The 72,089-nt window shown below is 41.8% G+C and overlaps 1 protein-coding gene across 1 annotated transcript; it reads left to right on the top strand.

Moving 5' to 3' along the window:
* Positions 1 to 20,084: 20,084 nt before the first annotated feature.
* MAB21L3 (mab-21 like 3) lies at positions 20,085 to 54,777 on the top strand. Its single transcript, XM_007950293.1, has 6 exons — positions 20,085 to 20,138; positions 34,457 to 34,597; positions 38,968 to 39,259; positions 48,089 to 48,270; positions 48,952 to 49,146; positions 54,544 to 54,777. The coding sequence occupies exons 1-6, from the start codon at positions 20,085 to 20,087 to the stop codon at positions 54,775 to 54,777; spliced, it is 1,098 nt and encodes a 365-aa protein (XP_007948484.1).
* The last annotated feature ends 17,312 nt before the right edge of the window (positions 54,778 to 72,089 follow it).

Below are 72,089 nucleotides of genomic sequence, written 5' to 3'. Positions count from 1 at the left end.
GAATACACTGAGCTGAATAAAAATAAAAAACACAACATACCAAAATTTATAGAACACAGGTAAAGCAGAGCTGAAAGAGAAACGTGTAGCATCAATTGCTTGTATTAGAAAAGAGGAAAAGTCTAATCAATAATCTAAGTTTTCACCTCAAGACCTGAGAAAAATAAGAGCAAAATAAACTCAAAGCAAGCAGAAAGAAGTAAATAACAATACTAATCTCATTGACTGTGAAATTAAAAATAGAGAAAAATCAATGAAACAACAAAAACCCTTGCTCTTTAAAAAGATCAGTAGAAAACCCTCTAGCAACACTGATAAAGTAAAAAAGAAAAAGATACAAATTCCCAATGTCAGTAACAAAACAGGATATCACTGCTGATCTTACCGGCACTGAAAGAATGATAAGCCAACTCCACACCTGAAAATTTAACAGCTTGGGTGAATTGCAACTAATCCTCAGAAAGCACCAACTACCACAATTCACTCCATACAAGATGCATCATTTGAAAAGCCATATAAATAAAAACACTGGAATGAGGGAATACATTTATAGGGATGTTTATTGTCACATTGTTTGTTACCAGGCAGAACTTTGAAACAAAGGGAATGCCCATGAAGAGGAGAGTAAGTTGTGGGAACCTTGTGTTATGAAATTTGTACCCTGGAATTATATAACCAAGAGTTGGAATCCACTCCAAATAAAAAAATCAAACTCTGCCGTCGAGTCAGTCCCTACTCATAGCAACCCCTCCTCGGGTTTCCAAGGCGGTATCTCTATGGAGGTAGATTGCCCAGTCTTCCTTCCGAGGAGTGGCTGGTGGGTTTGAACCGCCAGCCTTCTGCTTAGCAGTCAAATGCCTTAGGCACTATGCCACCAGAGCTCCTGGAATCCACTCCAGGCAACTAACAATAAAAACAATTTAAAGAATAGACACCCTGGGTGGTGCAAATATTTAATGGGCTCAGCTGATAACCAAAATGTTGGAGGAGTGAGACAACACCTCTGAAGAAAGGCCTGGCTATCTTCTTCTGAGAAAAAAAAAACAGCCATTGAAAACCCTAGGGAACAGTTTTATTCTGACACACATGAGGTATCCATGAGTTGGAATCAACTAGATGGCAACTGGTATTCAAGGAGTGGATTATATCTGTAGCAGTAAAAGTGTCAGGGTCAGGGGGTGGGGATTTCCACACTATATTGTCAATAAGATACAGAAAAGTATATATAATATCCTGTTTTTATGAAGGGGGAGGGCACAAAAACAAAACTGAAATGGTGTGGTTTTGTAAATGTAGTGGTGGTGAGTTTTTAACTTTTTCTTTTTATATCTTTATATGGTTTCACTTCTTGCTAGTAGAATGTATTACTTTTATGATAAAGATGAAAACTAATCAATTTAGATCTTCAAGATATCTAATGGAGGTGTCAAGTGTGCAGGATGCTGTAAAGTCTGATGTTTGGAAGCAAGGTGTGGGCTGGATGCCGTAAGCGCAGTCACTGCTGTGGCATTTGAAGGCATAGGAGTGGAAGGGATGGCTCGTATGGTGTGTGTAGAGACGGTGAAAAATAAAAGCCAGGACCTAGCTGGGAGGAAGTCCTCCAGAGAGATGTTGACCAGAGGAAGAAGAGCCAATGAAGGAGACAGAGATGGAGTGATCAGAAAAGCCACAAGGAAAGCTTGTGTTTCTGGGAAGGTAGACATTGAGTGGTAGGGAGGTTGAGATAAACTTCACTTTGATAGGAATGGTATTCAGGCGTATATAGACGCCTACAGGAAAAATCAAAGCTCTCTCATTTCCTTTCCCTTCTCTTCCACCACCAAAGACAACTATGGCAAACTAATTGTTCAGCACTGTGCATAGCGTCTTTCCAAGACAGCATGAAAAACAAAACCAAACTCACTGTCATTGAGTCGATTCCGACTCATAGCGATCCCCATTGGGTTTCCCAGGCTGTAAATTTTTACAAAAGCACAGTGTCTCATCTTTCTTCCACAGAGCAGCTGGTGGGTTTAAACCATTGATCTTTTGGTTAGTAGCTAAGTGTTTTAACCACTACCCCATCAGAGCACCTTAAGAATGTATGAGAACAGATATTTATAAGTACTGGTCTTCAAATCGGTTCATTCCAGTTTGATCCCTGCTGAGAATTTGCATTTCCACCCCAGATACACTGAATCAGAATATACATTTTAACAAAATCCCCAGGTGATTCTTATAGATCCCCACGTGATTCTCTTGTATACCCAGGGGATCTTGTTTAAAAGCTAGATGCTGATTCAGTGTAGCTGGAGTGCAAATGCAAATTCTCAGCAGAGGGTCAAACCAATGAACCTTGATGAATACTCGCAGCTCAAAATAAATAAAGTTTCCACTGGTAAGCACTCAGGCTTAAACATTGGCCATCAGGCACAGAGGAAACTGGGGTTGATCTGTGGAGACAGTAGTGGTTTGGAACATGACTTTGAGAGCAGACGCAGCATAGAGAAGGTCCATGGAGCATATTTATTAGAGAGGACCCTGCCTGTGGCAGCAATACCTAGCATCCCTTAGAGCAGCTATTCCCGTTAGGGGTCAGGAGAATGTAAGTGTCTCTTAGATCTCTCCTTTCCAAATCATCAATGACATCACTTCAGTTCAGTGCCTTATCAGTCACCTCTGAGCCAGTTCCCTAACTGTGGTTCCTCAAGACCGCCATCTAATGTTGTGCAGGCTGTGCACTGCATAAGGGTGCCTAAGTGAAGGGTGAGTGGGCCTGAACTCTAGCTTGCTCTGCTCTCCAACCCATGAATCCTAGTGGGGCAACTTCTCAGAAGAAGTAGCACACTGTGTTCTTCATCACACAGGTGTCTGCTCATCAAGCCTGAAGGGCTGGGTCTGCTAGAGGGGCCTCCTCTTTCTGAATTGCACAGTGATATAGAAGAGGCTAGCAGCAGCCCTGTCTCACAGGACAACAATGAACCAGACACAATCTCTGCTCTATAGGCTGAAAAGCTGATGGAGATAATTTCATGGACAATTGGCTACCAAAGAAAATCTAGAGCCTTCACTATGGATTACACCTCAATATAAAGAAAACAAAATCCTCCCAACTGGAGCAATATCATGATCGATGGAGAAAATATTGAAGTCTTTAAGGATTTCATTTTATTTAGACTCACAATCAACACCCATAGAAGCAGCAGTCAAGAAATCAAATAACATTGCATTGGGCAAATCTGCTGCCAAAGAACTCTTTAAAGTATTAAAGAGCAAAGATGTCACTTTGAAGACTAAGGTGCACCTGACCCAAGCCATAGTATTCTCAAAAGCCTCATATGCACGTGAAAACTGGACAATGAATAAGAAAGACTGTAGAAGATTGATGCATTTGCATTATGGTGTTGGCAAAGAATATTGAATATACATAACATGGACTTCTAGAAGAATGAACAAACTGTCCTAGAAGAAATACAGCTAGAATTTGATCATGTTATCAGGAGGAACCAGTTCCTGGAGAAGAATATTATGCTTGGTAAAGTAGATGTTGTTGTTGTTTAGTGTTGTTGAGTCATCTTCAACTCATAGCAACCCTATGCACAGCAGAATGAAACACCGCCCAATCTTGCGCCAGCCTCATGATCCTTACTATACCTCAGCCCATTGTTGTAGCCACTGTGTCTATCCATCTCGTTGAGGGCCTTCCCCTTCTTAGTTGACGTTCCACTTTACCAAGCATGATATCCTTCTCTGGGAATGGTCCCTTCTGACAACATGACCAAAGTAGGTGAGACGTTGTCTGGCCATTCTCGCTTCCAAAGAGCAATCTGGCTTCACTTCTTCCAGGACAGATTTGTTAGTCCTTTTAGCAGACCATGGTTCTCTTAGCATTCTTCTGCAACACAACAACCCAAAAGCATTGACTCTTTTTCAGTCCTCCTTATTCATTGTGCAGCTCTCACATGCATAAGAGGCAAGTGAAAATACCATGGCTTGGGTTAGGCGCACCTCAGTCTTCAAGGAGACATCTTGGCTCTTCGTCACTTGAAAGAGGTCTTTTGAAGCAGATTTGCCCAATGCAATACATTATCTGATGTCTTGACTGCTGCTTCCATTGGTGTTGATTGTAGAACCAAGTAATATTAAATCCTAGACAATTTCAGTCTTTTCTCCATCCACTGTGAAGCTGTTTAATGGACAAGTTATGAGGATTTTTGTTTTCTTTATGTTGAGGTGTAATCCATACTTCAGACTGTTGTCTTTAATCTTCATCAGTAAATGCTTCAAGTCATTCTCACTTTCAGCAAGCAAATTTTGTCATCTGTGTATTGCACGTTGCTAATGAGTCTTCCTCCAATCCTGACACCATGTTCTTCTTCACATGATCAAGCTTCTTGGATGATTTGATCAGCATACAAGTTGAATAAGTATGGTGAAAGGATACAACCTTGAGTCACTCCCTTCTTGATTTTGAACCACGCAGTATCCCTGTGTTCTGTTTGAATGACAGCCTCCTGATCTATGTACAGGTTCCTCATGGGTATAATCAGGTGTTCTGGAATTCCCATTCTTCTCAATGTCATCCACAGTTTTTTATGATCCCCACAATTGAATGCTTTTGCATAGTCAATAAAACATAAGTAAATATCTTTCTAGTATTCTTTGCTTTCAGCTAAGATCTATCTGACATCAGCAATAATATTCCTCATTCCACATCCTCTTCTGAATCCAGCTTGCACTTCTGGAAGCTCTCTGTTAATATACTACTGCAACTCTTTTTGAATTGTCTTCAGTAAGATTTTACTTGCATATGATATTAATGATGATGTTGTTGTTGTTGTGTGCCGTCAAGTCGGCCCTGGCTCATAGCGACCCCTCTTTGGGTTGCCGAGGTAGTATTACTATGGAAGTAGATTGCCCGACCTTCCTTCTGAGGAGTGGCTGGTGGGTTTGAACCACCAGCCTTCTGGTTAGCAGTCAAGTGCCTTAGGCACTATGCTACCAGAACTCCTGATATTAATGATATTGTTCGATAATTTCCACATTCTGTGGGATCAGCTTTCTTTGAAATGGGTACAAATATGGATGTCTTCCAGTCAGTTGGTCAGGTAGCTGTCTTCCAAATCTTTTGGCACAGCGGAGTGAGTGCCTCCAGTGGGGCATCCATTTGTTGAAAAATCTCAATGAGTATTCCGTCAATTCATGGAGACTTGTTTTTTTGCCAATCCCTTCAATGAAGCTTTGACTTCTTCCCTCAGTATCATTGGTTCTTGATCATATGCCATCTTCTGAAATGGATGAACATTGACCAATTCTTTTTGGTACAGTGACTCTGTATATTGCTTCCATCTTCTTTTGATGCTTCCTGCATCATTCAATATTTTGCCCATAGAATCTTTCAATATTGCAACTCGAGGCTTAAAGTTTTTCCTCAGTTCTTTCAGCTTGAGAAATGCTGAGCATGTTCTTCCCTTTTTGTTTTCTAACTCCAGGTCTTTGCACATTTCATTATAGTTATTGGCTTTATCTGCTTGAGCTGCTCTTTGAAATCTTCTGTTTAGCTTTTTTACCTTAAAATTCTTCCATTTGCTTTAGCTACTCTCCATTCAAGGACAAATTTCAGAGTCTCTTCTGACATCCATTTTGGTCTTTTCTTCCTTTCTTCTCTTTTTAATGACCTCTTGCTTTCTTCATGGATAATGTTCTTGATGTCATCCCACAGTGCCTCTGGTTTTCAGTCATTGATGTTCATTGCATCAAATCTATTCTTTAAATGGTCTCTAAATTCAGGAGGGATATTATCAAGGTCATAGTTTGGCTCTCGTGGACTTGTTTTAATTGTCTTCAACTTCAACTCGAATGTGAGCAGTTCAATATGAGCAGTTGATGGTCTGTTCCACAATCAGCTCCTGGCCTTGTTTTGGCTGAAGATATTGAGCTTTTCCATTGCCTCTTGCCCAGACGTAGTCAGTCTGATTCTCGTGTATTCCATCTGGTGAAGTCCACGTGTATAGTCGTCACTTACGTTGTTGAAAAAAGGTATTTGCAATGAATAGGTCATTGATCTTGCAAAATTCTATCATGTGATCTCCAATGTTATTTTTATCACCAAGGCCATATTTTCCAACTACTGGTAACTCTTCTTTGTTTCCAACTTTTGGATTCCAGTCACCAGTAGTTATCAACACATCTTGATTGCATGTTCGATCAATTTCAGACTGCAGAAGTTGATAGAAATCTTCAGTTTCTTCATCTTTGGCTTTGGTGGTTGGTGCATAGATTTGAATAATAGTAGTATTAACTGGTCTTCTTTGTAGGTGTATGGTTATTATCCTATCACTGACAGAGTTGTACTTCAGGACAGATCTTGAAACACTCTTTGTGACAATGAATGCCAACCATTCCTCTTCAATTTGTTATTCCTGGCGTAGTAGATCATATGGTTGTCTGATTCAATATGGCCTAAACCAGTCCACTTCAGCTCTCTAATGCCTAGGATGTCGATCTTTATGCATTCCATTTCATTTTTGACAATTTCCAATTTCCCTAGATTCATACTTCATACATTCCATGTTCTGATTATTAATGGATATCTGCATCTGTTTCTACTCATTTTGAGTTGTGCCATATCAGCCAATGAAGGTGCCAAAGCTTTACTCTATCCATATCATTAAGGTCATCTCTACTCTGAGGAGTCAGCTCTTCCCCAGTCAAATTTTGAGTGCCTTCTAACCTGATAGGCTCATCTTCTCGCACTATATCGGACAATGTTTCAGGGCTGTTCATAAAGTTTTCCAGTAACATATCAGACAGTGCTTCACTGCTACTCATAAGGTTTCCACTAGCCAATTCTTTGAGAAGTGGATGGCCTCTTCCTTCTTCCAGTGTCTCTTAGCCTGGAAGCTCTGCTGAAACCTGTCCACCATGGGTATATATGTCCACCTGCTGGCATTTTGCAACACCGGTGGCATAGCCTCTAGCCTCACAGCAACACATGAGCCACCACAGGACAACAAACTGACAGACAAGTGTGTCTCTCTTAATTGTTCTAAACCCTTCTGCCCGCTTACCTCAGGCATCAGCCTTAAAATAGAGCTGCACCTAAGTGAAAGCAGCTTCCAAGCCCTGGTCCACCTACCTCTGGCCCCAGCCTTAATATAGAGTCATACCCAGGTGAAAAGCAGCTTTCAAGCACCAGGCCCACCTACCTCAGGTCCTGGCCTTAATAATTAGAGCTAACCTAAGTGAAAAGCAGCTCCCAGCCCCAGCCCCACCTACCTCAGGGCCCTGCCTTAATATAGAGCCACACCCAAGCAAAACGCACCCTCCAAGCCCAGGCCTGCCTACCTCAGGCCCCTGCCTTAATACAGAGCCACACCTAAGTGCCTGCAACTATGGGTTCAAGCATAGCAAGGTTTGTGAGGATAGCTCAGGATTGGGCAGTGTTTCATTCTGTTGTACTTAGGATTACAATGAGTTGAAATCGACTCAATGGGTACCTAATGATAACACCTGAGGGAATTTCTGAGAAGGGTCTTGTGGCAAGACCATCCCTTAGGAACAATCTTTCTATATGTTTAGTTTAAGTATAGAAAAAAGTTTCCTTTGTTATGTACTAAAGTCCATCTAAGGGTTTGATAGTTGCGAGAGAAATAAGCAAAAGCTAAGATGGTACTGGGGCTCAGACCTGGACCAATCATTCTGATATGAGTCAAGCACCTCAGTTTTGGAACTCTCACACAATGAGAAGAAAATTTTAAATTTTCCAGTGCACTTTCAAACAGCTATATTAAATGTTTGCCCTTGAAATTGTGTAGCTACCTTGAAAAGATAGGCAGGTCTGCAAAATGATTTATGAATGTTCTCTAACTGCCTCTGACCTGCATACATTTTTTTTTTGTTTGTTTATGTCATTTCCCCCTCAGCATGATACATCTTAATAAAGAAAACCACCACAGAAATATATACTTTATAATCTTGCTAAGAATTTTTCCCTTATTTTCAAACATTTATGTTATTTTCCAATTATGCAGAATAATAACATGGATAAAACTGGAAGGGAAATAAAAAAGAAGTACTGAGAAATGAGTTTATTTTATTTTAAATTACTTTTGTAGCATTTACATCTCTTTCTGATTATAAATAGTATATGTGCATTATAGAAAATGTATAAAAACAAATTCAAAAAATAAAAAAAAGATGCTCATAATTATTCGATCATTAAAAAAAAACTGTTAACTTCTTTATGTTTTGTGTTCTCTCCTCTGTCTCCTCTCTTTTTTCCCATTTCCCTTTCTCCTGTTTACATTGTTGTTAATCTCAACTCATAGAAACCCCTTGTGACAGAGTGGAACTGCCTCATAGGGTGTTCTTGGTTGTAATCTTTACAGAAACAGATTGCCATATCAACCTATAGACCCGCTGGGTGGATTTAAACCAGCAAACTTTCAGTTAGTAGATGAGCACTTAACCATTGCACCACCAGGATTCCTTTCTTCTGTGTACTCTTACAAATTTCCATAATAATACTTGTTTATTAAAATGTATTATTGAGAAAGACAACAACAATAACAAAAGAAGCAAAGTATATGTAGATCTGAGGCTAAAACAGAATATTTACAAAGCCAGAGTGCTTCTGGTGATCTTTCCTCAATATTAGACCTAATTATTTAAATACGACCTGTGAGCTGTCTTGTGTTTAAATTTTTTAATCATTATTAGCATTTTAATAATTAGCAAATAACAAGAATTCAAAGTAGTCACTATCTGATTACTTTACAATATACCTATATTTTCCAATAAGATAACACAGAAAAGATCTACTTGGTACCTTGATTGTATTTTCATTATAACTGGTATCTGGGATCTCTTTATTTTATTTTATTTTCAAAATTATCATATGATAAAATAACTTTTTTTTTTTCTTTTGAGGCAAAGTTCTATGAATTTTAACACATGTATACATTCAAGTAAACACCACAAAAACTGGGGTACAGAACAATTCCATCATACAAAAAACCTTGTTGTTATCAAGTCGTACTCGACTCATAGTGACTCCTCCTTTGGTTTCCAAGATGATATCACTAGGGAAGTAGATTGCTCAACCTTCCTTCCAAAGAGTGGCTGGTGGGTTTGAACCATCAGTCTTCTGGTTAGCAGTCAAGTGTCTCAGGCACTATGCTACCAGAGTTCCCCCCTATCTCCATAGCTTGGTCTTTTTGAGAATGTCAAGTAAATGAAATTATATAGCATGTAACCTTTGAAATTGGATTCTATCATTAACCATGTCTTTAAGACTTATCTAAGTTGTTTATATCAATGATGTTGTTGTTGCTATGTGTCATCGAGTCAGCCCCGACTCATAGCGACCCCTCCTTGGGTTTCCAAGGCAGTATCACTACAGAAGTAGATTCCCCAACCTTCCTTCCAAGGAGTAGCTGGTGGGTTTGAACCACCAGCCTTCTGGTTAGCAGTCAAGTGCCTTAGCCACTATGCTACCAGAGCTTCTGTTTATATCAATAGTCTAGTCCTTTTTCTTGTTGAATATTCAACGATATGAATGTATAGTGGCATCACTAGGGGTGTTTAGGGGACGTGGACCACACTGGTTGACTGACTGTCATAGGAGGTGACACTAAGATAACTGTCTAAATTTTTGTGCAGTGTGTCAGCAGAAACTTATCTTCTTTTTTTTAATTATTTTATTTTATTTTATTGTGATTTGGGTGAAGGTTTACAGAGCAAATTCACTTTCCATACAGCAGTTCATATACACTTTGTCTCATGACATTGACCACAGTTTACCACAATGCAGCAGCTCCCCTCCCACCTCCTTCCCACAGTTACCTCTTCCCAGTGTCCATCCCTCCATGGGCTCCTGTCCCCTGAGCTGTCTCCCTGTGCATAAGCAGCCCTTTTTTCTCCCATGATTTTATCTCCAAGGAGTATATCTACTTGAGGTAAATGTTCAACTCATGTGCCTGTATTTTGTTTGGCTGGAAACCACAGGTGTGGGCTTGATTCCAGACCCAAAGGGCAGCTAGGAGCCACAGTCTCAGTGGTTCCATCCAGCTCTATCGGACCAGCAAACCTGGTCCCCACCCCTTTTTTTCCTCCAATGATTTTGAGTTTTGTTCCACATTGTTCTCCCTCTCTATCCAGCATCTCCTACATAGATCCCCTTTCAAGTGGAATACAGTGGTAGCCGGGCACCATCTAGTTCTTCTGGTCTCATAGTCATATAGGCTACAGATCAGATGGTGTACCAGTCACTAGGACTAATTGCTTCCATGAATTTTGGTTTTGTTCATTCTTCTTTGTTCTGGATGAGGAGAGACCCATCGTTGCATCTAGATGGCAGCTTGCTAGCTTTTAAGATCCCAGTTGCTACTTGCCATGGTAGGAGGTGGAACAATGTTTTGTGTAGTATGTTATGCCAATTGACCTTGATGACCCCTGCGACTATGGTCCCAAGCCCACAGGTTCAACTATTCGGCCTCTCTGGGTAGCTGGTTATGACCAAGCAGTGACCACAACCTTGCCCCTTGTCAGCTCTACTATATACCTGGGAATTCTGATCATTCACATAAACTTGTAGGACCATTGTCTGCCAACCCTATATATGTTCTTGGATACACTCCCCATTTCATAGACATATCTAATTATACAGCCTGTCCACCCATCTATCCATCCATATACCCATGTTTGCCTTCATTGACAATGCAGTACTATATGTGCAAAAGGGTTCATATTTGTTGTCTGTACCTCCCATGTACCTCTCTATATCTTTCTCATCCTCAATGCTGTCATATTGCTCACACAGATTTGGTACATTGCCCTTCTCTTCACCCAAATCAATACTTATTTCTATCTATCTAACAGTGTTCCCTCCCCGCTCCTCCCACCCCTGGCAACCAACAAAGAAAATTTCCTTCCATAGATAAACCTTTTCTTAACTTTCACAACAATGGACTAATACAATATTTGTCCTTTTGTGATTGACTTATTTCACTCAGCATAATGTCCTCCAAGTTCATCCACGTTATGTGGTGTTTTGCAGATTATACATTATTCTTTAGCGATGCATAATATTCCATTGTGTGTATGTACCATAGTTTGGTTATCCATTCTTCAGCGGATGGACACCTAGGTTGTTTCCATCTTTTGGCTATTGTAAATAGTGCTGCGATGAACATGGGTGTGCATTTATCTGTTCTTGTCATGGCTCTCACTTCTTTAGGGTATATACCTAGTAATGGAATAGCTGGATCAAATGGTATTTATAATTCCAACTTTTGGAGGAATTGCCATACTGCTTTCCACAATGGTTGTACCATTTTACAGTCCCACCAGCAGTGTATGAGAATCCCAATCTCTCCACAACCTCGCCAGCATTTGTTATGTTCTGTCCTGTTGAACTTTGCTATTAGTGTTAGAGCAAGATGGTATCTCATTGTTGTTTTGATTTGCATCTCTCTAATAGCTAATGATCGTGAGCATTTCTTCACATGTTTGTTGGCCGCTTGAATATCCTCCTTGGTGAAGTGTCTATTCATGTCTTCTGCCCATTTTTTCATTGGATTGTTTGTCTTTTTGTTATTGAGGTGTTGGAGTTTTCTATAATTTCTAGAGATAAGTCCCTTGTCAGATATGTTATTACCAAATATTTTTTCCCAATCTGTAGGTTCTTTTTTGACTCTTTTGGAGAAGTCTTTGGAAGCACATAAAAATTTAATTTTTAGAAGGTCCCAATCATCTGGTTTCTCTTCTGCTGTTGGACAAACACCTTCTTTTTAAATTGTGTTTATTTATTTATTTATTGGCTGAGTTTGAGAATTTTTTATACATTCTGGATACAAGTTTTTGGTGCTATTGCATTTGCAAATATTTTCTTCTAGTCTCTATGTTGTCTATTTATTCTCATGACAGTGTCTTTGAAGAAAAGGTTTGAAATTTAATTAAGTCCAATTTGTCAATTTTTCTTTTATGAATTCTCTGTTGTAATTTCTAAGAACTCTTTGCTTAGTCCAAGGTCATGACGACTTTGTCCTGTTTTCTTCTAAAAGTTTTATAGTTTTAATTTAGAGCTATGATCTATTTTCAGTTACTTTTGTATAAGGTGTGAGCTATATGTCAAGGTCTCCCACCCCTCCTTTTATGAATGACCTGTAGTTTCAATACTATTTGTTGAAAAAAAAAAAAAAAAAAAATATATATATATATATATATATATATAACTTCTCCATCAAATTGCTTTTATACTTTGTCAAAGATCAAATCTTACTTTTATATTTCTATTACTGATGATTCTATTAATGTATGTGTCTATATCTTTACTCTGGGCCTCTTTAAACTAAAAAGAGACAAATTTGTCATATTTTTAATGTGAGCTATAGAGGGTGAGAGGAAAAGGAGTCCTTTGTTGTGCTCAAGAACTTGCACCAATGAATTCCTTCTACCACCTATTTCTTGCCACCTCCTAATTCAAACATTACAGAAACTGAAGTGAACAGCTCAGTAAAGTTACCAGTTACCTCCCTGGTATAACAAGGTAGTATAACTAAATGTCTGCTTCCTTAAATGCCTTCCTCACTCACTGGAGTTTTTTTTCAGTGGTCTCAACTGAAAAATACATCAACCTCACATGGCACAAGGCAGAGGGAAAGGAGTGGCCTCCTGACTTAAGGAAAAGTTTCAGATGAAAATACAATTCTTTTTGACCTCTAGGGATATATAAAAATAATAGCACCTTTTACTATTTGATTTGAAAATAAAGTGTCATTTGAGCCATACTGGAGTTTCATTTCATTGGCAACTGGTCTCTCTTAAAAATAAGTTTCTGGGTTGCTTTCCAGCATCATTTGGAAGAGGTGAATTCAGAATGCCTTTCTAGTACATACAGATATAGATGGACACATGGACAGATGGAAACAGATCTAGAAAATCCGCCTTCCCCAGCCAAACTGGGATCATAAACTACATACCATTTTATAATTAAAACAGGTCTTTACTGCACAGAAAGCTAGGGTCGGCAGCCTAATTATTTCTCAGTATTTTTTATTGATCATAGGCTATACAAGTGATAGAGCCGTTGGTGTTAAGTGAAAATATATTTTCTCCCTTCAGGCTGGTGTTGGAGGACTGTTCCTCTTTCTAGATGTAGTAGGATAATATTCAAATGTAAGAAATAATGTCCCTTTTATTGTAATGGCCAGAGGGTTCCATGACTTTTACAAAGACATTGTTTTGGTTACCTAGTGACACTCTGACAGGAATATACCATATATGGAATGGCTAGAACAAACAGGAGTTTATTCTCTTACAGTTTGGAGGCTTTAAGTCCAAGTTCAAAGTGCCAGGCTCTAGGAGCTGGGTGAAAGCCCCTCAACCTTGGGGTCCAGCTCTGCCTCCTGCTCCTGGGCCACTGAAGCTAGAGGCTTTTCTTCACTCAGCTGCTGGCTGCTGAGGCTGACAAGCCTCAAGTTGACAAGTAATAAGGCATAATCCCAATAGTACCAAACCACATGGCAGGTCATTAATTCAAGTCCATTAAAAGTCCCAAGATCGACAGAGCATGGCAGGCTGCTGAACAACTCAGCTACACGCAGGGTTCAAGTGTGCCATAAGCTAGAGACCATTCCCTGAGGCTTCTTCTTATATACAGGAAACAGGCCACATCCCTAAGGCAGCTAGTCAGCTGCTCACAGTAGATTCCACCATGGAGTTGATTACCAGTCTTATCATGGGGAATACTACATCCAGCTGTCTAGCCACTCAACCAGGCATAGACAAGTTGACACACAAACTTAACGACCACAGACATGTAGCTTTTAGCTTCCAAGATTGACATGGCATGGTCTAATTATTGGACAATTTTTCAGGAGTCCTGACAGCTTAAGGCTGTGAATAGTGACTTCCTGCACATACAATCACATTTTATCCAGTAGCTTTGCTCTTTCTGAGTTGAAGTCAGCTTTTCCAAGGGATATTTCCCCATTCCCTATCAACTTGTATTAATTGTGCACTCAAATGAACCAATGAGAACTTATTCATTACTTAGTTTTTAGTTTTCCCACTTTATCTTATGCCTGTATGCATGGTGGAATCAGATTGTAAAGTAAGAAAAGAAGTTACCCTGATTCATTCATTTATTCATTCATGCATTCATTCATTTAGTCTACAGATCTTTATTGAGCACCTACTATGTGCCAAAAGAGCTATGGTGGTCATTTGACTGTTGACCAAAAGGCCAGTGATTTGAACATACCAGCCTCTCTGCAGAAGAAAGAGAGGCAGTCTGCTCCCATAAAGATTTACAGCTTTGGAAACTCAACAAGGGTACTATGAATCAGAATTGACTCCATAGCAGTGAGGTTGGTTTTTTTGACTATGTGCCAAGCACTGTGACCAACAAGATAAATCTTTGCCTTCAAGGAGCTTGCAGTATGACCGCAGACAAAAAAAAAGAACCAAACTTATTGCTGTTGAGTACATTGGTAGATTCAAGGATGCATGTCCTACCTCAGATACTCTAAGTTTTGGGGTTTTTCTCATCCCTGCACTGTATACTTTTATAATACTAAAACAGTTGTAGTTCCTAAATGCACACATGCATGCAGGCACGCGCTGCCGTGGAGTGGGATCCAACTCATAGCAACCCCTCCTTGGGTTTCTGAGGTGGTTTCACTACGGAAGTAGATTACCCAACCTTCCTTCTGAGGAGTGGCTGGTGGGTTTCAACCGCCAGCCTTCTGGGTTGCAGTCAAAAAGACCCTACCATTTTTCCTGGACCATTACATGGGCAAAGTTCTCTTCTGACTCATAGCAACCTGATAGGACAGAATAGAACTGCTGCAGAGGGTTTCCAAGGCTATAAATCTTTACAGAAACAGACTACCACATTTTTCTCCCACAGAGCAGCTGGTGAGTTCAAACTGCCAAATTTTCAGTTAGTAGCTGAATACTTAACTGTCTATGCCACTAGGGGTTCCTTCAACAGGGTATATATACAGTTATACCAGCAAATTGTGGTGTGATAGAACTAAAGTTCAGTCCTAGATTGTCTGGGAATACCATTTAGAGGTCCCTGCTCAGCCTTGGGAGTCCCTGGGTGGTACAAACAGTTAACAAGCTTGGCTGGCAACCAAAAGGTTGGAGGTTGGGGTCCACCCAGAGCTGTCTTCAAAGAAAGGTCTGGAGATCTACTTCTGAAAAACTAGCCATTGAGAATCCTATGAGGCACAGTTCTCTGACACACATGGTGTTGCCATGAGTTGGAATTGACTCAATGGCAACATTTTTTTCTTAGGCTTGAGAATCAGAAGAGAGAATTGCTTGCGTAATGGTCCAAGGAAAAAAGATACCACCTCGGAAACCCAAGGAGGGGTCAGTATGAGTTGAATCGACTTCATGGCAGTGAGTTTGGGTTTGTTTTTGTTTTTTTTTTTTAAGAAACTACAACTGTTTTAGTATTACCAAAGCAGGGGTGGGGAAAAATTCCCCAAACTTAGAATATCCAAGGTAGGACAAGCATTATTGACTCTACCAAAAGCCCCACCTCTTTCCACTGTTCTAGTCTATCTTGATTTATCTTATTACCTGTCTGGCCCATGCATACATTTGAGTTTGGGATCCCTTACCTCTGAATCAAAAACGTTTGCAGCAATACAGTGACAGGGAACTGCCAGAAATTCAAGCTGGATCTGGAAAAGAATGTGGAACTAGGGATATCATTGCTGATAACAGATGGATCTTGGCTAAAAGAAGAGAGTACCAGAAAGACGATTTCCTGTTTTTTATTGACTATGCAAAAGCATTCCACTGCGTGGATCATAACACATTATGGATAACATTGTGAAGAATGGGAATTCCAAAATACTTAATTGTGTTCATGAGGAACTGGTACACAGACCAAGAGGCAGTCCCTGGAACAAAACAAAGGGATACTGCATTTAAAATAAAGAAAGTTGTGCACCAGGGCTGCATCCTTTTACCATGCTTATTCAATCTGTATGCTGAGCAAATAATCTGAGAAGCTAGGTTATATGAGGAAGAATGTGGCATCAGGATTGGAAGAAGACTCACTAACAATCTGTGATGCAGATGACACAACCTTGCTTGCTGAAAGTGAAGAGGACTTGAAGCACTTACTGATAAAAATCAAAGACTATAGCTTTCAGTATAGATTATACCTCAACATAAAGAATACAAAATTCCTCACAGCTGGATCAATAAGCAGCATCATAGTCAATAGAGAAAAGATTAAAGTTGTCAAGGATTTTATTTTACTTGGATTCACAATCAACACTCATGGAAGCAGCCGTCAAGAAAAAACAACATATTGCATTGGATAAATCTGCTGCAAAAGACCTCTTTAAAGCATTTAAGAACAAAGATATCGCTTTGAGGACTAAGGTGCACCTGACTCAAGACATGGTATTTTCAGTGGCCTCATATTCATGTGAGAGCTGGACAGTGATTAAGGAAGACTACAAAAGAATTGATGCATTTGAATTGTGGTGTTGGGGAAGAATATTGAATATGCTATGGACTGCTAAAAGAACAAACAAAGCTGTCTTGGAGGAAGCACAGCTGAATATTCCTCAGAGGCAACAATGGCCTGATTTTGTCTTTCATGTTTTGGACATATTGTCAGAAAGGACCAGTCCCTAGAGAAGGACATCATGCCTCGTAAAATACAGGGTCAGCAAAAGGGGGGAAGACCCTCAATGAGACAGTTTGACACAGTGGCTGTGACAATGGGCAAAAGCATGATTGTGAGAGTGGCCCAGGACCAGGCAGCTTCATTCTGTTGTGCATAGGGTTGCTATGAGTCAAAATTGATTCAACAGCACCTAACAACAACAACCACCTCTGAATCTACACAAGATTCACTCCAAACCATCCAGTGCCTTGAATCATGCTCTCAGTCATTGTTTCTGCTATGGGAGGAAAGGAGTCCAGCTCTTTGGTCTATGAAGACCAACCTAGTGATAGGTCTTACCCACCATAAGAATTGTTCACATACATTTAAACAAGGGCCTTTTCCAAAATCTATTAGTGGTTGCCAAGGTAGGAAGGAGAAGGAAAGAAGAAGTCATTGTTTAGGGGCAGTGAACTTTTGTTAATGGTGATGGAAAAATTTCAAAATGGATGGTTGCACAACATGATGAAAGTAATTAATGCTACTGAATTATGTTGAAATGACATTGTTTTTGGTTATATATATTTTTATATATTCACCATGTTTTGTTTTGTTTTTAAAAAAAGGGGATTATTTTTTTCCTCAGGGAAAAAAAAAAAGGGAAAGGAGACAAATATTTATTGAGGTCCTATTGTGTGCCAGGCACTATGCTAAGTTCTTTACAATATTAGGTCTTTCTATGAAAGATGATAGTAATTTAAGAGGTCACAGGTATATGTATGAAATTAAATATATAATTTATAAAGCAATTTTATGCACATTGAAATATATTCCTTTGTCTATTAGAATGCCCCTTTAATGTTCCAAATAAATCAATTCAAATAAATATTGAATAATATTAATTGAGGGTCACTTAGGTGTTAGGTGTCAGGGCTACACGGGAGATACAGAGTAGACATGAGCCCAACCTTGGGTTGTTTACTACTGTGGGTTCATTGCAGCACAGACAACCAATCTCTGTCTGGTCCTCTCAGCCATCAGAGTTAGATAGATCAGCCAGGGTTGAAGGAAGTCTTTGAAAGAGTAAGTCAGCGTTTGTAACCCTGGTAAACTTCAACAGATTTCAGATGTATTTATAGATTTAAGATGGTTTGGATCAAGCTAACCTTTCTCCTTGGGAAGAAATTCTCAGTATTAAGTAAGTCAGTAGGAGCCCTGGTTGCACAGTAGTTAAAGTGCTCAACTGTAAACCAAAAGGTTGGCAATTGGACTCTACCAGCAGCTCCACAGGAGAAAGATGAGGCAATCTGCTTCTGTAAAGATTTATAGCCTTGGAAACCATATGGGGCAGTTTTACTCTGTGGCATAGTGCCTAAGGCATTTGACTGCTAACCAGAAGGCTGGCAATTCAAACCCTCCAGCCACTCCTTGGAAGACTGGGCAATCTACTCCCATAGAGATACCTCCTTGAAAACCCAAGGAGGGGTCACTATGAGTCAGATTGCTTTGATTCACAATTAACTTGACAGCAGTGGGTTTGGTTTTTTGGTAAGTAAATCAGTTAACATTTGCTGGTGAAGTTGAACAATTGTTGCTTTCCCAGGATAATTGGTTTAGGATTTTGAATACCTTGTAAAGCTGATTTGCGAAAAATAACTTCTTGATCCTCATAACAGAACTTGAGCAACAATTGCTTTACTTTTTCAGGCTTGCAATTGGTGTGAATGAGATAGGAGCTCTGGTGGCATTGTGCCTAAGGCATTTGACTGCTAACCAGAAAGCTAGTGGTTCAAACCCACTAGCCCCTCCTCACAAGGATGATCAGGCAATCTACTTCCATAGAGATACCACCTGGAAAACCCAGGGAGGGGTTGCTGTGAGTTGGAACTGACTTGATGGCAGTGAGGTTTTATTTTTTTTTCCTTTTTTTTAAATAGGATAGAAGGATACTTATTCCTAAGGAAGAAGGGGAATCAGTGCTAACTTTGACTTCCTCTCAGTGGCTTAGCATAGTGCTTTAGGCATATTGTTGCTTAATAAATATTCATCTAAAAGTATATCAGTCAGGGATCTATATCTTCACCAATCTGTCCGAGAGAAGCTATCAGACAGCCTGTATTTGTGGGACTGCCCTTTATTTCAGAACTTCTGGTGGTACAGTGCCTAAGGCATTTGACTGCTAACTGGAAGGTTGGCTTTCAAACCCAACAGCTGCTCTGTGGGAAGAAGATGAGGCAATCTACTTTTGTAAAGATTTACAGCCTTGGAAACCCAGTGGGGGTTGCTGTGAGTCAGAATTGACTCGATGACAGTGAGTTTGGTTTATTTTATTTTTTTGCCCATAAAGAACTTTTGTATATCTTAGAGTCAGGAACCAGGTTGTGCTTATACATACAAGTCATATTCCCTGAATAAGGAGCCTGGGCAGCACAATGGTTAACTGCTTAGCTACTAACCTAAAGGTCTGTAGTTCAAACCCACAAGCAGCTCTGTAGGAGAAAAGACCTGGACGTCTGCTCTGAAATTGAAAGATTTCAGCCTAGGAACTCTATGGGGCAGTTCTGCCTGTCAAAGAGGGTCGCTATGAGTCTCAATCGACTTGATGGCACACGATAACATTTCTTGGATGTGGTGCCATGGTAAAATCAGACTGTAGTAAGCTGCCCTAATCACATGCTTTTTCTATCTCCTTTTCCCAGGCCCTATTCATTGTTTCCCCAGCTCCCATCTGGCAAGCATCCCTGGGGCCTACCACATGAGAAGAATTCAGCTTATAACATTTTGATCAGCTCCGGTATGGAGCAATCTCAATAGAGCAGCCACAGGTGCAAAAATGATGCAAGTTTGTGCATCTGATGACAGACGTCTGGGGCAACCTTAGAACGTTTGGCAAATGGGCTCACCACACGAATGGGCCTCTGGAGTTAATGATTACAGTGAAAGCAGAGGTAAGAATAAAAACAGGAGTACACAGGAAAACAAGAGGACTTTAGTGAAGTTACAAATGAGGTGAAGAGAGGATCCTGACTGGCATGAAGTTCAGGGCCTCTTGTTCCACCTATGAGAAAGTGATTGATTATTTTGGAGGGACTAAACAATGGTAAGAGAAGTCAAGGGAATAAGATTCTGAAATATTCTGGAGATTTGGTGTGAAAAGACGACTTTGAATTACCTAAAGAAGCAAATGGAAAATCAAGGAGTTTTGAGGGGGGTTATTACAGGACTGTTCAAGAGGCTGTAGCTTTATAATATTTATGTCAACTCTATACATATAGGAGCTCTGGTAGCGTATGCCTAAGGCACTTGACTGCTAACCAGAAGGCTGGCGGTCCAAACCCGCCAGCCACTCCTCCGAAGGAAGATGGGGCAATCTACTTCCATAGTGATACTGCCTCGGAAACCCAAGGAGCTTTCGCGATGAGTCGGGTCCACCTCGATGGCAGATAACAATAACAACGACAACATGGATACATATAAGGTGTCTGTAGAAGTTGGACTGATAACTGGGACTAATCAGGTGGGTGGAGCAGAGGGCAGCCAGTGAGATGTAATGCAGCTTTCAGAGGGGCAGAGTCTAGGAAGGTATGCAAATCCTAGGGACACAGAAAGCTAAGAGTTCCCAACAAGGTTGCTGAGTCATCAGGGACAGCACTCAAAGACGGGTCTGGGCAGAGACCTGCCTCTGGAACATTGCTGAGAAGTGAGCTGGGCTTGCAGAAGCTCTGAGATTTGTTTTTAGGTCATCTGATAGCATACTCTGTGATGTTTACCAGATTCAGGGAGATCAGGCCATTGTGAATTTTTTTTTTTTTTTTTTTCTTTTTTTCTGTAGTAAAACTAGCCCCAGCCTGTCAGACTGGGAATTTACTGCATGAGCTGTTTTCCAACATGAGTTTTGCTGGCAAAACCAGATGTGGGTGTTTCCTCGACACTCAAGGGGCCTGTTTACACTGACTTTATTTTTACTGCCAGCTTTCAAGTGGGAAGAGGGAAATTATGCTTAAAGGTCAGCAGGTGAGCAGAAAGATCCCTGTCCTGCTTTTCCTCTAGATACCTATGTGGGCATGTATGTGCATGTGTGTGTGTGTGTGTGTGCGTGCATGCTTTTCCACATGCACATTGTTGTGCCCTGATTTGGTTGACATGACCTGCTCACCTGCTTTTAGGCCTAATGAAGGGTACCAGGCGGGTTATTTGGCAATTTCCTATTTGTTTATTGTAAAGAAAGTAAATCAATCTGTGAGGATTTTCTGGATTGGAGGGCCAGGGTTGTTTACTGTCAACAGGATAAAGACTAGGAGATATAAGATACTGAGCTCAGGGGTGCATCTAGTATGTATCAGGATAAGAGAAGAAAAAGGTGAAGAGCAGGGCATTTCTGTCTTGATGAAACTTTAAATGTTTGGGTAAATAGCAACTGCGGAAATTGCCCTCTGGCCAAAGCACCAGTCATTAGAGCTAAAAGGTAAAATTAAGTTGGACTCAGATTCATTTTCATCTTTTGTTTTTTACCCTTTTTTTTTCCCCCTTACCACAAAAGATGACAAATGATTTCTTGCAGTTTGGAAATGAGACCTTGAGTGAAGAGTTGAGAAGGCAAATCTCTAGGTCACGTCCATGTTTCCAGAGAAGCTTTGCATACAGAGACTGACAGTGCTGGGGAAAGCTACCCAGCAGTGCTGTAATCCCACTGATAAACAAACCAGGAAGTTGTTGCTTGACTCAGAACTGAATGAGAAGCCATGAAATCCCTGACTGCAGCAAACTTAGAAGATTGTCTATTGAAAAAGGTAAGGATATATATACCTGTCTCTCCAGATACCTCTTCCTCACCCCCTGTGCCACTCCCAGTCCCCAACCCCTGATACAAAAGGGATTTAATGCTCCTTTCAAAGATATGTAAGGTGCTCTCATGGTGCTGTGGTTAAAGCATGGTTCAAACCCACCAGCTACACTATGGGAGAAAGATGAGGCAGCCTGCTTCCATGTAGATTTATAGCCTTGGAAAACCTATGGGACTCACTATGAGTCAGAATCAACTTGATAGCAGTTGGTTTGGTTTTTTGGTCCAAAGATGCATAGAATTCTCCTCAGGAACCAAAGACTATCACCCAAAAGACTTAGCTTACTTAGCCCTCTCTTTCAGTTTCTAGTGCCCTGAAACATGCTGGGTGTAGAATGCAGGACAGAATGAGAACTTGGGTTGGCACTCGAGCTCTGTCACTGATATTTGTATGGTAATGAGCAAGTCACAGTCACGTGATCTTTCTTCTCTGTAAAATGAGAGTGATAATAAAGTCATAGCTGGATCACTGAAAAAGAGCTAATGAAATTAAGACAAAGCTTTTAGACTATTAAATGCAAGGTTGTTGTTTGTTTTGTTTTATCTGTTTTTATTGTGATTTGGGTGCACTTTTACAAAGCAGATTCATTTTACATTCAATGGTTCATATACATTTAGTTTCAGGACACTGATTACAATTCTCACAGTGTAACAGCTCTCCTTCCACCTCCCCCATGTGGTTATCCCTACCCTGTGTCCTTACTGATGCATTCCTGCCTGCCCACCTTTCTCCCTGTGCAAATGCTGCCCTTCTAATCTCCCATTGTTGACTGTTCTAAGGAATTTATCTCCCTGGTGCTCATAGGCCTGTCTATTGTTTGGCTGAGAGTTGAGCCGCAGAAGTGAGTCCAGGTCCAGGCCAGAAGGGTGATGGGGCCATAGTCTCAGGGGTTTCACCAGTCTCTGACTAGTAATCCTGGTCTTTTTTATGTTTTTTAATTTTGTTCACATTTTTTTCTCCCATTCTATCCAAGATCTCCAATTTTTATTCCTTTCTGAGTGGGTAGCAATGGCAGCCAGGCACCATCTAGTTCTTCTGGTCTCAGGGTCATGTAGACTGAGGTTCCCATGGTCTACTGGTCCCTTGGACTAGTTGTTTCCATACATCTTTGATTTATTCCCTCTTCTTTGCTCTGGATGAGGAGAAACCAATAGTTGCATCTCAGATGTCTGCTCACAAGCTTTTAAGAGCTCAGTTGTTACTCATCGAAGTAAGATGTAGAACAACGTTTTTGCATACCATGTTGTGCTAATTGAGCTTGACATCCCCCGCAACCCATGGTCCCAATCCCTATAAACTGCGAGATTTAAAAAAAATATATCATTATATCGGTGTATGCTAATTAAGAACTAATTTATTTTCTTCTGTAGGGAATAAATCGTAGGCTCTTAAGGGAATTATTGCTGTTGTTGTTGTTGTTAGGTGCCGTCAAATTGGCTCTGACTCATAGTGACCCCCTGTACAGCAGAATGAAAGTGCCCAGTCCAGTACCATCCTCACAATCTTTGCTATTCTTGGGCCCATCATCACAGTCACCAGAAGGGGCTTTAATATTATCTAATTCAACCCTTTACATTTACAGATGAAGCTACTACTGGACATTTAAAACAAAAATATCTTAATTCCTAAAATTTAGGAACTAGTCGCAGGTTTTCGTGCCTTGGCAGGTCAACAAAGCAGGGGCTATTATCAGTTAAAGTACAATAGATTTCTTAGACAAAACCAATTAAGAGTGATAAATAGGGAAAGTCTATGATGGTCAATGGAGCTCTGGTAGCATGGTGCCTAAGGCACTTGACTGCTAACCAGAAGGCTGGCGGTTCAAACCCACCAGCCACTCCTCGGAAGGAAGGCTGGGCAATCTATTTCGGTAGTGATACCGCCTCAGAAACCCAGGGAGGGGTTGTTATGAGTCGCGTCTGACTCCACGGCAAATAACAACAACAACATGGTAAAAATTGCTATAAACAAGCTGATTTCCTATTATTCGTCCTCTGGGGGTTTCTAAATGGGAAGGGGTTCCGTGGTCTCTTCCCATGCTCCTATATTTTCTAAAAGAAGAGTCCAAATTCTTTAGCCTGGCCTTCAAGTAACTTTATCTTTTTACCTTCTCCTTTCTTTCATTTCCAATGGCAGGAGTTCGAAGCTGTGGCTCACATATTGAATCTAGCCTGTGCTCATGTTTTTTGGCCAGTAGAGTATTTACATTTTTTTTTTTTTTCAAATTTGTACAAACATTTGAAAATGGTGAGATTCATCATAGAAGTCCAGGTATCTATCTTCTCTGGAAAATGATCAGGGTGTCTGGCAACTGCAGGGCCTAATTTCTTGCCCAGCAATCATCACCTGAAGCCACCAGAATCTACATTGTTCCTGTGTCTGAAACCTGCCCTGCCTCTCCCTAAGCTGCCCCTGCAGGTCTTTGAATCTTATACTCCTGCTCAGGGCCCGAGCTACCCCTCCCCTCTATTACAGTACACCTCCTCTCCCCTCACCACTCATCTGGCTCATATTCATCCTTTAAACCAAGCTCAGAATCCACTTTCTCAAGAAAGACTTCCCTGACACCAGCACAAAACATTTTTGCCCTCCTATAAGCTCCTATTATAATGATTAGATAGTGTTCAGTTAGTAATCAATTACTTATTAACTCCTGAACATCTATCCTATTATTCTCTTCCTTGGTGATCTAGTATTACTGTATTTTTTTATAAGCTTCTCGAGAGAAGATACCTTTCTTCCCCATGACATTCACAGAGTGTCTTGCACATATGTGGTCAGGAATATCTATAGGGTTCACTGAAGATAAACCAACAGTAAGGAAGGTACTGGCAGGTCGAGGTGCATACAGTATCTCATTTAATCCAATCCACAACCTGGAGGATGTGTGTGTTTATTACCAGCATTATTACAGAGGAAGAAGCAGAGGCTCCTGAAGATATACATGTCCAGTGTCACCCAGCTACCTAGTGAAGGCATTGAAGTTTCAGCCTAGTTTATTTTATCTCAAAGGCCACATTTCCTCTGCTAAATCCATCTACACGTCCACAGACACTGAGTGCCTGCTTTGTGCCAATCACTGTGCTTTGGTTTAAAGAAGGACCAAGATTTGAGATGTAGCCTGCCAGATGAGAGAGAAATTCTGGGTTTGGAGTAACTCAAGAAGGGCCCTATCCCAGCTGCAGCCTTTGCATATAGTTCTAAAAAGTAAAAGGAAGAATTTCTTGTGTAGACAGGTAACACTTAATATCATACAAGGCACACTATAAGGGCTACAGTAGAGATTGGAACTGCGTGCCAGAGGAGAGCAGAGGAGTGTTAGCTCTGATGGGAGAGGAATTTCACAGAAAGAGGAGTGGAGGCAAAGCCTTACATGATGCATAGGTTTTGCTAAGGGGGGGAAGCACAGGAAAGGCCTTCCAGGCTAATAGAACCCCATCCAAGCAGTTGACATGGGTTTTATTCCCAATCAGCTTGTCTTTTGGGAAGCTGAACAGGTTACAAATGTGGGCTTTGGAATATACTATCTAAGAGTAACTCCCTGATCTGTGACTTACTGAGTCTGGGGCCCTGGGAAAATTACTTAATCCTTATGAACTTCAGTTTCTTCATCTGTAAAACTGAAATAACAGTGTCCATCTTAAAGGATTATTTGGAGGCTCAAATGAGGTGACTATTATAAAGTGCCCTGAACTCAGTAAAGACATTAATCGTAGCTCCATGATGCTGCTGCTGCTATAGCTTCTGCTACATTTGGGAGCTGCAGATATCCTGTGTGGCCCAGTCATTGGCTCATGGAGGTATTAGACTGAAAAGATAGGATAAGATGGTGGAAAGTCTACTGCCTTATCTAGAAGGCATTGAATTTAACTTTCTGTGCCTTTAAATTATGAACTCCAGGAAGAGATGATAGTGCCTGTATTTTTTTTTCCCCCAGCTGATAACTGGATTTAATGCAGTACTAGAATTAAAGGTCTGACGTCTGTTTTCTGGGAGGAAGTTCTCAGCTTTTTTCCCCAGTGGCACTCATCACAGATGACAATCACATAGGCCATGTGCTCAGAGGTGTGACCAGACTTATGTGACATTCCTGGCATGCTATTTGGTGCCACTCCCTCTCTCCAGAGAGCATGTCAGAGTAGAAGTGAGTCAGGGTGATGTTATTATAAGAAATAACCTTGACTTGCCAATAATTTATATTTGAAATAGTAAATTATTCACAAACTTGAGCTATTAATAGTAACAAATGTCTTTGGGAACAACAATGGGCCCTGGTGGTGTGGTTAGTTAGGAGGAAATTACCCAAGTATGAGGATGTGTACATGTGTACAGGTACATGGACAGGGCCCAGAAAGGGGAGGCCCACATAAATAGAGGACTGTGAATGACACCCTAAAGGTTCTCTTTGAGTATTATTTTTACATAAGCTCTGCTTAATCTGAATAACAATCTGCATGCTAGTATGAGGTCAGTGCAATAGAAGGGTTGGACTAGGTGATCTAACCACTTCTACCATCCATGTACCTGATTAATTTAATATAATTCATTTCTGTGTTTGTGCTGTCATAACTACAGATGAGTTTTTAAAAAGAAAAGTGTGCCTTTGTTAATTAATTCAATCAACAGAGGAGGTATGTGAAACCTGAATAAGTACCTGAGGTCAAGTTTGGATTACATGTGTCTGATTCCATCTTTTTTTCCCCTTAAATTTGTTTTAAAGCTTTGCTATGAAATAAATTTGGTGACAAAGCTATTGCAAGGAAACACCTGTTCTCTTGCTTGCTTCCTGAAGTTGTAGGTGCAATAAAGGGTTTCTGGAGTTGGGTTGTTTTACCTTGCAACATAATGGAGTCACCATGAGTCATTGTCTACTCAATGGCTGCTGTTGTGTTTTGTTTTTCTTTCCCACATCTCCAGTTATACTTCCTGCAATAGATTCTTAGATTCTTACTTATACAGGGTTAGGAGTTCTGGTGGCACAGTGCCTAAGGCATTTGACTGCTAACCAGAAGGCTGGTGGTTCAAACCCACCAGCCACTTCTTCGGAAGAAGACTGGGCAATCTACTTCTGTAGAGATATCACATCAGAAACCCAAGGAGAGGTTGCTGTGAGTCGGAATTGACTCAATGGCAGTGATTTTGGTTTTTTATTTGGTTACACAGGGACACCGTGCTATTCAGCAGCCCTAGAAGGGGTTTGTGCTACAGGTTTCTCAGACTCACTCCCACGTAGTTCTTGCCACCCCCATAGTGTAGACCTCCATCCAGAAATTCCAGGCTGTTTTTCTTCACTTGTCCTGACCATGACTTAGAGTGGTAGAGTAAAAAAAATCAGTTTTAGGATGTGCAAAAGCAAGGAGTGGGGCCTGAGGCACTTTTACAGTGATATTAATGGAAGGAGTCTTGCAAACCAGAAGGCTCTTCAACAAGCAGGGACCCTTTGCAACCTCAACCCCAGAATCCCTTTATTACTTCTCAAACTTCAGGAAGAAAGTACCTTCTTACAAAGAATTGCAATTCCTCCCACAACAGTTGCTATTGAATTGATTCTGACTCATATTGACGTTATGTGTGTCAGAGTAGAACTGTGTTCCACAGGGCTTTCAATGGCTGATTTTTCAGAAATAGATTGGCAGGCTCTTCTTCCAAGGTGCTACTGGTGGACTCCAACTGCCAACTTTTCAGTTAGCTGTTGAGTGTAATAACTGCACAACTAAGGGACCCTGTGGAAAGAAGGAAAACGTCTGTGTACTACCTAGCAGGAAAGATACTCCTACTCAGCTCTAGCATCTTGGGCACTGTGGAAAGAGGCTTGTCCAAGGCAAAGCTTTCTCTCCCCACAACTCTGATCCAAGCCCAGTATCACCTGCTGGACTAGCCTTGGGTATTCATAGGATACTAGGAACAGCTGATGATGCCCAAATACAGACTCAGATTCATGATTTCATGAGACTAGAGTCAAAATTGAGGAAATGGTTAGTTAATGTGGTAGTGATGTTTGTGTGTCAACTTGCCTGGGCCTGGTTGAGTGGCTGGGCAGCTGTGGTAGTCATTCCTCATGATGAGACTGCCAATCAACTCCATGGTGGGATCTACCACAAACAGCTGAATAGCTAGCTGCCTTTGGGATGTAGTCTGCTTCCTGTATGTAAGGAGAAGCCTTGGGAATGGTCTCTAGTTTATGGCATGCTTGGACCCTGCATGTAGTCGTGTCGTTGTTCAGCAGCCTGCCATGCTCTGCCGACCTTGGGACTTACAATGGACTTAAATGAATGGCCTGCCATGTGGTTTGGTAACATTGGGACTGTGCCTTTTTACTTGTCAACCTTGGGCTTCTCAGCCTCAGCAGCCAGCAGCTGTCTGAGTGAAGAAATGCCTCTAGCTCCAGTGGGCCAGGAGCAGGAGGCAAAGCTGGACCCCAAAGTTGAGGGGCTTTCACCCAGCCCCTAGAGCCTGGCACTTTGAACTTGGACTTAAAGCCTCCAAACTGTAAGAGAGAATAAACTCCTGTTTGTTAAGGCCATCCCATTTGTGGTATATTCCTGTCAGAGCAACACTAGGTAACCAGAACAGTTAGGCTCAGGAAGATAATAAAGTATAAGTATTACTTCCAGTGTTTTCTGTACTTGGGAGTATAGCACAGTTTGATGGAAAGAGGAGTCAAGGAACCTAGGCATTAAGTCTAGTTCTACTGCTAATTATCATTAGCATTAGGTCAGCCACCTTGTTGTGTGGGTCTCCATAAAATGATACCAGACAAAGTGATTTTTTGTGTCTTTTCCAATTCTGAAATCCTGAGTCTAAATTGTAGTCTCATTTATGGGTGGAAGGTGGAATTTGAGGCTGTAGGCCCCATAAAGCATTCCCTTGTTCTGACTTTCACCTTCAGAAATCAAAACCAGTCATAAAGATGAGTTAATAACTGTATAATAGGTGTTACTCAGGAAGTGTGTGATTTTGCTGTGTCTAGTAAGGAAATTCCACCATCAAATGGGGGCATGATTTATATAAGAGATCCACATGGAAAATTCTTTTTCATAGATGCATATGTGTATTCTCTCTGTGTATATATCAGTTAAAAATGATTGATGGTGCCAAAATGGTGGCAAATCTTTTATTAGTTTATTAAAACAGGAAACTATATATGCTCTACTCTGTTGCTAAAACTCAGTTATGTGTTAGCAGTGGTGAATAACACCACTGGACATGGAAGGTTTGGGGGGATTCATCTTAGTATGAGAAGCTGGACTATATGAAGAAGAATGCAGCATCAGGATTAGTAGGAAGACTCATTAACAACCTGCAATGTGAAAATGACCAAATCTTACTTACTGAAAGCAGTAGGACTTGAAGCATTTACTGATGAAGATAGAAGACTACAGCCTTCAGAATGGATTATACCTCAACATAAAGAAAACAAAAATCCTCATAACAATGGAGAAAAGAAAGAAGTCATCAAGGATTTCATTTTACTAGGATTTACAATCAACACCCTTGGAAGCAGCAGTTAAGAGTCAGATGTTGTATTGCACTGGGCAGATCAGATGCCAAAGACCTCTTTAAAGCATTAAAAAGCAAAGATGTCACTTTGAAGACTAAGGTGCCAATGTGAAAGTTGGATAATGAATAAGGAAGACTGAAGAAGAATTGATACCAAGTTTGCAAGCTGTCATCTAGATGCAACGATGGGTCTCTCCTCATCCAGAGCAAAGAAGAATGAAGAAAACAAAAAATTCATGGAAACAATTAGTCCTAGCGACTGGTACACCATCCGATCTGCAGCCTATATGACTAAGAGACCAGAAGAACTAGATGGTGCCCGGCTACTACTGTCAACCACTTGGAAGGGGATCTATGTAGGAGATCCTTGATAGAGAGGGAGAACAATGTGGAACAAAACTCAAAATCATTTGGAGAAAAAAAAAGGTGGGGACCAGGTTTGCTGGTCCAATAGAGCCTGCTGGAACCACTGAGACTATGGCCCCTAGCTGCCCTTCAGGTCTGGAACTGAACCCACACCTGTGGCTTTCAGCCAAAGAATAGATAGGCATATGAGTTGAACATTTACCTGAGGTAGATACACTCCTTGGAGAGAACAATCATGGGAGAAAGAAGGGCTGCTTATGCACAGGGAGACAGCTCAGGGGGCAGGAGTGCATGGAGGGATGGACACAGGGAAGAGGTAACTATTGGGAGGAAGTAGGAGGGGAGCTGTTGCATTGTGGTAAATTGTGGTCAATGTCATGAGACAAAGTGTATGTGAACTGCTGTATAGAAAGTGAATTTTCTCTGTAAACTTTCACCCAAATCACAATAAAAATAAAAAGAAGAATTGATACCTTTGAATTTTGGTGTTGGTGAAGAATATTAAACATACCATGGACTACCAGAAGAACAAATATGTCTTGGAAGAAGCACAGCCAGAATGCTCCTTAAAAACAAGGATGACAAGACTTCATCTCATGTACTTTGGTCATGTTAACAGGAAGGACCAGTTCCTGTAGGGGGACATTATGCTTGGTAAAGTAGAGGATTAGTGAAAAAGAGGAAGACCCTCAATAAGGTGGATTGACACAGTGACTGCAACAATGGGCTCAAGCATAGCAACAATTGTGAGGATGGCACAGGACCAGGCAGTTTTCTGTTCTGTTGTGCACAGGGATACTATGAGTTGGAATCAACCTGATGGCACATAACAACAACAACACTTAATCCCAGGAATCATTGGTAATGCAATGGTTAAGTGTTTAGTTGCTAACCAAAATGTTGGTGATTTGAACCCACCAGCCATTCTGTGGGAGAAAATATCTGGTGATGTGGTCCCATAAAGATTACAGCCTAGGAAAGAAACTCCATGGGGCACTTCTGCTCTTTACATGGGTCACCATGAGTCAGAAACAATTCGACAGCACACAACAACAGTGTTAGTTCTCAATACACTCTGAGAACTTAACTATTCGAGAATACTATTTTCTAACGGTGACCACAATGTCATATCTATACATATCTATACACTTGTATTACTTTTCTCCCACTGTATCTAACAAGACTTCTGATCCCTGACCTTGTTCAATATTCCTAATCTACCAAATTTGCATCAGACATTTTCCTTAGATTCTCCCTACCCAGATGGGAAACCACAGCCACCACTCAAACTCTCCTTTGCTCTTTACTCATTCTCCAGCTCTTGCCCAACAAACTTCAATCTTAGCATTTCCACTCTTCCCTTTGGAGGACTGAGAGGTGATGGAGACCATCACATAACTGAGGACACTGGCCTTGTGGACCCATCCTCAGCTGACTCTTGGCACCCCTTGGCAAGCTTTACGTATGTACCTCAACAGTCTCTCATTTCTTATAGAAGCTGTTTCAAACATTTATCATAGTTACAGGCAATGAAAGCACAGTGATTGCAAAGGCAATGAACAAAAAAAGTCTATCACATTTAAATCCCTTGCCCCTCTCCTCTTTACCACTTTCATCAAATGCCTTTTTCCTATTCAATAAGGAAAATGGACATCAAACAGGAAATCTCTCAGATTCCCACTATACCATACCTTTTAACCTATATTTGTACTCATATTTCTTCTTTCTTCCCTTCTGATCAAAAAAACAGAAAAAGAAAGAAAAGAAAAAACCAAACTCACTGCCATGGAGCGGGATCCAACTCATAGCGACCCCTCCTTGGGTTTCTGAGACAGTATCACTATGGAAGTAGATTGCCCAACCTTCCTTCTGAGGAGTGACTGGTGGGTTTGAACCACCAGCCTTCTGGTTAGCAGTCAAATGCTTTAGGAATGACATAGCAAAGCTAAATCCTCACTCAGGTTTCTACTCTCCTATTGTTGAGATATTTTTACTCAGTGCTTTTGCTCTTTACTCTCTCTTCCTTTTCCACTAGCTTTCTTTCTCAACATTGAAACATATTAAAGCCTGTGTGTCATTTTGAAAACTGTTGGTGTCTCTTGAAGGAATTTCTTACAGCTGTCTATACTTGCTCATCTCCCATTCACTCTTAACCCTCTGCAGTCTGGCTTAACGCCCACCAATCCTTGAAAACACCAATCCTGTTCTTCCCCTTGGAGGGCTGAGAGGTGCTGAAACCTCTCAGCAACACTGTTATAGTTGCCAAACTCTATGGATGTTTTTTGGACTTTTTCTCACTTGACCACTTATTGTTGACCTTGTTCTTGAAATTCCCTTTCTTTATTTCTGAGATCTTCGACTCTTTATTCTCCCAACTTCCCAACACTCCTCCAAAGTAACATGTGCTCCATCAATGTCATATGAACAATAACAATTTTCTCACTGCTATTTTCTTTTTCTAAAGCAACCTTCATGTCTTTCTCTTTCTAGCTATAGCCTCCTAATCTTTCAAGACAAAACTCCTATATTCTATTTCTCCAGGAAGGCCCCCAATTCCAAATATGTGAAATATGCCTTTTCCAGTACCCATAGTATCCCATGAAAACCTCTACTTCACACTCAACTTCACTCTTTTCAATGGCCAGGTATTTTGTCTTGTTTTCATAACTCATCTGTAAACCCCTGGACAACATGTATGAATAGAGCCTGGCATGAGGTGGATGTTCAATAAAGATTGGTTTAGTGGAATTAAATCACAATACATAGAGGAAGTCTCACAGCAAAGAGGACTCTTAATCACAAGGTTCTAAGAGAATTTTATTTTCGGCCGGGAAAATTATCTGTCCCCTCTGTGACTACCTCTGTCTTCCACTTAAGCAATCTGGAGGATGCAGCATCTTCACAGACTACAAAAACTCAAGGAGGGTATCCTTGGTTCCTTCTATCATGATGGCTGTGACAGGATGGACATTAAAGGTATGGAGAGGCATGGGTGGCTATTGGTGACAACAAGAAGATGTTAAAAGGCAGTCTAGGCAGGATCACCATATTCAAGATCATATTCAAGATCAGATTGTTTTCATGGCTACATACCATGTATTTCCAATGATTGTAAGCTCCTTAAATCAGAGGCTCTGTCTTATGTTTCTGGTTACTCCTTGCAGTGCTAGCAATCTGGAGGGTATCAGCTGGTTTTTCTAAGACAGTCATCTGTGTGGGATGTGTGCATCATCTACAGGTCTCAGTCTGTAGATTAGATCAACTGCCTCTACTACACCCGGTGGCACTGACACTCCCCATTGTGGCGGCACCACACTTGTACTCTGCACTATGTCTGTCTCTCCACTACTGTAAATGCAGGGGCTGTGTCTCCCTTACACATCGCTATACCCCGGCATGTAACAACATGCCTGGCACATACCAGTTGCCATTGAGTCCATTTCAACTGATGGTGACCCTGTGCATTCTACAGGATTTTCAAAGGCTGTTATCTTTCAGAAGTAGATCAGCGGGCCTTTCTTCTGGGGCATCCCTGGGTGGATTAAAACTGCCAAACTTTAGGTTAGTAGCTGAGCACTTAACTGTTTGTGCCCCCAAGAGACACTGCCTGGCACTTAGCAGGTGCTAAGTGACTTTGTGTGATATAAAACATGTACAAATAGAGGTTGCTGTTAGTTGACATCAAATTGACTTCAATTCATGATGACCTTACGTACAACCAAACAAATTGCCTAGTCCTGAATCATCCTCACAATTGCCAGCACATTTGAGTCCATCACTGCGGCTACTGTATCAATCCATGTCACTGAGGGTCTCCCATGCCCTCATTGACCCTCTACTTCACCAAACATGATGTTCTCCTCTTGACCCTCCTGATGATGGATCCAAAGCAAGTGAGTCAGATAATGTACTGTTGTGATCTATAATATTTTTACTGGTTAATTAACAAAAGTAGATTGCTAAGCCTTTCTTCCTAGTCTGTCTTAGTCTGGAAGCTCTGCTGGAACCTGTTCATATGAGTGACCCTACTGGTATTTGAAATACTGGTGGCATAGCTTCCTGCATCACAGCAACACACAAGCCCCTGCAATACAACTGACTGATAGGAGATGGTGTAAATAAATACACATACACTTTTGTCTTCTATGTACATATGTAGTTGGCTTGTTGGTTGGTGGGAGGTATGAGATCTCAGGTGGCTGAACTAGTTGATGACTTACTACCTTGTCATTGTTGTTATGTGCCATTGATTCAGACCCGACTCATAGCGACCCCTCCTTGGGTTTCCGAGGCAGTATCACTACAGAAGTAGATAGCTTCATCTTCCTTCTGAGGAGTGGCTGGTGTTACTTACCTTAGGAAAACAGAAATCTCTGTGACTTGCACTTTTTTCCGGATATCTTGACCAGTTTGTGAGTATATCAAAACTACTTTAGAATATATGTTGTTGTTGTTATTGTTGCATGTTGTCAAGTCAATGTCAACTTTCAAAGATTGCATGGGATGCATTGTAACTACTCCGTGTGGTTTCTTGCCCATAATTTTGAAAGAAGCAGATTGCCAGGTCTTACTTCTGCAGAGTCTCTGGGTGGGTTTGAACCATCAACCTTTCAGTTAGTAGTCAAGTGCTTAACCATTTGCAACAACAGAGCTCCTTCTAGAATATATTGAAACAGCCATTATATCAAACTCTGAAGGAGTATTCGTGAGTGGGCCTTAAATTTAGATGTATCAAACACTGCGTAAAATCAGCCCCTGGTGGCCACGTCTCTCTGAAGGAGACGTTCATTGTCATAGCACCAACCTGCATGCACCTCTTAAGCCATGAAACAAAGATTCCCCTACACTTCAGGAAAAACTTACAGATGCTTTCCATCTCTTCTTTGATTCGAATTGTTCTCTCTTGCCTGGAGTATACTATAAGTTCCTTTGCATTTCCTACAAACATCTAATCCCTTAAACCTAAGACCTAAGTTTATGTATCCTAAGTTCTGGGAAGGGTAGAATGTTTTAAACCAAACTTCTCTGGCCACCTACTATTGTGCCGTGTCTCTTCACTTACATGTCCCAGTGCCTCATGAATGGCACCTAAAATAACCAGCTTTGCTGATCCCTCTAAACCCAGGTGGACTTGAGACGCCAGCTGATTTCCCAGACTGTGGAGGAGGTACAGAAAGTCGTGCAGTGTTTGACCACAGAAATCAGCCACCAGGACATTAGATTTCAAGCTATCTCTTGCTCTGACACATACAATGGGAACATTAAGGTAAGTAAGTCTATCCCACCTCTCAGTGCCCACTGACAAAGCTATGGAACTTGGATGGGAGGGTGGGGCAGGGGAGAGTAGTGCATGACAAATACTTGCACTGCTAAGCATATTAATAACAGTTTATGTTTCTACAGGCACTTTTATTATTTACTGTTTACAAAGTAATTTCATAGATGTTATCTCATTTAAGTCCCCACCTTCCTACTTTACAGATGATAAGAGTAGAGGCACAGAGAAGTCAAATGACTACCTCAAGCCATATTAGGCATGAAAGCCAGAATGCAAATTGAGTCTTCTGACTCCAAAGCACTACCCATGTGAACAACTAAAGTTCATTTAAGCACATATTTGTTTATTAAGCACCTACTTTGTTCTACACTAGTGTATGAAAAGTTTTGGAGAATTGATTCACACTAAACAAAGCACAGAGGTTAACTTTATCTATTAATAATAGGGACCATGGTGGGAATATTTATGCTCACTTGAGAGTCATTCCTTTCCTAATAAGGATGTCTGGGGAAATAAAGTTCTTCAAAAGTTTCATTGCTTTAGCATAGAATCAGAATAAAGAGAGGCACATCATTTTCTGAAGGTATAGTGAAGTCCAAAATATCAGAATAGTCACCAGCAAGGGTTTTCAACAGTTGTGACCTTTTGGAAGCAGACCACCAGGTCTTTCTTTCAAGGCACCTGTGGTGGTAATGTTTGTGTGTCAACTTGGCTGGACCTGGTTGAGTGGCTGGGCAGCTGGTGATAGTTATTCCCCATGATGAGACTGGCAATTACCTCCATGGTGGGACCTACTACAAACAGCTGAGTAGCTGCTTTGGGCATGTGGTCTGCTTCCTGTATATAAGAAGCCTGCTTCCTGTATATAAGAAGCAGATTTGGGAATGGTCTCTAGCTTATGGTACACTTGGACCCTGCATGTAGCCATGTCATTGTTCAGCAGCCTGCCATGCTCTGCCAATCTTGGGACTTTCAATGGACTTGAATTAATGGTCTGCCGTGTGGTTTAGTAACATCGGGACTGTGCCTTTTTACTTGTCAACCTTGGGCTTCTCAGCCTCAGCAGCCAGCAGCTATCTGAGTGAAGAAAAGCCTCTAGCTCCAGTGGGCTGGGAACATGAGGCAGAGCTGAAGCTCAAGGTTGAGGGGCTTTCACCCAGCCCCTAGAGCCTGGCACTTTGAACTCAGACTTGAAGCCTCCAAACTGTAAGAGAATAAATTCCTGTTTGTTCAAGCCATTCCATTTGTGGTATATTTCTGTCAGAGAAGCACTAGGTGACCAGAACAGCACCTCTGAGTAGATTCAAACTACGAGCCTTTCAGTTGGTAGCCAAGTGCTTAACTGTGTGCATCACTCAAGGACTCCTGAAAACATACTAGGACCTTAGAATACATGTATTCAACAATGGCCTACTGTCAGAGTGCTATCTAGGGAAAACAGTGCCTATGGCAAGCACTGAAATTATGCCTCTGAAGGGACATAACCAAGATAATGAGCACCCGGGGCAATCTCTAAGCTGTACCTCCACACACTTTCAAGATGAATAGATATTGATAGTGGTTACAAAGGAGCTCTGGTTGTGTAGTGCCTAAGGCACTTGACTGCTAACCAGAAGTGGGCAGTTCAAACCCACCAGCCACTCCTCAGAGGGAAGGTTGAGCAATCTACTTCCGTACTGATACTGCCTCGGAAACCCAAGGAGGGGTCGCTATGAGTCAGATCTGACTCCAAGGCAGTGAATTAGTGGCTACAAATATGCAGAAATGTCTTCCCCCCTCAGACAAGCACCTTTCGTATTTGTGGTGCCTGGGAATCTCATTCCATACCTCATCTGGTGCTCCATTGGACTTGCACCTGGGAACAAATGCCCCCTTTAAAGGCCCACCCTTCCCTGTGCCTCTGGCTGTCTGCCATGCTTGAGAAAGCAGTTTGTGCCATACTGGGTTAATAGAAACTGTTTAGTGGCACCCCCCTCCCTTCAAGTGGTGCCCAGGACACATGCCATACCTGTCATACCTTAGAAACACCCTTGCCTGCTGTGTATCTGTCACTGCGCTACGGGCTCGAGTTAACCACTAGGTTGATCCAGGCTGGAGATGGGGTAGAAGGAACAGAGGGCATTGGTGAGAAAATAGTTGCAAGTGATAATCTCTAGGTTGCAGGTGGGGGAGGGAAGAAAGTAAAAGAGGCAGTGCTTAGAAACTGTGGGAGCAGCCTGTCAATCCCTTTCCCTAGTGAGGAAGCCCCCAGAGCTCTGAGCCACCAAGGCCAGTGCCTGACAGCCAGTATTCCTGCAACACTGTAGTGTGGGCAGGGCCCTTCTCAGGTCAATGATCTCACTTAAACCTGCAAATCACCTCATGCAAGACACACAGTGGCTATCTCCATTGTAGAAATGAGAAAAGTGAGACTCTGAATTGTTCTGAATCCCCATAATTCCTTGCCTCGATTTTTCTTATGAAACATAAGAGCCCCTTTCACTCTGTGTTATATATATATTCATGACCTGTTTCTCACACTAGACTATATACCCCTTGATTGTAGGATCACATTTATTGTTTGCTTCATTTCTAGCACCCAGCATGGTCTGGGGCACATAAAACACACTCAACTTATGTTGAATAAATGAATGATCAAAAGAATTGGTACCAAATAAAAGACTATTGCTGCTTCAGTACATCTTGAGGCTGGTTAGACAGGTTGGTGGATACAAATACCACTCACAAGATCAGGGACTTGTGGACTTGGGGGAAGAGTCAGATCTTAGGAAATTCACTCCAGGATGAACATTGTAAATCTGGGTTGGATGATGGAATGTCAGAACATCACCTGCCCACCCTATGCCAACCAAAATTGGACAAATAAATACACATCACTAGGAATACAATGATAACATCACCTTCCCTAGAACTATACCCCAGGAAATTTCCATCTATTGTCCCACTCAGAATTCATAGCTTAAAATATGTCTTATATTCACATACATCAAGTCTTACATATTAAGTTTGGCAAAAAATTTACTGTAGCACGTAAAAATTATTTTTATCTTGGATCAAATTCAACAAGTATTAATAATTGCCATTTACATGACTAACAACTTAATAGTCCTCTTGAATTCACATACAAGTAGATTCAAATAATGTACAAATTATGAATTGTATAGTCCAGTCCCCTCCAGCCCCCCATTTTTAATCTCTCTACAGACAGCGGAGGGCAGGTGGGCCTATCACCTAAAGCATGTAGCCATTGTTCTCTGAGAGTGAGGCAGAGTCATCATGGAGTGGATTTTGATGTTCACCTCCTGAATTGGTTAATGACTGGGTCTTAGGCAAAGCTTAACCAAATTCCATTGTCAGAATTTTCCATGAGGAGGAGGTGGCTTCTCCAGTGTACAGCTGACTGACAAAGAAAGATGCAGTGTGGAGTGGGCTGCTACGTGATGTGGTCAAGTTCAAGTTCCCTTTGTTGGTACCTACCCTGTTGACCAACTCTCTCTATCCTTTGGACTATTGGCCTGTCCATGTTCACCCTGACCATTGCTTAACTGGTTCTTATAGAAAGGGAGGAGGTGGATGCTGATTGGTTGCTTTTTTCCTTTAAATTTAGAATCATCTTAATAATAGCTCCATTGTCTCAGAAAACAAGCTTTCATTTGACCTTCAATTTTGTATTAATATTGGCCATGGGATTATGAATACAAGCACAAAGAAAGGGAGGCATTTTACAGAACTCTTTTCCTTCCTCTCATATTCCCTCCCACTTTCCATCCATTCCAGATTATTCATTCTTGGCTGAAAACCAGCCCAGGGTAGAGTCGGGTCATTGAACAAGCAATCAGAAAACGGAGCTCACATTCTGACTCTACCACTTACTGGCTATATGTCTCTGGAGAGATTTCCAAGCCTGCTTGAGCCTTAAGTTTCTCATCTGGGAAATGGGAACAAAGTCAACCTCACTGTGTGATTGTGAAGCTCAAATGGGCCAATGTATGAGAATTTTAACACAAGGTGTGGTATGTACAGGACTCAGTAAATACTAGTTCCATCCCCTCCCTTTTCTTCTCCCAGACATTGATTCCTTATAGAGTTCCAAGTGGAATTCACTCTTTTATTTGTGGATTCATGAAACCAAAGGCTCAGCAAGTTAATTTACCTTCTCAAAGTGTTACAGTGGGTTCGTGGCAGCAAAAAAGTAGAAGTCTCTTGTAACACACAGGTGCAGTTCTCTGCCCACCTCACCACATTGCTGAGGGCTGAGTGGTTCATTGGCTGCTTGACGTGACAGATTGACACCCTGAAGACTGCTGTGGCTTCCCAAGTCTGCATTCATGCTCCTTCTCTCTCCTTTACTGACCCAGGTTTTGGCCCCCAGCCACTTCCTCATCACAGTCCCAGTGAAAGGCCTGGCCGGGTACAGGGAGGCCAAGAAACGGCACTGGCGGTACTACACCCTGCAGGGTGCCAGACTCCCCATCCCTGTGCAGAGCCCAGAGGACCTGCAGCAGTGGCTGGAGGTGGAGCAGTTTATGAAGAGCCTGTGGCAGTGGCATGAAGCAGATGTGAACATCGAGGGCGACATCGTGCCTGCCAAGGTCCTCCGGGTGTTCCAGAAGCTGGTGGAAAATGCAATCAGAACCTGTCATTTCCCAGGTGAGCCGATCCAGAAAAGTGTAAAGGAAACTTCTGGCATCTCTCTTTTGTTCTAAAAATCTTCTGCAGAACAGGCAATGTCCTATCACTTAAAACTCCTATTTGAGACAATAATTGATGTGCTCCTTACATTTGTATAATCCTCATGATTTGAATTAGCTTTTTTTTCCTGCTCTGACACACAGAAATATGGAATTCATACCCACAACACATTCCCATGGATTTAACTAGATTACTAGCTATGGCACAGATATAAAGGGCTGTACGTTATGCACCCTTTTCAAGAGGTTAGCTTAACAGTGTCAATGTATTTTTTTTTAAAGTAAATTATTTACAAATTTTCCAAGAAAAAAAAAAAAAAAAAAAAACTCACTGCTGTCACATCAATTTGACTCATAGTGGCCCCTCCTTGGGTTTCTGAGGTGATATTATTACAGAAGTAGATTGCCCAATCTTCTTTCTGAGGAGTGTCTGGTGGGTTTGAATTGCCAGCCTTCTGGTTAGGAGTCAAATGCCTTAGGCACTATGCCACCAGAGCTCTTAGTTATTAGCATGTGTCTAGTGTAATACCCTCTATCTGGCTGCAGTTTCCCAGTGTGTTGAGATACCACATTCAAAAACCGCCGACTTGTACCAAAACACAAAATCTAAAAGTCATAAAGAACTAGGTCTGACAGTCCCCAAATTTTAAGCTACTATGCAGTATGACAAGCATACACATACACCATACACATCCTTTTTGCTCAACACAAAGTAAAAGGATAAATTGCAAACTGGGAAAAAACATTGCTTATTTCCTTTGTGGGAGCTCTGGTAGCATAGTGGCTAAGACACTTGCCTGCTAACCAGACGGCTGGCGGTTCAAACCCACCAGCCACTCCTCGGAAGGAAGGTTGGGCAATCCTACTTCCGTAGTGATAACTGCCTCGGAAACCCAAGGAGGGGTCGCTATGAGTCGGGGCCGACTCGACGGCACATAACAACAACAACAACAACATTTCCTTTGTAATCAAAGAGAATTTATCAACAAATAAGAGAAAAAAAAGATGAATAGACCAATTGAAATAATGACAAAACTGTGGATCACAGAAAAAGAATATAAATAGCTAGTAAATTTTTTTAATGTTTCATCTAATGTACATTTCAAGTATACATTAAAACACCTAACAGATTGACAGAGATGAAAAAGTGGGATCATATTCAGTGTGGGAATAGATAATGCAGAGTCAGACTCTTTCAGACATTGTTCTTGGAAGTGTAAATTGGTGCCTCCAAATTTGTCCATTTTTATTTTTATAATGTGTTTACTTGGCAATCCAGCAATTCTAGTCTAGAAATATATTCCTACAAATATACATACAAAAAAAATATGCAAGAGGATAGCCATTGCAGTAGGTTTCATAATAGTAAATAGAGATATGTTACATGACTGACAAAGGGAAATTGGCCAAATAAATTATATTTGCAAAGTGGATCACTATGCAGCTTTTAAAAAGAATGAGGTACACACACATGTGTGATCCCATGCACAATAATTAAGATGTCCATGCTAGATAATTAAGTGAAAAAACAAAATGCATGAGATCCCATTTGTGTAGAAAGAAAAGGATATATTTATATATTTATATTACACGTTGTTGTTGTTGTTGTTGTTGTTGTTATATGCCGTCCAGTCAGACCTGACTCATAGCGACCCCTCCTTGGGTTTCCGAGGCAGTATCACTACAGAAGTAGATTGCCCCATCTTCCTTCCGAGGAGTGGCTGGTGGGTTTGAACTGCCAGCCTTATATTACATGTTGTTGTTGTTATGTGCCATCAAGTCGGACCCGACTCATAGCGACCCCTCCTTGGGTTTCTGAGGCAGTATCACTACGGAAGTAGATTGCCCCATCTTCCTTCCGAGGAGCGGCTAGTGGGTTTGAACCACCAGCCTTCTGGTTAGCAGTCAAGTGCCTTAGCCACTATGCTACCAGAGCTCCCTGGTATATTACATAGTCTATATAGTTATATATTTGCTATTCTAGACAGAATAGTTCTGAAAGTTTCCATAATGGTAATAGCTCACATCTAACAGGTTTTTATTATGTACAAAACACTTTCATGGGCTACTTAATGTATTCCTCATACCAATGCTATAGAGTAAGAATTACTTTTCTGCCCATTTTACAGATGAGAAAATGGAGGCTTAGAGAAATTCAGTCACTTGCTGGAGGTCACATACCTAGTAAGCAGAGAAAGCAGCAAAACCAGGTGTGGGCCAGGCACACCTTCATTTTGCAACAATATTAATAGTGAAAGTGCAAACAAGAGATTCAAACCAAGCCTGCCTGGTGAGGTGCTGTCAGTAATAATGCTGAGTACCATTGTTCCTTTCTGGCCAGCTCTGAAGAGAGGCAGACAATAGCCCTTTATGACACCCTGGCCGAGGAGAGGAACATTCTCCCTTTGAATATCTGACCATGATTAATAAGCTCCCATTTTCTCCTCTGAGGAAAGAAAACCAAAATAAAAGATCCTGGTTCAAGACAGTTTGTCTTTAGTTGTAACGAAAGCAAACAAACCAAAGTCTCCTGTGTATGTTTTGAAAGAACCCAAACCCACCAACTGCTGTTGAGTCAATACTGATTCTTAGTGACCCTATAGGACAGAGTAGAACTGCCCTCTAGGGTTTCCAAGGCTGAAATCTTTATAGAAGCAAAATGCCTCATCTTTCTCCTGTGGAGCAGGTGGTAGATTTCCAGATAGCAGCCAAGGGCTTTAATTGTTGCACTACCAGAGCTCCTGTATCTTTTGAAATAAGGGGCAGCACATTATAAATGAAGAAATGCTGGTATATGAGCTGACAAAGTTACCACATGCATTTGTTTTCTCTCCTCTCTTTCACTGGCTTGGAAACAAGGCAGTGAGTATGTACTTCCATGTACATGTCTCTTTAAGGCTATAATGGGGTTTGAAGTGTTTTATAATTATAATGGCTTATGATGATAAAGACATCCGAGGGTAGGCTGGCTTATTGGGTAATGGAAACAAATACCAACTAAGAAACTTTGACTCATACAAAGGCAAGCTAAGCTGAAGCCCAACAACAACAACAACAAACCAAACTCACTGCCATTGACTTGTTTCTGACTCTTAGTGACCCCCTTGGGTTTCTGAGGCTGTAAATCATTAGGAAGTAGATCGCCCTGTCTTCCTTCCGCAGAGTGGCTGGTAGGTTTGAACTGCTGACCTTTTGGTTAGTGCCTTATCCACTATAGCACCAGAGCTCCAGACAAAGGGATATGAAAAAGTTGGGGGTCTTGCTACTTTGTTGTTAAACCATCAAGTTGGCCCTGACCCATAGTGACCCCATGCACAACAGACCAAAGCTGCCTAGACCTGCCTGCACTGTCCTCACCATCACGGCTACGTTTGAGCCCTTCATTGCAGCTACTGTGGCAGTCCTTCACTTTGAGGGTCTTCTTCCTTTCTGCTGACCCTCTACTTTACCAAGCATGATGTCCTTCTCCAGGGACTGGTCCCTCCTGATAACAGGACCAAAGTGTGTGACATAGGTCTTGCCGTCCTCACTTCCAAGGAGCACTTTGGCTGTACTTTTTCCAAGACAGTACATGGTATATTCAGTATTCTTCACTGGTACCATAATTTAAAGGCACCAATTCTTCTCTGGTCTTTATTCATTGTCTAGCTTTTCATGCATATGAGGCGATTGAAAATCCCATCGCTTGGGTCAGGCGTACCTTAGTCTTCAAGGTGACATCTTTGCTTTTTAACACTTTAAAGAAGTCTTTTGCAGCAGATTTGCTCAATACAATGCAGTGTTTGACTTCTTGACTACCGCTTCCATGGGCATTGATTGTGGATTCAATTCAGATGAAATCCTTTACAATTTCAATCTCTTCTCCATTAATCATGATGTTACTTATTGGTCCAGTTGTGTGGATTTTTTTTTCCTGTGATTTTCATGAAAGTTTACAGAGCAAATTCATTTTCCATACAGCGGTTCATACACATTTTGCTTCATAACATGATTGCAGTCCCCATAATGTAACAGCTCTCTTCCTACTTCCTCCCTATGGTTACCTTTTCCCTGTGTCCTTTCCTATGCATGCCTGCCTTCTGAGTTATATCTGTGTGCAAATACTGATCTCCCAAGATTGATTGTTGTAAGGAATATACCTACTTGATATAAATGTTCACTTTATATGCCAATCTATTGTTTGGCTGGAAGCCATGTGAGTGAGTTCAGTTCCAAACCTGAAAGGTGACAAGGAGCCATAGTCTCGTGGGCTTCAGTCTCTATCAGACCAATAAACCTGTTTTGTTTTTTTTTTTTTTTTTTTAATGATTTAGAGTTTTGTTCCACATTCTTCTCCCACTCTATCCAGGATCCCCTGCACTGATCCCTTTCCGAGTGGGTGACAGTGGTAGCTGGGCACCATCTAGTAGTTTTTCTGGTTTCATGGTCATATAAGCTGAGGATCATATGGCCCACTAGTCCCTTGGACTAACTGTTTCCCTGAATCTTTCGTTTTCATTCTTCTTTGCTCTGCATGAGGAGAGACCAATTGTTGCATTTAGATAACTGCTTGCAGGCTTTTAAGACCCCAATTGCTACTCACCAAAGTAAGATGTAGAACAATTGTTTTTGTGTAGTATGTTATGTCAATTGAGCTTGATGTCCCCCACGACCACGGTCCTGAGTCCACAGGTCCAACAACTTGCTCCTTCAGAGTGGTTGGCTGTGACTAAGAAGTTATAATAAGTTTGCTCCCTGTTATTTCTATGTATATGGACATTCTTAAAGCACATATAAATATGTATGTAGAAATATCGTCTGCCAACCTTATATATATAAGGAACTGTGATGGCACAGTGCCTAAGGCATTTGACTACTAACCCGAAGGTTGTTGGTTCAAACCCACCAGCTGCTCTGTGGAAGGACGATGAGGCAATATATTTTTGTAAAGATTTACTGCCTTGGAAACCCAATGGGGGTTGCTATGAGTCAGAATAGACTCTATGGCAGTTTTTTTGTTTTTCTTTTCTTTTAGTTTAACCTTATATATGGTCATGGGTATATTCTCTTTTGCCTAGATATACCTGATCATTCTGTCTGTCTACCTATGTATCTACCCATAGTTTAATGTTTGTTATTACTGCTAATGCAGTATTTTATATGTAAAAATGTTTATTTTTATTGTCTGTACATTTTGTGCTCATCTATGTGTCTTCCTTTTCCTTAGTGTTACTGTGTTGGTGACTCACTTTTTGGTATATTGCCTTTCCCTTCACCTGAATCAAACTTGTCTCTTACATATCTAGCAATTTCTAGCAATTTTCCCTCCCCTACTCTCTCATCCCTGGTAACCGACAAAGAAAGTTTCCTTCTATGTGTAAACCTTTCCTTGACTTTTTACAGTAGTGGACTAACACAATATTTGTCCTTCTGTGATTGAGCTATTTCACTCCACATAATATCCTCCAACTTCATCCATGTTACACAGTGTTACACGGATTTTATGTTATTCTTTAGTGTTGCATAGTATTCCATTGTATGTATGTACCATAGTTTGGTTATCCATTCCTCTGTTGATGGGCACTTAGGTTGTTTCCATCTCTGCTATTGTGAATAGTGCTGTGATGAAAATGGGTGTGCATATATCTATTTGTGTCCTGGCTCTCACTTCTTTAGGACATATACCTAGTAATGGGATTGCTGGATCAAATGGTATTTCTATTTCCAACTTTTTAAGGAAATGGCATACCAATTTCCACAGTGGTTGTATCATTTTATAGTTTAATCAACAGTGTATGAGAATCCCAATCTTTCCACATCCTCACCAGCATTTGATATTTTCTATTTTGTTGAACTTTGCTCTTAGTGCTGGGGTGAGATGATATCTCATTGTTGTTTTGATTTGCATCCCTCTAATGGCTAATTAATTAACCAGAAGGCTGGCGGTTCAAATCCACCAGCCACTCCTCGGAAGGAAGATTGGGCAATCCTACTTCCGTAGTGATACTGCCTTGGAAACCCAAGGAGGGGTCGCTATGAGTCGGGGCCGACTCGACGGCAAATAACAACATAACAATGGCTAATTGGGAGCTCTGGTGGCATAGTTGTTGGGAACATTTGTTTATGCATTTGTTGGCCACATGAATATCTATTCTGCCCATTTTTTAATTGGATTGTTTGTCTTTTTGATGTTGAGGTGTGGGAGTCTTCTATAAATTTTAGAGATAAGTCCCTTGTCAGATATGTTGTTACTGAATATTTTTGCCCAATCTGTAGGCACTCTTTTTACTCTTTTGGAGAAGTCTTTTGATGTACATAAAAATTTAATTTTTAGAAGACCTCCTGTCATCTAGTTTATAGTTCTGCTGTTTGTCCATTTTGGGTTATGCTTAATAGTCTATTTATGCCATAAATCAGGGCCCCTAAGTTTGCCCCTATTTTTTCTTTGATGAACTTCACAGTTTTAGGTTACACATTTAAGTCTTTGATCCTTTGTGAGGATTTTGTCTTCTTTATGATAAGGTGCAATCTATACTGAAGGCAGTAGTCTTTGATCATCATCATTAAGTGCTTCAAGTCCTTTTCACTTTCAGCAAGCAAGGCTGTGTGTCTGCATATTGCAGATTGTTAATGAAGCTGCATTCTTCTTCATCTAGTCCAGTTTTAGATTATTTGCTCATCATAGAGGTTGAATAAGTGTGGTGAAAGGATACACCCTTGATGTACACCGCTCCTGAGTTTAAACCATTCAATAACCCCTTGTTCTGCTCAAATAACTGCCTCTTGATCTATGCACAGGTTCCTCATGGGCACAATGAGGTTCCTCATGGGCACAATGGGCACAAATGTTCTGGAATTCCCATACAACTGCCTTTACATAGTCAGTTAAACACAGGTAAACATCTTTCTGGTGTTCTGTGCTGTCAGCCAAGGTCCATCTGATATCAGCAATGGTATTTCTTGTTCCATATGCTCTTCCGAATCCAGGTTGAGTATCTGGAAGTTCCTTGTGGATGTACTGCTGCAACAGTTTTTGAATTATTTTCATCAAAATTTTACCTATGTATGATATTAATGATATTGTTTGATAATGTATACATTCTGATGGATCATCTGTCTTTGTAATGGGCACAAATATGGATTATTTCCAATTGGTTGGCCAGGTACCCTTCTAAGTTTCTAGGCATATATGAATGAGCCCTTCCAGTGTTGCATCTTTTTATCAAAACATCTCAGTTGGTATTCCAGAACATCCTGGAGGCTTATTTTCTGTGAATGCCTTCAAGGCAGTTTGAACTTCTTCCATCAGTACCATCGGTTCTTCATAGTATGCTTCCTCTTGAAATGGTTGAATGCTGACCAATTCTTTTTAGTACAGTGACTCCTGTATATTCCTTCCACTGTCTTTTGATGCTTCTTGTGTCGTTCAGTATTTGGGCCATAGAATCCTTCAATATTGTAACTCAAGCCTTGAATTTTTTCTTCAGTTCTTTTAGCTTGAGAAATGCCTAGTGTGTTCTTCCTTTTTGATTTTCTGATTTCAGGTCTTTGCACATTTCATTATAATACTTTATTTTGTCTTCTTGAGCGGTCCTTTGAAATGTTTTGTTTAGCTCTTCTACACCATCATTTCTTCTTCCTCTTTAGCTTCTATACATTCTAGAGCAAGTATTTTATTTCTTTCCTGTCTTTTTAATGACTTTTTGCTTTCTTCGTGTATGATATTCTTTATGTCATCCCACAGTTCTTCTGGTCTTCAATTATTAGTGTTCAATGAATCACATATATTCTTGTGATAGTCTCTAAACTCAGGAGAGAGATACTCAAGGTCTTCAGCTCCCATGGACTTGTTTTAACTTTCTTCAACTTCAACTTAAGCTTGCGCATGAGCAATTGATGGTCTCTTCTGCAGTCAACTCCTGGCCCTATTCTGACTGATGATATTGAGCTTTTCTATCATCTCTTTCCACAGATGTAGTCAGTTTGATTTCTATGTATTCCTCCAGGGGAATTCCATGTGTATACTCACTGTGTTGTTGGAAAAAAAATATTTCCAATGAATAAGTCATTGGTCTTGCAAAATTTTATCATGCCATCTCTCTCATTGTTTCTATCACTAAGGCCGTATTTTCTTGGTATTTTCTTAGATCAGTAGCTATCAATCAAGTACAGTAATTATCAATGCATCTTGATTGCATATTTGATCAATTTTAGTCTTCAGCAGTTTGTAAAAATCTTCAATTTATTTCTCTTTGGCATTAGTGATGGTACATAAATTTTAATAACAGTCATATTAGGGGACTTAGGCTTTCCTTAATCAATGTCAGAACATCTGCACAAATAGCAGGGGGGAAAAAGGTATCGTCCATATGTTTGTCTTACTTTGTCTCACTCTGAAAATGAGCATCTAGGTATTTGCATGGAATAGAGCAAGATACAGAAAAGGTTAAATTTTATTTTACAGTAGCAAATAATATACCTTTTTATTTCACAGCTCTTTCAGTTCAGTCTTCTGAAAAGAATATCCTATTTAGAAGAGAGAGGCGGGGCGGGGGATACTATAAAAGTCTTGGGTGAGAGTAAGAAAAAACCCACCAACAAAGATTTTCTAGCGATATGTACCTGGCATTCTTATTATATTATTGGTTTCACATAGACATTCCACCCCAGGCAGGCTGCTTGCATTGCGAAAGTTGACATACCAGTTGCAAGGAGCTGCTCACAGCAGCTGCTCACAAATCCCTTCTTTGAATGCTTGTATTGAGCAAGACTCTCTCTTCTCATTGTCTGTTTGGTAATTTCCCATCAGGTAAGGTCAGCATGCTCGACAGTTATGGCTCTATGGTTTGGGTTGCCGTGGAAACAACCACATGTCAGGTGGAACTAGAGCTGGTCCCCACAGTGGAGATCCCCACCTCCTGGTCTGCAAAAGCCCAGTGGCCCCGATGTCTGAAGCGCTGGCCTTCCCCGGAGACAGTGGAGTGCATCAAGGTATCAGCAAGCAAGCGGGCCCCAGCTCACCAGGGCAGAATCCTCATAGTTTAACCAATCACAACACTACTGAGTGGTGACTGGCTTTTAAAGGAAAGATGAATTTATCCATAGGTTCTCAAAGTGTGGTACCCAGCCAGCAACATCAGCATCATTTGGAAACTGAATAGAAATGAAGATTCTTGGCCCCACTCACAATCTACTGAAAGAGATTCTATGGGAAGGACTCATCAGTCTACTATTTATTAGCCCTGCAGGTTATTCCAATATCCGTGCCAGTTTGGGAACCACTGAACAAGAGAATGTGGAATACAGGCTTCTCCTGTTAACTTTCCTATTTTTCTCGAGGAATACTTGAGTGGCACAAATAATTGTCAGGCTGCTAACCACAAGGTTAGATATTTGAGTCCACCCCAAAGTTGCCTTGGAGGAAAGGCTATCTTCTTCCAAAACTTAGCCATTGAAAACCCTATGGAACACAGTTCTCTGACACACATGGGGGTTGCCTTGAGTCATAACCAACTCCAAAGCAACTGGGTTTTCCCCTCTTTGTCCTCATATAGGATGCACTATCTGTCCAGTAATAGATTCCCCACACTAGTGGACTGCTCCAGGGATGGCTTTCCACTTCAGCAAGCATCATCCTTCCATTTTTCCTTTTTTTTTTTTCTCTTCTTGCAGTCATTTGGGTTTAACTTGTTGGCCCATTCAAACTATCACTGGCAGCTGAGCTTCTGCCGGGCAGAGCAGGCACTTCTGGAGCTGCTGGATGAAGATGGCGGCTGCCGCAGGAAATGCTTCAAGGTCATGCGGCTGATGAAGGAGAATGTCTGGTGTCCGGGCAAGAGGCCAGTTCTCACATCCCACCATCTGCAGGTGAATGGGCCAGATGCACTTTCCGTCCAGGACCTAGGAGTTGCTTGGTCAGGAGGTCCCCTCTCTGCATCCTCTGTACTCCATGGCCAAAGCCATGAAGAGATGGGTGTGAATGAATATGAGTGTGAGGGTGAATTAGTGTGTGTGAGTATTTGAGCGATGAGTTCAGGATGGGGCTCTGGTGTCTATGTTCAATATCCTGCAGATTATTACTTCTTATGGAAGGTTGGGCAATCCTACTTCTGTAGTGATACTGCCTCGGAAACCCAAGGAGGGGTCGCTATGAGTCGCGGCCGGCTCGACGGCACATAACAACAACAACAACATGGAAATATAGGAGCTCTGGTGACATAGTGGTTAAAGCATTCAACTCCTAACCAAAAGGTCAGTGGTTCAAACCTACCAGCTGCTCCATGGGAGAAAAATGAGTCAAGATGCTTCTGAAAAGATTTAACAGCTTTGGAAACCCTGGGTCAGTTCTACTCTGTCCTATAAGGTCTATGTGAGTTGTGATTGATTGACTTGAGGGCAGTGGGTTTTTGTTACGGAAATATACCAACCCAGGCTGTATGGGTGTGTACACAACACCCCTGAGCCAGGGTAGCAAATATCCTCACACTTTCTTCCCTTCCCTTTTCCCATTCCCCTTTTTTCGTTTTCTTTTTTCTCTTCTCATCCTCTTCCCCTTCTTCCTCTCCCTCTTCCTTCTCCCTGACTTTTGCTCCCCTCCCCTTTCTCTCTCATCTTCCTCCACCTTTTTCTGTTCCTTTTCCTCCTGATTCTCATCCTTTCCCTTTCCCTCGTTATCCTCCCTCCCCTCCCCTCACAATTCTTCTATTTCACTCAGCAAACCAACATGAATGCCAACTGTGTGTCAGAAACCCTGCCAAGGTTCAGACATGGATTACACAATGCGGCCTCTGCCCTTGAGAAATCCAGTTTGGTGAAGTCCTGTGAATTGTTTAAACCTCTGCTGAATGCATGTTTTCTCTGGTATTATGACCCACTTAGTCCCCACTCATGTACCAAGTGTAATCACACACACACTCACACACACAATCTGCAAGCAGCAGGGAAGCCATGACATGCTGAGGTTACCATATGCCACAAACATGTTTCAAGGCTTAGGAACTTCTGGCTTCCAAATCAAGCAGGGATTTTCCATCACTCTGCCAGCACCTTTTGCCCCCAACCAACAGTGTACATTTATTAATACATTCACTCACTCATCCATTCACGTATTGAGACTGCTATGGACTAGACACCTCCCTCAGCACCTGCTATGTGCTTCACACCTGGAGTCACATTGATGAAGGTACAGAGTCGTGGTTCCTGCTCTCTTGAAGCTAATGGTCAATCGGGGAAAATGGACACTGATCAGACAATCCTACATGTGCATGTGGAATCACATACAGTGTGGTACAGAGGGTACAGAGCAACAGAACCAGACCTGGACTAGTGGGTTGGGGGCTTCCCTGAAGAAAGTGGCCTCTGATCACACTCCCACCTTCTTCTTTCTCAAACAGTGGGCCACATGGAGGAAGTAGGACAATGCACTGGGCTTGAGAGTTTCCACATTCATGTGACATCTCAGCCCCAGACAAGTTAGTACCCATTCAGGAGGTTCCATCCCTCTCTCTGACCCCAGACTGGTCTAAGCCTAGAGGATTGGATGCCTTTCTATGCAGGTAAACCCAGTGTTCTTGTTACCTAGTGCTGCTCTGACAGGAATATATGCCACAAATGGGATATCTTTAACAAACAGGAGTTTATTCTCTCACAGTTTAGAGGCTTTAAGTCCAAGTTCAAAGTGCCAGGCTCTAGGGTCTGGGTGAAAGCCCTCAACTTTGGGCTTCGGCTCTGCCTCCTGCTCCAGGCCTAATGGAGCTAGAGGCATTTCTTCACTCAAACAGCTGCTGGCTGCTGAGGCTGACAAAACCAAGGTTGACAAGTAAAAAGGCACAGTCCTGATGTTACCAAACCACACAGCAGGCCATTAATTTAAGTGCATTGTAAGTCCCAAGGTCGGCAGAGCATGGCAGGCTGCTGAACAATGACACAGCTACATGCAGGGTCCAAGCGTGCCATAAGCTAGAGGCCATTCCCACAGCTGCTTCTTATATACAGGAAACAGACCACATACCCAAAGCAGCTACTCAGCTGCTTGTGGTAGATCCCACCATTGATTGCCAGTCTCATCATGGGGAATAACTACCACCAGCTGCCCAGCCACTCAACCAGTCCCAGCCAAGTTGACACACAAACATAACCACCACACCCAGGTCACTGGGGCAGCCACCTGGTTGGACTGCCTTACATGGTCCTACCTGTGCTTCTTCCCATTCAGTGGTAGAACCATCTCCCAGGGCCCCATGTTATTCCTTTTATGCCAATGTAACCTGTTTAAGGGCAAGTATCTCTCCCAATAAAACTGTGGCTCAACAGTTAAACTTGGCTGCTAACCAAAAGGTTGGTGGTTTGAACCCACCCAATGGCTCCATAGGAGAAAGATCTGATGATTTCCTCCCATAAAAATTACAACCATGGAAACCCTATGTGGGCAGTTCTACTCTGTCCCATAGGGTCACTGTGAATCAGAATTGACTCAATGGCACACAACAACATCTCTTCCAATGCTTTGTACATAGTAGTTTCTCAGTAAATATTTATTGATTGGGTAATGAACACCTATTATTCAACTTTTTTTCTTTCCTTCATAAAATCACTGGCCTTTGCTTTGCTTTCTTATCTATCCTGATAACTTGTCCTCCCTCACTTACCCAAGAATCTGTTAACATCTCAATTATACACAATGGAGACTTTCTCGGTGTTTCAGCTTTCTCTGCATGCTGCGAGCACATTCCCTTAAAGAGATATAACCTGTTATCTGGGATCTTGGGCTTGAACTTTCAGAAGATAACTTGGTGTGTAGCTAGATCTTTTTCTTACTTATCTTTCTACAGGCCACACTAATAAGTGGCAGAGCTGAGAAACAAACTCAAGTCTGTCTCATATCAAAATCTCGTGTTCTTGACCATTGACTTCATTGTCTCTCAACAAAGGGGTAAAATCATTACATGGAGTGAATATTTTAGGACAGATTAAATAGCGCAATCACTAGCCTCCCCGTCCATGACTGTCTGGGCTCTCAAAACTCCATTCTATCCAGAGATTTACTTCTATTCCAGTGAATCCTTATAATTTAGTGACTATTAAGATCCTCATTAAAGATTCTCTGTTTCAATCCTGCCTAGCCCACCAACAACAAAATTGTGTCTTTTCAAGAATGGGCATTTGAGGGAAAAAAATGGTTGCTTATGCAGAAGAATTAAACGAACAGAATTTGAACTGATTGCCTTTCCCTCTAGCCGTCCGTCCTTGGTCTAAGGGCGAAATTCTCTCACAATTAGGTATTCTCCCTTGGGACAGATGTGGCTAGTGGCAAATGTGGTATCAGACACCCATCCTGGATGATGGCTTGAGTGTGTTGACTCTTTGCCAAAGCTTCAGTCTGGGGAATGTGGAAGAGGTTGGGTTGCAAAACATTATCAGGAAACATGTGCCAATCAGGGTCCTTTCACCTAAGTCTTCAAAGGGCCTCTCCTCCCCAAAGAGGCTTTCCCCCAAGACACTTTCAACTTAAGCAAGAGCTTATTTCTCCTTAGTTTATTTCTGACACGCACTCAAAGGCACACAGACTCGATTATAATTGGCTTAACTGCTTCAGTTTGTTTATGGAGGTAAAAGTTTTAACCAACACATGGAATGATTTTTTTTTTTTTATCTAGGTTAGCTTGACAAGCATGAAAATCTCTCTGGTGCATGAAAATATCTCTGATTCATTTACTAAAAATGAGATAATCTAAATCAAAATATACTTGTTTTGGTTACCTCTGTGTTGCTGTAACAGAAAATACCTCAAATGAGATGGCTTGAACAAACAGGAGTTTATTCTCTTACAGTTTGGAGGCTTTAAGTCCAAGTTCAAAATGCCAGGCTCTAAGGGCCCTCAACCTTGGTCTTCAGCTCTACCTGCTGCTCCCGGCCCACTGAAGCTAGAGCTTTTCTTCACTCAAGACAGCTGCTGGCTGCTGAGGCTGAGAAGCCTGAGGTTGACAAGTAAAAAGGCACAGTTCTGATGTTACCAAAATACATGGCAGGCCAGTAATTTAAGTCCATTGAAAGTCCCAATGTTGGCAGAGCATGGCAGCTGCTGAACAACAACACAGCTACATGCATGGTACAAACATGACATAAGCTAGAGACCATTACCCAAGGCTTATCCTTATATACAGGAAGCAGACCACAGCCCTAAGGCAGCAGCTACTCAGCTGCTCATAGTAGATTCCACCATGGAATTGATTACCAGTCTCATCATGGGAAATACTACGTCCAGCTGCCCAGCCACTCAACCAGGCAAGTTGACACACAAATCTAACCACCACAATACTCAATATCTAAACTATGACATTAATTAATTAATTAATATTTAATAAATATTACCTATTGTACAGAAGTTTGACTGTCTCCCATGGTCAGTCCCTCTTCTGAGTGCTAGTAACATAAAAACCCACCTGCCATGGAGTCTGTCCCAACTCAAAGCCATTCTATAAGACAGAATAGAACTGTGCCACGGAGTTTCCAAGACTCAATCTTTTATAGAAGCAGACTGCCTCATCTTTCTCCCACAGAGCGGCTGGTGGGTTTGAATCATGAGCCTTTTGGTTAGCAGCCCAATGCTTTAACCACAGCACCACCAGTGAGGTAATAGTGAGCGAAAATATAGTCTCCTGCTCTCATGGAATTTATAGTCTAGCAGAAGAGATGAGAAAAAGAAAATAATTCATAAATAAATACCCCAAAAAAGCCCTATTACTATGATCATTGATTCTTATGAGAAGTTAATGACCAAAAGAATGTGTAAGGGGTAGGAGTGTTTGAGTATTTTTTAAAAAATTGTGATTTGTGGGGTAAACAATCATACACAGTACCTGTAAGACTGGATCTGGAGCCAGTGGAGGGACAAGCCCTAGCAGGAAGATAGGAGGATATAGATGTAGCAGAATTGTCTCACTTGGGAGAATGAGCGTTTCTATTTTCCTGTAAAGTCTGAGGCAAAGGCATCTGCCAGGGGTGGGGTATTGCAGATCTAAGGAGAGTGGTGATCATGAGAAATGTCCATGTAGACTGAGAATAAATTAACAAAGAGTCAGAGGAAGCTAGCTGGACAAGACTGAAGGTCACTGCAGGTTGGGGATCATGAATTCATGGAGGAACCAATTTGCCCTGGGTACCTTCTTTCTCCCTCCTTCCCTAGTGTAAGTTCAATAATGCTTCTGAAGAGATTCTCTTCAACGACCTGAAACCATGTCTGACACCAATCACTTCCTTCCACAGACAGTGCTCTTTTGGACGTGTGAGAAATATCCCCACTCCAAGGACTGGCAGGTTTTCAGCAAATCATTCCTGCGCCTGGTACAGAAACTACACAAGTGTGTGAGCCAGCACTTTCTGAAACACTATTTCGTGCAAAAGAGCAACATCCTGCGCTATGCCAACTCAGCGGAACTGGATGCCGTGGCGCAAAAACTGGCCGCCTTCCTGAAGAACCCCCAGATCAGCCTGCCCTGAGGGCAACTTCTACACAGGAGTAGGGTATTTCATGTGGGCTTGACTGCCTTCTCTGTGGATCACTTCTCAATCCAGTGCCAGGATCCTGGCCAGAAGAGAGACAGACTATGACAGAGGAAAGCATGTTGAACCAGCAGCACTTGCAAGGGGAAACTATGTCCCATGATGTCTGATTCAAGCCTACCCAGAGCCAAGCCAGCATTTCAGCTCACGCTACCTCTCTTGGGGACAGCTGTCAGTAAGCTTCCTCAAGCCATAGATTCTGAACTGATGACAGTTCTAAGTTTACTTTCCCTTTCTCAGGCTCTGATGATCTGGCAGCGAGGATCGGGACAAGAACCACTGGAGGGTCAGGCATTAGCCTGCTGCCCGGGAGTGACTTTCTTCAGCTCACTGACCACAGGCTCATTATTTTTCCCTTCGTAAAATGGGACTGTGAATACACCTCCCTACATATTCATTCAGGACGTTGAGCCTATGGGACTGTGCCCTTCTAAGGGAAAGGCATTGGTCAACACAAAGTGCTCCTACTTGGTTTAGTAGCTGGTGTTTGCATCCTGGATTCTCTGAGTGGTGCAAACAGTTAAGCTGGGCTACTAACTGAAAAGTGGAGGTTCAAGTCCACCTGGGGGCACCTCAGAAGAAAGGTCTGGTAATCTTACTTCTGAAAAATCAGCTGTGGAAAACCCGATAGAGCACAGTTCTACTCTGACATCCATGGGGTCACCATGAGTTGGAGTCAAATCCATGGCAACTGTTTATTATTGTTATTATTTGTTTGTGTGTTTGTATCCTGGATTGATACCTACACAACTGATTAAATAACACATGATGAGTTAGCATGCCTGGCTATCTTAGATTCCTAGGGCTGCCATGAGAAAATACCACAAAGTGGATGGCTTTAAAGAATAGAAATGCATTTTTTCACAGTTCTGGAGGCTGGACACCCAAATCTAGGGCATCAGTGAGGCTGTGCTGTTTTGCTCTCTCTGTTGGCTGCAGGGGAAGGTCTTTCCTTGAGCAGCTTCTGGTCATTTCTTGGTATTCCTTGGAACAGATCTTCACACAGTGTCTTCCCTGTGTGTGACTGTTCCTGTCCTTTTTATAAGACACCACTCACAAGTGGTTGGGATTAGGACCTACTGTACTCCAGTATGGCCATGTTTAACTTAACTGACAGCATCTGCAAAGAAAACCCTCTTTCATCAAAGAAGGTCAGATTCACAGGTACAGGGGTTAGGACTTCAGCATATTTTTTGGGGGACACAGTTTAATCCATAATATCTGTGTATATTTTCCATCCTCTGTGCTGTCATAAACAGTGGTTCATGGTTGGTTCTACTTCCCTGGTGTTCTTAAAGCAGGTAAAAATGGAGAGAATGATTCCGATAGTGAGTATAAGTCACAGATGAAAGTGTGGCAGCCTGATCTAAGCCATTGCTCCCTCTGCTTCCCATTCCATGGCACAAGGATGGGACTTTCTTATAATTGTGGAATAGACTCTGTGCTGGGATCTGCATGGAATGGCTTTGGGGTCATTCACCTCTCTCTGAATGTGTTCTTTTGTTCACCTCACTTGCTGATAAATGTAGGCTTGAAAGGTACTAAGAATACAATGACAAGATGGGAAAGACTTAACTCTAATGGAAATAATGCCTAATGATGGAGACAGGAAATGAATAACAAATAAAACAATTATTACAGATTCCTGGACAGTGCAACTCAAGAGAAGCCACCACCCACCTGTCAGTGGAGGGTGCCTGGTGCTATGATGCTGAACAGGTTTCAGTGGAGCTTCTTAAATAAGAGAGAGTAGGAAGAAGGGTATGGCAATCTACTGCCAAATATCAGCCAACAAAAACTCTGTGGGTGACTAATGGTCCAGTCCAACCCTGGTCATGGGGATGGTGCAGGATCAGGCAGCATTTTCGTCAACGGTGCCCCAAGTCACCATGAGTCAGGGCCAACTCCGCTCTGAAGGAAGTAAACAGAATGTTGTACTTCCTGAAGTGAAATGGGAAGGTACCATGTAAGCTGAGATTTGAAAATTCCTTAAAGAATGAAAAAAAGGAGGGGAAGGGAAGGGAGCCAACTTCAGGCTTGGAGGGCTTGGTGGGCTGGCATGAATCACTCTATGCCAGCTTTATAAAGCTGATAAGGAATCTCTATTTTATTCTAATACCAATGGTTTCACATTTGGCTTTTCCCAAATTAGAGGGGTGCCATGATCTAAATTGCATTTTAAAATTATCATGTGGCCACTGCATGAAGAGGTCCTGGGGCTCCCTCAAGACTCTGAGGCACCAACGGCCCTAGAGTCCACTCAGGTTGGATTTCTCTGGGGCACCTCAAAGCCACACATCCTTCCCAGCACAGATGACCAGGAATTCTTGGAGTTCTCAGTAAGAACAGTGCTTTTTCTAGCATTTATTTAGGTTTCTCAACTCAAAGGAATTCTATATTACTTTTGAACATTTTGTCCCAAATATGTAACAAAGTAAAATTTCTAGAAGCATTAACTACTGATTTAATAAAAAATTATGTTTGAAAATAAAAATAAATATTCTTGCAAAAACACTGTAACCGGATGATGGAGTCTCCGGGCTCTCAAAAAAGAAATCATGGTTTTAAAATGTTGGGAAATGTGGGGATTGCAATCAATGTCATGAAACAAAATGTGTCTGGACTGTTGAATTGAAAACGAATTTGCTCTGTAAACTTTCACCCAAATTACAAAAATAATAAAATAAAATGTTGGAGGAAAGAAAAATTCTTTCCATACATATGAAAAGTATACAATTTTGAAAATCCTAAATGATAAACAAACTAGTGTTTTCTTAAGTCATCAAAACTGCATTCTAGTTGTAATACTCTTGAATGTTAGGAAACATCTATTTTGAGACAGTGTCAAATGAAACAAATTTGTTTAAAGGATGAGAACAACTGAAGCCAGTTTTAAAAACAAGTGTATAGTTCCAGAATGGCAGAAAGTGAAAGCTGACTGTGCCATTGATTCAAAACATGTGTGTGGAAGTGAGACTAACATGCTCCACCGTCTGGTCACAGTTGGTTCTTCCCACCTCTCACCAGTAGATCTGTGTTTAAGAGGGAGTGGAACTGTTTGCTTTGGGGACAGTGGTGGTTCAGTGGTAGAATTCTCATCTTCCTTACAGGAGTCTGGGGTTCGATTCCCTGCCAATGCATTGTAATGCTGAAGAGTTTCAGTGGAGCTTCTTGCCTAGGAAGAAAGATTTATAGATCTACTTCTGAAAATCAGCCAATTAAAACCCTATGGATCATAATGATCCGATCTGCAACCGATGATGGGGATGGTGCGGGATTGGTCTGCATTTTGTTGCTTGTGTGTTGTGTGGCCAAGAGTGAGGGTGGACTTGCCAGCAGCTAACAGAGCTGTTTGCAGATTCTGGAGTGTTCTCACTTTTTGCCAGCAGAGGGCAGTAGGGGACAACATATGAAAAGCACCAGCTCACCACCCCTCAGACTTCCCAGAGCCCAGCAGGTGTCACCCCCACTCAGCCCATCACATACACCTAGCTTCTCCAAACAGGAGCTCTGGTAGCATAGTGCCTAAGGCACTTGACTGCTGACAGAATGCTGGCGGTTCAAACCTATCAGCCACTCCTCAGAAGGAAGGTTGGACAATCTACTATCCATAGTGATACCACTTTGGAAACCCAAGGAGGGGTCACTATGAGTCGGGCACATAAAAACAACAACAACAAGCTTCTCAAAAAAAGGCAACAGGGAATGTGGATTCCAGTTGATGTTGAATTGATAACCTTTTCTGCCACTTTGGCCCCAAATGCAGTCTTGCTGCTTAAAGTTGATAGATTTTAAAAGGGAGCCTCTGAGGAGACTATACTGAGGCCTGTGGAGCACTCAGCTCCATTCTGTTTCCTGGGACAGATTGCACAACTCTAAAAAGTCTGATAATCTTCCTTATTTGCTTGGTCATTTTTTTGTTTTATTCTCTAGTAGTCGTTCTCCATCAACGTCCACTCTTCTCGGCGCAGGACTGTGTTTCATGGTGCTGGTTGACTATGCAGGCACTGCTGTGGCCCTGCTGGCATCTGAGTCCCAGCTCTGAGGCTGCCTCATCTACAAGTCATTCAACCTCGCTAAAGCTCCATTTTCTTGTCTGGAAAATGGGCATCCTGTGGGACTCTATATCTCATAGATTTGAGGAGAAAGATAGATGAAATGGTGGATTAAAAGCTCTTGCTTTAGCACCTGGCACAGGTTGCAGTGGCATCACTGGGGCTGGTGTCACCCAGTGTGGTAGTGTTCCCTCCCTATTCCATAGATCTCCTCCCATATAAGATCATACAGAATCCTTGTTGTTGTTATGTGCCGTTGAGTCGGCCCCAACTCATAGCGACCCCTCCTTGGGTTTCCGAGGCAGTATCACTACGGAAGTAGGATTGCCCAACCTTCCTTCCGAGGAGTGGCTGGTGGGTTTGAACTGCCAGCCTTCTGGTTAGCAGTCAAGTGCTTTAGGCACTATGCTACCAGAGCACCTTATGCAACCAGAAATTGTTTAAAGAACAATAATAAAATAAAATGAATACTCCTATACTCACTACCTAAGCAGCTCTGGTGGTGCAGTTGTTAAGGCACTGGGCTGTAAACCAAAAGGTTTTGTGGTTCAAACCCACCAGCCACTCTGTGGAGGAGATACGAGGCAGTCTGCTTCTATAAAGATTTACATACAGCCTTGGAAACCCAGTGCAGGTCAGTATGAGTCAGAATCAACTCAATGGCAGTGAATTTGGCTTTTGGTTTTATACTCACTACCTAGGTGAAAAAATAGCACATTGTCAGTTCTTTAAAAGTTCTCCACGTGTCCCTTCCTCCTATTCACAGGCAATCATGACTCCAAATTTTGTGTCATTCATTCTGCTGCTTTTCTTTATAATTTTACCCTTACCAGATTTCATTGCACCTAAGCCCCCAACAGTTGTAAGATGCATCATTATTCCATGTGTGTCAAGAAAGAAAAAGTGCTGAGTATAAGATGCATCCTAAATTTAAAGAGATTAAAATGTGAAAAAAAAGATGTGTCTTAGAATCAATGAAATATGGCCTGCATGCTTCTTTTGTTTCACCAGTTTTACAGCTTCTTATAAATGTCATAGTTTATGACATTTAGGATAGTCAATTCCAAATCACAGGGACCCTGTAGGATAGAGCAGAACTGCCCTATAGGGTTTCCAAGGCTGTATCTTTACAGAAGCAGACTGCTATCCTTCTCCCTCAGTGTGGCTGATGGGTTCAAACCACTGATCTTTCAGTTAGCAGCCAAGCACTTTAACCATTGCACCACTAGGGCTCCTCCTAAATTAATTACAGTGACCTAAATTCTCTATTTCAATAGCTGAATTTTCAGTGATTTCCTCTATTACGATGACACATATTTTATATTTTGTTTTAGAACTTATTCCCTATCCTAAAGTCATAGGGAATTCTCTTATATTATTCTCAAAATATTACAGTTGTGCCTTTCACCAGAGTGATGGAGTGTTTTCTACTTTTCTGTTCTCTACAAGAGTATATATAATGTTGGAATAATCACTTTGCTTGGAAGTTTGATAGAATTTACCTAAAAAGCTGCTTGGGCCTGGTGTTTTCTTTGTTGGACAAGTTAAAACTCTTCATTCATTTTCTTTTAGACACAAAGAATTTTCAGGTGTTCTATTGCTTCTCAAGTGAGTGTTGTTAATTTGTATTTCACTAGGCATTTTTCCATTTTATGTAAGTTTTCAGATTGATAGGCATAAAGTTATTCATAGCATCTGTTTGAATTCTGATGCACCTGTACCCATCTTTCTTGATCAATCTGATAGAGTCTTATCAATCGGATTAGTCTTTTCAAAGAACTAATTGTTGGTTTTGTTGATCTTATCTAGTATATATTTATTTCCTATTACACTAATTTCTGCTTATATATATTTTTTTCTTTTCTCTATTTTTTTGTGGGGGTGGTGGTTATTCTGATGTTCTCTTTCATACCTTCTTAAGCTAGATGCTTAGGTCATTAATTCTCAGCCTTCCTTCTTTTTCTAAAACCAAAAAATCAAACTCACTGCCATCAAGTCGATTTTGACTCATAGCAACCCTTCCTTAGGTCTCCGAGGCAGTATCTGTATGGAAGTAGATTGCCCAGTCTTCCTTCTGAGGAGTGGCTGGTGAGTTTGAACCACCAGCGCTCTTGTTAGCAGTCAAATACCTTAGTCACTATGCCATCAGAGCTCTCTCCTTCTTTGTCTAGGTAAATAAATGTTCTATTAATACCATTTCAGTGGGATTCTACAAGCTTTGGTATATTGTATGGGGCAGTGCTAGCTACTCTGTCATATGGGGTCACTATGAGTTGAAATCAATTCAATGACACCTAACAACAACAACAACAACCCCTACTGTCAAAGGTGAGCACCCCTGGCTGTGCTTAGGCCAAATCATGTACATCTTACAGAAAATTTCTCAAGCTAATATGCTACTGAGCACAGTAGTTTTATATACAAAAGGCAGCATTTCTCAATTTTTTCCAGGTCTCTTATTAGAACACCTGAGCACCACCATCTCCATTACTACAACCTCCAAAGAACAAAAACAAAAAGGAAAGAAAGAGTTTGGTCAAATGAGGGGGTAGGGAAGGAAATACAATGAAAGAGAAGTAAAAACAAAACAAAACAAAACAATTTAATGGGAAATATAGTAGAAAATAGAGCCTAGGGAGATTTTAAAATTGATTTTTGAAAAGGCAACTATAAAATACAATTCTATATAATGTCTATAACCTGAAAAGGGCTCTGGGATGCTTGTGTCTTGTACCATGGTGCACTGAGAGATCCTGTGTTGAGGTGATATGAGAACACATGTGGTGGACTTGACAATGCGCCACCTAGATCCTGCTTCAAGAATGAAGGACTGACTTCCCCACTTGCTAGGAGTGCTGCCGGCAACTAGCCCCAGCTGTCAGCTCTCTTTGGGTTTGCGAAAACTGCCTCACCCAAGGTTACTTCTCCTTCCAGTGGCAGCCCAAACCCAAGGATTAATCAATGTGAGGGTGTAAAGGGCAGACCTCCTCAGCCCAACTCAAGACAACTCTGATGGTTTAGTCCAGCCCCAGAGCTCCAGCGAGGTTGTCTGAGGCCTTTGTTGATTCTGCATCCTGAAGTTCAACTTTTCCCTTGGCTCAATCCTGCTTCCTTCCCCTGCCCTCTGCAGGAGTTGATCTCAAGAGTACTCACTGTTGCTCATATCCACCTCAGAGCTGTTTTCCAGGAAACCAACTGATGACAACAAGGAGAGAATTTAAAAGCATCAGTTTGAGACCTAGCTGTGCTACTTACTAGCTTTGTGCTCTTGGGCAAGTCTCTTCCTTTCTCAGAATGTTTTTCTTCATCTGAATATCCTGTAGGATTGCTGTGTGACTCAAGTAACATGATGTACACAGAAGTATTTGGTAAAAATAAAAGCTAGGTAAATGTTGGTTTTCTTGTCTAGAGTTGGTTGAAATTCCAGCTCTACTACTTACTAGTTGTTGTTGTTGTTGTTGTTATGGGCTGTCGAATAGGATCCAACTCATAGCGACCCCTCCTTGGGTTTCCGAGGCAGTATCAGTACAGAAGTAGATTGCCCCATCTTCCTTCCGAGGAGTGGCTGGTGGGTTTGAACCGCCAGCCTTCCGGTTAGCAGTCAAGTAACATTTTTGGCGATTCCTCTCCAGCTGAGCCTTCTGTTCTGACTCTAATGGGGAAGACAGATACCACGCCACTTGAAGATCACCGAGGAGCCAAGGCTAAAAAGAGCTAAGGCCTTCCTCCAGACCCAAAAAAGAGAGGAAGCCCTCCCCTAGAGTCAGCACCCTGAATGCAGACTTCCATCCTCCTAAAAAAGAGAAAATAAATTTCTCTTTGTTGAAGTTGTCCATTTTCTGTTCTATTTCTGTTATAGCAGCACTAGATAACCAAAACACAGTTCATGTTTTTTTTCCCTGATCCAATCAGTCTAGTAGCTTCCTATCACTCTTATGATTGAAACTCTACCATGGTCCACAGGGAAGGGCTCTTCCTGCCCTCACTCACTGCCACTGCCCTTGATTCCATTCCAGCATCACCCACTTCCTTTTTTACTTTGCTTCAAATATACCAAGCTTGTTCCTGCCCCAGAGCCTTCATACCTGTTTGATTCCCTGCTCAGCACTCTCTTGCCCTATGTGCTTACTCTTCCTTGACCAGCCTAACACAGATATCACTCTGTCACCTAGCCCCTTACCCCTGTTTTACTTTCTCCAGAGTGCTTTGCCTATTTATATGGAATAAAAATTCCATGAGGGCAGAGAATGTGTTTATCTTGTTCACTCCTGCACCTAGCACAATGTTTGGTGCACAGTACATGCTTATGTTTATGCATGTTTATGAAGTTAATGTTTATGAAGTGAATCAGATGAATGAATGAATGACTTTGACCTACAACATGCATCTGCTTCATGGGAGAGCTTGGACTCGAACTCATGTCTTCTGACTCTCAGGAGAGGTAGACTTTTTCCCCTACAAAATATCATTTTGAGGGGTTGAAGAATCACTCCAATTTTAGGAAACGAAAAATTACCTCTGGCTCCAAAAGCCTCTTTTCCCGGCAGGGCTTGGCTCTCCTCGCAGTGCAGAGCACAGCTTGCTGCAGCATAGCCTCAGAATGCACACTCATGCTGCAGAGGGGCTGTGGGCATCTCATCTCCTGGGCAAATGCAGTGCTGATGCATCTCAGTGCACCATGGGTATAGCAGGCATTTGCTGCATGCAAACAAGTCAGGATCCAACACATGCATTTTGGAGATGCACACATACACTTTGCATTTAAACAAACACATTAGACAGGAGTTCAGGCCTTTACCCTCCCTTCCTGCCACACTTGGGGACAAACAGCAGTGGTCTTGGCAGAAGGTAGGTCTCTGTCCCATTCTCTTTGTCTCTGAGTCTAGACCATTCACTTCCTCTCATTCAACAAGCTTTATTTTTGGCTTTGTGACTTTCTTTTGTGAGCTGATATCTTATGTTTTCAGACTTTGTAACCTATGAATCTCCTGTCAGGACCAAACCCTTGAATGCCTGAATACAAAAGACCAAGTGAGCAAGTGTTGATGTGGGAGAGAATGTCACTGAAAATGAATAAAACATAGCTCAACGATCCAATGCAGAGCCTCTGATTATGATGGAAAATTGACCTCCCTCTTCAGGGCATGGACTCTCCGTGTGGTGCAAACTGTTTTTGCTTGTTTACTAAACCTAAAGGTTAGCAGTTCAAACCCATTCAGCATTGTCACAGAAGAAAGGCCTGGCAGTCTGCTTCCAAGAAGACTACAGCCAAGAAAACCATATGGAGCAGTTATACATTGTAGCACATAGGGTTCACCATGAATCAGAATAGACTCCACTGCCCCAGGTCCCCTTGTCCCCAGGGCATTGAGTCCACAGGCACTAAACTGCTAACCCACGTGTTGGGGGTGCAAGTGCGCACAGAGGCACCTTGGAAGAGAGTCTGATGATCTACTTCCAAAAAAATCAGCCATTGAAAACCCTACAGTGCACAGTTCTATTTTGACACACGTGGTAGGGCCATGAGTCAGAACTGACTTGACGGCAACTAGTTTGGTTTTTTGGTTTCCTTCAGGACATAGAGGGATATTAGGATGTTAGGTTGAGCAGCCAACACATTGGGGGGCTCACAAAAGGCATTAAAGCAAAGTGTCACTTCAGTTCTCAGAGAGCAGGTGAGCAGGCAAGGCTGCCCTGACCCGAAAAGGCACAGGGTGGGACGTTAAATAGTCCAGGGTGCAAAAGGATCTGGGCTCTCCACCACTAACTACTATTCTTTGCCCCTGCTCATCACAGCCCCTCATTCTGGGGCCTCTCCCCCTCTCACCTTGCTGTTTCTTCTCAGCGTTTGCCTCTTCCCAATATGTTCTTTTCCCAGTGAGATGTGAGGGGCATTGAGAAAGCTTCTTGTCCTTGACTCTGTCCAGGGACCATCGTTTGTTACTTGTGCCCTTTGTGAGGTCATAAATGAGCACTCTCCCTATTTGGATACTGGCTGAGGCAAGTGGAAAATTAAAAAAAAAAAAAAAAAAACGATGGTCCGGAGGGGAGCGGCCATCCGCACTGCGCTGCTGTCTTTAAGGCAGTAGGGGGCGCCCGCAGCTCCTTTCTGCGCAGACCGCAGAGCCGCAGAGCTCCGAAATGGCTGGGGAAATTCCGCCTGCTAAAAACAGAGCTCGCCGTCAGAGCGCAGCCTGGGACACTGCGGACCTTCCCGAGCGCTGCATCCTCGTTTCCACACACCTGCGCTGCCCCAAGGCTCTCTGCCAGCCTGCCACCGCCCACGCTGGCTCTCAGGAAGGCAGAGGCAAAGCTGTCAGCGGCTTGCCTCCCTGTACCCGACACCGAAGTGGATGGTGGGTTGGGCTCTGCACCCTTGCGATGACTCGTCAGCTCAACCAGCCCCCAGAATGGCTGCAGGTAGGAGGAGCATCCACCTAGTACAGATATTGGCTTATCTGGGTACATCTGGCGCCAGCTGCGGGGAACTCAACCCCCTTCCCTGCTCCCTCTTCCCCAGTGTCTCCTCATAACAGGCAAAATTAGAGGCTGTGGAACAGAGAAGAAACTAGTCACGTTCTTCCCACCTCATTTTCCTCAGATAACGCCCTTGGGAAAACGAGACAGAAAAGAAGTGTTTAGGCTAGGAGGGTCAGGAAGAGGGAGGGATGCTTCAGGAAGGGAAGGGAAAGGATGCCACAATTTGCTGATACTTCCTCTGAGGCACATTTTTGGGCATTTTATTCTTTATCTCATTTAATCCCCTCAACCATCCTTTGAAGTAGATGAGCTTCTAAACCCATTTCTCAGAAGACCATTTGGAGGCTCAGAGAGAAAAAGGCATTTGCCTAAGGTTACCCTGCTGGATGTGGGCAGAGCCATGTTCTTTTTGTATTTGTCATAATACGTTTCTCACTGAGCAGGTGACAGGGAGACACATGGAGACAAAGCAGACCAGGATCAGGAAGTTGGTTGGCACCTGGAAGCCTCAGCCCTTCCTTCTTGGCCCTGCAGCCAAATGAGGGGGCAGGGAGGAACCACAAGGCACCTTCTGTGAGTATTCTTCCCTGCCCTTGGTACAGCAGGCACTTCACACGTGCCCATGGGTCAAGGTCCTTGGGGAATGGGGCACGGGTGGAGTGTATGGTGAGGGATGGGAAAGGCAGCTGCTCTTAGAATGTGCCCTGGGCTAAAATTTTTGAGTTGCACCTTTGAACACTGTAAAAAAAAAAAAAAACTCCTCAAAACCATTTCACAGAAGTTAATCATTCACTCTCTCTCCACAGGCCAGATGACCTTTGCGATGTGATTGGGGCTTTCTTGGCTTTTCTTAAAAGTCCTGGGGTTTGTAATTGGACCAATGTCCTTCAGGAGAGAGAGAAAAGAATTTGGGATCCAGTAAGTGGTTTGGTTTCCCTTTGCCCATCATCTCCCAGGAGTTTAGAAATGTTTCCTCAGTGAGGAGTTATGAATTCAGGACTCAGAACAAGTTGATCATCTATACTGTGGCTCCTGGGGAGTTCTGTGTGCAGGAGACCTTAGAAGATGACAAAGTGTACCTAAGCAAACAAACACCAAAAAACCCAAGCCCCCACCCAACTTGTGCCCTGATTCTCTTAAGACCTTGTACTCATCTGAATGGCAGCTAAGCTTACAAACAGGTAGGATTATCTTTATTTCATTAGTCAATATTCCAACAACTTCACACTTAGAGAGAGATGGTAGGTTAAGAGCATTCCTTCTTTAATATTTCAATCACTTACAAGTTCATTGACCTCCTATAAGAATTATCAGATGCTGTTGTGTAGATTCCATTTCAGGTGATCCTGTATGTTGCAGAGTAGAACCGCTACATTGGGTTTTCATGGCTATGACCTTTCAGAAGCAGGTTACCAGGCCTCTTTATCAAGGTGCCTCTGGGTAGGTTTGAACCATCAACCTATTGGTTAGTAGCTGAGTGCTTAACCATTTGTGCCACTCAGATCCTCCCTTATAAGAATTTGTTGTTGTTGTTGTTGTTATGTGCCGTCGAGTCGACCCCCGACTCATAGCGACCCCTCCTTGGGTTTCCGAGGCAGTATCACTACGGAAGTAGGATTGCCCAACCTTCCTTCCGAGGAGTGGCTGGTGGGTTTGAACCGCCAGCCTTCTGGTTAGCAGTATAAGAATTAGGGAGGACAAATTGTCTGTGTGACCTTGGGCAAGTCACACAACCCCTCTAGGCCTCAGAGTCCCTCTATACAGAGGTGGAGGAATGAGCTCCAAGATCCTTCCTGAGGTCAATGCTCTGCCACCTCTAATCCATAGGCTGCCTTAAAAGGCAACCCCAGCTCTGGCCCATTGAACTATTTTGGCTCACTGATTAGAAGGACTTGTTAGGCCATACCCTATATTTCTGATAGCTGGCTGACCGTTTTCACTAGGCATCACGTTGAGCACTCAGACATGGATGCCCAAACCAAATGCATCCTCTCTCCCTTCTCCTCTTCCCAGTCTAACTTCTGCCTTTCCTTTTTCTTTTCCAGGCACCTGAGCTGGGAATCTCAATATCATCTTTGATGTCTCACTTTCCTTCAATATCCACATTCAGTTGATTCTTGAGTCCTGAACATTCCAGTTGTGACCTGTCTCTATAGATCCTCTCTTCTTCATCGTCCCTCTATTTCTGCCCAGTTTAAGCCTCACCTAAACCAAAAACCCAAACCCATTGCACTGAAGTCAATTCCAACTGATGTCAACTCCTTGTCTGTCAGAGTAGAATTGTGCTTCTTGGGGTTTTCAATGACTTTTTTTGGAAGTAGATTACTAGGCCTTTCTTTTCAAGTACCTATGGGTGGGCTCAAGCCTTCAACCATCCAGTTAGCAGACAAGTTTTAACCATTTGCACAGACTCCAGGCTCCTGCTACCCCCCCCTAAACACCTTCATAATCTCCTGTCCTTTCACTCCTCACTTTGCCCCATCTGACATATCACTAACAGATCCATCACACTAAACCATAGTTCTGGCCAGCTCTCCCCTACTATAGAAACTGGAACAGTTTCCTGTTACCAAGCAAACAAACGGCTGTTATTTGAAGTCCTTCCCTAATGTCCCTACCACATATGCTCCCTGTACTTCACCTGAACTCAGTGACCCCTCCCCCCCAACACAGCCCAGGTTTTTTCATCTGTCTCCACTTTCTTTTGTACTACCTGGAAGACTCACAGCTCCTGGACATGGCTTATACTCTCTGCCTCTTCCTTAAGGCCCAGCTCAAGTGCTACCTTCTCCTTAAAACTTTCCAGGAGGTCTCCAAAATCAAACCAAATCTACCACCATTGACTTGATTCTGAACAATAGCCAGCCCTACAAGGTTTCCAAGACTATAAATCTTTATGGAAGCAGACTGCTTCATCTTTCTCCCATGCAGCAGCTGGTGGGTTCAAATCATAGACTTTTTGGTTAGCAGCTGAATGCTTTACCCACTACACCACCAGAGCTCCTTAGGAAGTCCCCACTAAGGATCATTTCTCATTTGTTCATTCATTCAACAATTACACACTGAGGATCAATGAAGTGTTAGGCTCTGCATGAGGCACTGGGGATTCAGTGGTGAATAATAGGGATGTGTTCCTACTCACCAGCAGCTTCCTGTTGGCAGTGACAGACCATAAACAAATACACAGAAAATTATAGATTTCAATAAGTGCAATGAAAAACTTGGATTTATTGGCCTTTATCACAGTCTATGTGTAACATGCATGTTGTTGTTGTTGTTGTTAGGTGATGCTGAGTTGGCTCCAACACATAGTGACCCTTTGTACAACAGAAGGAAACACTGTCCGGTCCTGCACCAGTCTCGCAGTACCTGCTATACCTGAGCCCATCATTGCAGCCACTGTGTCAATCCATCTTGTGAGGGCCTTCCCCTTGTTTATTGACCCTCTACTTTACCAACCATGATATCTTTCTCCCGAGAATGGTCCCTTCTGACACCATGACCGAAGTAGGTGAGACGAAGTCTGGCCATTCTCACCTCCAAGCAGCATTTCTGCTGCACTTCTTCCAAGACAGATTTATTAGTTCTGATGGCAGTCCATGGTACTTTCAATATCCTTCATCAACACTACAATTCAAAAGCATCAACTCTTCTTCTGTCTTCTTTATTCACCATCCAGCTCTCACATGCATATGAGGTGATTAAAAACACCATCGCTTGGGTTAGGTGCATCTTAGTCTTCAAAGAGACATCTTTGCTCTTCAGCACTTTAAAGAGGTCTTTTGCAGCAGATTTGCCAAATACAATATGTTGCTTGATGTCTTGACTGCTGTTTCCATTGGTGTTGATTATGGAACCAAGTAATATGAAATCTTTGACAACTTTAATCTTTTCTCCATTTATCGTAACGCCGCTTATTGGTCCAGTTGTGAGGATATTCATTTTCTTTATGTTGAGATGTAATCCATACTGCAGACTGAAGCCTAATCTTCATCAGTAAGCACTTCAAGTCATCCTCACTTACAGCAGGCAAAGTTGTGTTATCTGCACATCACAGGTTGTTAATGAGTTTTCCTCCAATCCTGATGCCACACTCTTCTTGATGTAGTCCAGCTTCTCAGATTATTTGCTAAGCATACAAATTGAATAATTATGATAAAAGGATACAACCCTGGTGCACTCCCTTCCTGATTTTAAACCATGCAGTATTCCACTTGTTCTGTTCAAACAACAGCCTCCTAGTCTATATACAGGTTCCTTATGAGCACAATTAAGTGTTCTGGAATTCCCATTCGTCTCAATGTTATCCATAATTTGTTACAATCCACACAATTGAATGCTTTTGCACAGTCAATAAAACACAAGTAAACATCTTTCTGGTATTCTTTGCTTTCAGCCAAGATCCATCTGACATCAGCAATGATATCTCTAGTTCCATGTCCTCTTCTGAATCCAGCTTGCATTTCTGGAAGTTCTCTGTCAATATACTGCTGTGACCATTTTTGAATTATCTTCAGCAAGATTTTACTTGTATGTGATATTAATGATATTGTTTGATAATTTCCACATCCTGTGGGATCACCTTTCTTTGGAATGGGTACAAATATGGATCTCTTCCAGTCAGTTGGCCAGGTAGCTGTCTTCCAAATCTCTTGGCATAGACTACTGAGTGCCTCCAAGAGGGCATCCATTTGTTGAAACATCTCAATGGGTATTCCATCAATTCCTGGAGGCTTGTTCTTTGCCAATTCCTTCAGTGCAGCTTTGGCTTCTTCCCTTAATACCACTGGTTCTTGATCATATGCCACCCCCTGAAATGGATGAACATCGACCGATTCTTTTTGGTATAGTGACTGTGTGTATTCCTTCCATCTTCTTTTTATGTTTCCTACATCATTCAATATTTTGCCCACAGAATCTTTCAATATTACAACATGAGGCTTGAATTTTTTCCTCCGCTATTTCAGAGTGAGAAATGCCAAGCATGTTCTTCCCTTTTGGTTTTCTAACTCCAGGTCTTTGCACATTTCATTATAATAATTGACTTTGTCTTGTTGAGCTGCTCTTTGAAATCTTCTGTTCAGCTCTTTTGTCATTTCTTCCATTTACTTTAGCTACTCTCCATTCAAGGACAAGTTTCAGAGTCTCTTCTGAACATCCATTTTGGTCTTTTCTCCCTTTCTTGTCTTTTTAATGACCTTTTGGTTTCTTCATGGATGATATTCTTGATGTCATCCCATAATTTGTCTGATTTTTGGTCATTAGTGTTCAAAGCATCAAATCTATTCTTTACATGGTCTTTAAATTCAGGAGGAATATACTCAAAGTCATATTTTGGCTCTTATGGACTTGTCTTAATTTTCTTCAGCTTCAACCTGAACTTGTATATGAGTAGTTGATGGTTTATCTCACAGTTGGCTCCTGGCCTTGTTTTGGCTGAAGATATCATGCCTCTCCATCACCTCTTGCCATAGATGTAGTTGATCTGATTCTTGTGTACTCCATCTGGTGAAACCGATATGTGTAGCTGCCATTTATGTTGTTGAAAAAAGGTATTTACAATAAATAAGTCATTGGTCTTGCAAAATTCTATCATGTGATCTCCAGCATTATATCTATCAACAAGGCCCAATTTCCCAACTACTGGTCAGTCTTCTTTGTTTCCAACTTTTGCATTCCAATCACCAGTAATAATCAACATATCTTGATTGCATATTTGGTCCATTTCAGACTGTAGAAGTTGGTAAAAATCTTCAAGTTCCTCATCTTTGGCTTTGGTGGTTGGTGCATAGATTTGAGTAATAGTAATATTAACTGGTCTTCCTTGTAGGCAGATGGATATTATCCTGTCACTGATAGCATTGTACTTCAGGATAGATCTTGAATCATTCTTTGTGACAATGACTGCCATGCCATTCTTCTTCAATTTGTCATTCCTGACATAGCAGATGGTATAGTTGTCTGATTCAAAATGGCTAAAACCAGTCCATTTTAGCTCACTAATGCCTAGGATATCAATCTTTATGTGTTCCATTTCATTTTTGACAACTTCCAATTTTCCTAGATTCATACTTTGTACATTCCATGTTCTGATTATTAATGGATGTTTGCAGCTGTTTCTTCTCATTTTGGGTCATGCCACATCAGCAAATGGAAATCCTGAAAGCTTTACTTCATCCATATCATTAAGGTCAGCTCTACTCTGTGGAAGAAGCTCTTCCCTAATCATATTTTGAGTGCCTTCAAACCTGAGGGTCTCATTTTCAGGCACTATATCAGACAGTGTTTCAGGGCTACTCATAAAGTTTTACAGTAATATATCAGACAGTGTTTCACTTCTATTCATAAGGTTTTCACTGGCCATTTCTTTGAGAGGTTAATAGCCCCCTCCTTCTTCTGAGTCTGTCTTAGTCTGGAAGCTCCACTGAAACCTATCCACCATGAGTGACCCTGCTGGTATTTAAAATACCAGTGGCACAGCCTCCAGCCTCACAGCAACATGCAAGCCACCACAGTATGACAACCTGACAGACGAGTGGTGATGTAACATGCCTATTTGTGTTCAAATACTACTTTGTTAACTCTTTGTAACTTCCACGGTGTCTAATCTTGCCATGTCTGTGCAGTATCCTTCTGTGTATATTTGTGGAGGGAAGGATGGAAAGAAAACAGGAGTTATAAAACATTTAAATAAATAGTCCTGGCCACCAGCAC

The sequence above is a fragment of the Orycteropus afer genome, unplaced genomic scaffold (assembly GCF_000298275.1).
Source record: "Orycteropus afer afer isolate SDZICR_OR568_19922 unplaced genomic scaffold, OryAfe1.0 scaffold00010, whole genome shotgun sequence".
Classification (NCBI taxonomy): domain Eukaryota; kingdom Metazoa; phylum Chordata; class Mammalia; order Tubulidentata; family Orycteropodidae; genus Orycteropus; species Orycteropus afer.
The sequence above is the reverse complement of the archived record's forward strand: the minus strand, read 5'-3'. Positions and strand labels throughout refer to the sequence as shown.

Bases quoted from the DNA above. Each gene is read 5' to 3' on its own strand.
- MAB21L3 (XM_007950293.1), top strand. From the start codon at position 20,085: ATGGATACATATAAGGTGTCTGTAGAAGTTGGACTGATAACTGGGACT. The intron at 20,139-34,456 runs GTGGGTGGAGCA...CTCTAAACCCAG, and splicing joins TGATAACTGGGACTAATCAG to GTGGACTTGAGACGCCAGCT. The intron at 34,598-38,967 runs GTAAGTAAGTCT...TTACTGACCCAG, and splicing joins CATACAATGGGAACATTAAG to GTTTTGGCCCCCAGCCACTT.